This window comes from Coturnix japonica, chromosome 36 (assembly GCF_054131305.1).
Source record: "Coturnix japonica strain WE chromosome 36, WE-NBRP24, whole genome shotgun sequence".
In the NCBI taxonomy this organism is placed as follows: domain Eukaryota; kingdom Metazoa; phylum Chordata; class Aves; order Galliformes; family Phasianidae; genus Coturnix; species Coturnix japonica.
The window spans coordinates 4642943-4711824 of NC_140698.1; the positions used below are offsets into that span (position 1 = coordinate 4642943).

The window sequence follows — 68882 nt, forward strand, 5'->3', positions numbered from 1 at the left end:
GAAAAACTCATCTGATTGCTGTCCGCTTTTGGACTGATGCCCTATTGAGACAGGAGCTCACCTTCCTTTTCTAAAGTCCTGAAGCTTTAGAGATTCTTTTGGTAGCAATATGAATCAGTTTCTACAGATCGTTTTAGCTTTTGTACTGAGGAAGGATTCCACCACTCTGATAGTCAGCACGCCAATTACTGTGATGTGCAGCTGAATTGGGCTTTCCTACCTCCTCGTGGTTTGCTGCTGTGCCCGTGCAGAGCTGCAGCTGGGTGGAGTGAGACGCTGTGGTTAGGCTGCTACATGTAGGAGGTGCTAGAATCTCTTTGTTTAAATTTATGATGTTTTGAGAACTTGTAATTGCATAATATTCTGTGCCTGCTATAGATGAAATAAAAGAATGGATTTCTTTTGTTTTTCCTGGAGGATGAGATGTATAAGCCAGGCAACCCATGTCCTGTGGCATGCTGAAAGAGGAAAGCATGCAGATTTCTACATATTTGTGTCTGCAACTTACAGCAGAGTGGTTTTGGTTATCAGATGTTAGTCTTAAAAACTGAGATTAAATCTGAGATATACGTTATGTCCCAACTGCTCTGCAGCTTTACTTATCTGAACAAACTTTTGTATTTGGCTTGATAACAAATGAGGCAAGAAAACGCCTTCCTGGCACTCTGAGATTCCTGCCTAGAGAGCTTTGCTTATGTTTGTTTTTTAAGGCCTGTGTGCTTGAGGTAGATTTAAACTATGTGACAATCTTGGGTGCTTTTTCCCTCTTAAAAAAAAACCTATTTCACACGCTTTTATAGCAAACTTGCAAATGTGACCTACATTTCCCCCAAAATTGGGCTGCAAATGAAAGGAACCAGGGAGTCTCTGAAGACTTTTATCAGTATTCCTCCTGCCTCCTTGTGCTGCGAATAGCAGGCTCATAACTGATTCTTGAACATGTGAGGCTGTCACATAAACCTGTTCTTTCAGAAGTATTTATGTTAAGAATGACTTTGCACACATCCCCTTAACACCCAGGTCCAACACTCTGGCTGTCAGTGTTCATTCTGAACAACCTAAGGAGGTTCTGCTTTCCTTTATGATAGGTTTTCTTTGCAATCATTTTCAGATTAATGCAGACATAAGTTATTAACTAGAATTTCTTCTATTGGTAAAATGTGCGAACCACGAGGGTATTAGTATTATTTGTTCTATTAAATGTGCTTTAACCACTGTCAGACTGTGCAAACAATAACATGAATCAGTCTCACGGTGTGACTGGAACAAGGCTTTGTTTGCAGAAAGAAGAAATGTGCCCTACTGCAGCCTGGTGTGAGGACGTGGGAGCACCTGATTCCTGGTTTCGTTGTCTGCTGGCGTCATTTTGAAGTGTAGTTTGACCACTGTGAACAGACAGCTCACTCTTGGCAGCTGGTGCCTCTAACATTTAATTCTCGTGTATCGGTTCTTGTCTGCTTGGGTATTTTTCCCTGCTATATGGATACTTAACAATGTTGTTCTTAGGTTTTCACGTTCTTCTAGGCTGTACTCCTTCATCCTTCTATTTGCCTTTACTCTGGCAAGTACTAGTTAGACCATAATTGTGTTGTGATAATTGCTTAGTTGGATTTATTTTTATTGATACAGCAACTGCTGGTATCAAAAGTTGAGCACAGTATCGTTGAAACAAGGTAGCATGTGAGATAACTCCCAGTAAACCTTTAAAATGAAAGTAAATACCCATAATTAAACTATAGCTTGTGTGTGTTTGCACAGGACGAGGGTGGAGTGGCAGACTGGAGTTGCCCTCCCCAGGCACGTCATGGTTACGCTGAAGCACAGAGGGAAAGTTCCATGTCCTGGATGGCTTTACAGTGTCACAACATAGTTGTTGAGCCATGCAGCTTCACAGAGAGATGGCAAAATGCTTCTCCTTCCCAACTGTGTCATGCTGAGAGAGCGTTTGGTGGGAATAGCACTTCTACGTTGATCTTGCCAAATAATAAGTGGACCAAACTCCTGCTTGTGCTCATAGCAGAGTTGTCCCTTAACAAAGTTGCTTGTAGGCAGTTGAGCTGAGGGTCCCCCCTGAGTTGACATCCTGAGGATAATCTGGTAAAGGTGGCATGTGGGAGCCCTGAGCATGGCGTGCTCTCCGGGGGGTGTTTTCACTGACAAGAAAAATTACAGCCTCAGGATAAGCAGAAAGAGATGGAAGATGTTTTCTTGAATTGTCACAGCTGAAATCTGGCTAAAATCTATACTCCCTTTGCAAGGTTTCATTTGTTCTGCTATCTTGACAGGTAAGAGGCTTGGGCATTTTTGCATCTTGTTTTTTGTGATGTGAATTTGTTTTGCATTTTTTTTAGTATCAATAAATTACAGGTTTTCAGTCTGTTTTCTAGAAGACCAGGAGGGAATTGCTCGTCTTAGTCATCGTAGAGTCATACACAAAACAAAGTTTCATCTGGTTGTGAAGCTTAAAGCGTGCCGCTGCACAATTAGAAAGCAATTGCTTTGTACTGGGACTGTAACAGCACTCCCAGTTCTCACTTCATGTCTGCCTGTAAAGTACAAAGTTGTCAGTGCTGTTGGAGGTGCCCTGAGGGATGATGCTGACAGTTGTGTTGATGTTCCCTAGCAGCTCTGAAAAAAAGCATTCAGCGCTCTCTCCTTTATTTTTAATACAGTGATGTCACGTACATGTATCGGTGTTTAAATGCCTTTCATGTTGGGAAGTGGGATGTAGGGATATATTCAGTTTCAGGTTCCTTTTGATGAGTAATTTCATAGGCTTCTTTAGAAAGCAGGGCTTCTTTACTAGCAATTTAGAGCACTTGACCAAGACTTCTCTTTTGACTCATCTGTAGCGGACTGTGTTTCTTTGCACTTTGTAGAGGGACCCAAAAGCAAATGGTGAGAAGACCTCATGGCTGCCATAGGGAGAAAAACCAACCAGCGCCACCCCGACCACACCTGAGCTGTTTGTTACCAAATGTCTGTAATGTCAGTTTCATTGGACTGACTGGGAGCAGCCAGAAAGTCTGAGCAGGGCCACTGCTATGTAGACAAGCACTCTGTATGCAGGACTGCCACAGCTGAAGGTGAGACCATGTGTTTGTGTAGGTGCTGATTTCTGACGTGGATCCTTGATGTGGACAGCTGAGCAGAACTTAACTAATGGGGTGCTTTTGTGAAGTGGAAGGAAGAGCTGCACAAGCAGCACAGTGCTGCACCAGAGCAGGTTCACACTGGATTTGGGGAGAAATTTCTCTCCAGCAGTGTCCAGGAGGCGTTAGGACAGTGTCCTCAACGTGAACTGACTTGTGCTCAGCCCTGAAGCTGTCATGCAGTTAGACCTGATTATCTTTGTAGGCCTCCTCCCCCGATCTGCTATAAACACGATGAATTTTCTTCCACTTTTCTTCAGATTACATAAGCTCAGTGAAGGGTTTCTGTGCTTGAGAGAGATGCAGGATAACAGCACAACAGCACAAGGTCTGCCTTTTGGCATCTGGAGCTGTGATAATTCCAACATGCATGAAATGGCCTGATGTGCAGCGATTTAATTAATTGTGATTGCAGTCACATTTGGAGTTCAAGAGTTGCAGTTTGCATTTTGTCTGTGTCTTTTCTGGACCACGTGCAATTAAGTTTGAAATATTTCAGCATAATGTATGTAAGTGATGAAGGACACTGCAGTTGCTCTTTTGAAGGTAAACATGTCTGTGTGTCCCTGTGTGTAGGTCCTGAAGCTGATCAGACATACTGTCAATAGTAACATCTTACAGATCAAGCTTGCTTGAGTTCTGATTCCAGTGATGTGGAGATGGGAGGAACAAAAGATATCAAAGCGCTGTTGCTATTCAGAAACATTCAGGTCTTGATTTTAGAAGTACTACTTCAACTTCTTTCTCTGTAAGATGAAAATAAAACCAGTTACCTGTTGTTTTAAGTTCACTGCTGTCTCTAGGGGAAATCTTTCCTTACTGTTATATATTAATAGATTAAGTTCATCTGCAGGGCAAGTAGAAAGAACGGCAAAGACAAAGAAACCACACCTGGGTCTGCAGGAGCTGAATTAGTGGAGGTTCCCAGCTGCTGCTGCTCAGGAGGCATCACCCATAGAGCACAGGCTTGCAGGATATGATGCCTAATTGCTTGTTCAGTTTGTTTCAGAATAGCCTGTTATGTTTGAAGGACTTTTGTAGAACATGAAGTAAATTGATATTTTCCTTCTTGTTTGCATAAGTCCTCAAATTCTTGGCTTCCCAGGCTTTGATTGGAGGAGGTGCAAGACAAAGGAGCAGCATCTGAAAGGCACAGCTTTGTGGAAAGGCTCTTACTGTTCTGTCAGGACCTTAATGCAGCACTGCAGTGAAATGGCTGAGGTACTTGATCAGGCTTTACCTTCAAGGGTCAGTGTTCCTCATAATGAGAAACAGAAGGGTTTTTCGCTGTGGGAAAAACACTATAAAGAGCAATTAGAGCACAGAACCCTGAGCTGCATCTGCTGCAGGCTTCATTCCAAAGTGTTGAAGTCTGGAAGAATTCACTAAGTTACTGTGCGGTGTCAGCTCAGACATATGTAAAGTACAGGTAAGGATCTTCAAATACAAAACCACTCACATTAATAATCCCCAGGGGACATGAAGGAATGCAGGTCTTGGTGAAGGCAAACAGCATCTGTAGGCAGAAGGCCACGCATCAGAGACCTTTTCTTGTTGTTTGCTTGCATTGTAAGTGAAACATCTAAAATGACACTCCCAGAGGAGAATTATACCCAGGCAGTGGTGCACAGGCATGTATTAAAGTGCTCTTAGTACTTGTAAACACAATCAAATCAGATGGAAACATAGTGCAGAGTTCACTTCCAAAGGTCTTGAAGTTTGTTATTTTTCAGGCAAGATCTGATTGCTCAGGGTGTCAGTTTCATCACTATCAGGATGATTTCCCTCCTGAAGCAGAATCTGTTCGTCCCAGTCTCACAGGAAGGCTGAGGCTCACAGTCCTCATTTCCACATAGGGAAAACGGTCTTGTATTTTGTATTTTGCAAGTGTAGCTGCAGGAGAAAGTAGATCAAGTCTGTCTTTGATGCCAGGAATGAAGTACGAGGAACTGTGCTCGTTTCCCAGTTAAGGGCCATCAAGGTAATTAGACATCTTGAAGTACATTATACTTGATAGATCAGAATATTGCATCTCATTTAAATGTCAGTGGGGTCTTTTGGTGTTTTTTCTGCATCCATATTATTTTGTTTCCTTGTCTTTTGTTCTTTCTAGGGCTCATGTGCTTCTGTTACTGTCTGATTCCTTTCTCTGCTGTTGTTGTTTAAGGTTTTCAGGTATCAGGTGGAATATTTTCCATGAGTGAGTCCACAATAATAGTTTAAATGTCTGTGGGATTTTTTTCCATGGTGCACAGCAGAGGTTAAAGCAGTTCATCTGTCCTTGCACTTGAGGCCTGATTTATGCACCCTAGCCTTCCACTCGTGACCAGCTGCTGTTCTGTAAGGTGCTTTCCTAAATAGCTCAAGTAAAATCTGAGCTTCATAAATAGGGAGCAAGATGATTGTTTAACAAGGAATGCTACTGTTTTCCGAATCCTATTATGTTCTTTATCAAGTACACTTGTCATGTGAGCCCTTTTACTTTCTCTTGGTGCTTTACTGTAAACAGAAGAAGTAGATTTGAGAGACCAGAGGAGGAAAAACATCAGGATGTTGTGTTCTCACTGGGTGAAACTTTGCAGAAGTGTGGAAGAACACATTGTTCATCATGTGATTCTTCCCTGTTGTGTTTGCTCTCATGCTCACATCGAATGACCGTCAAATTCCAGCTTCAAACCGGCACAGCATCACAGCTGATGGTTTTGCTGTTCAAGTTATTGGAAGTCTTATCTGAACTATGAAAAGTAGGGATTCTTTGCTTTCTGAACATATGGAGTGTGTTTGAGTCACAGCTCGATGCTTTTGTCCCTCAGCTGTGGCAGCTAGAAACTTCTCTTACGTGATAGCTGCCATTCTTATGCAGGCATCTGAATTTGACACCTCAGTTTTCAGGAGAAAAGTCTTCAGTTATTAATATTGCTTACTATGATTATAGCTGATAAGGAGCCCTTGTCACCAACCCTGCGTGGATTCAGAAAATGAATGATCTGAAAAAAAACAAACATGACAGCCATAAGGGGGAAAGAAGAAGTAGAATGTATGACTGAATAATGTAGGCAGTGGCACAGAGTAGGTGGCTTATTACTGTAATTTCTTAAATGTTGGTTGTGAGCTTATTTTGGGAGAGGCTTACATAAATCAAAAGGGAAGGATGGTCTTTGATCAATCAACAGGTGAGCAACTGTGGGTGAGGGATGCTGGTGAGGAGTCAAGCTGATTGAAGAGATTGATGAGGGTGTAGGAGATATTTAGCATAAAGAAATCTTTGGACTAGGACAGAAAGTCCAGCCCAAGTTAGAATGATCGCAGTCTGTAAGTTCCTTCCTTAGTGGATTTTGCTGGCTAGAGATTTCAGATGTTTTCTTCCTGGCAATAAAATAGTTTCCTTCTAGGGGAAAAAAAAACCCAAAACATAACTGTAAACCCCACAGGATTATGATATCACAGATGTGAGAACTACTGACAGAGACTTCTGGATCTCCTTCATGGAATGGCTTTTAAACAGAACCAGGCGCAACCTTTTGTTTCTTTACGCTGCCTGTGGTTTGTCCTTTTACTCTGGGCTCCTTAGTACTGAATGTGCAGCTCCAGGGTTCTTCAGGAATGAATCAAGTGAAATGATGGATAATTCTCATGTTCTCTTTAAACGGCGAATAACAGAATTTTCATTTCTCCTAAATATTTCTGAGACAAAATAGTTAAGGACAGTGGAAGTGGTATTTCAAGTTACACTGCCAAAACATATCACAGTACAGTGCTACTGGCCTGGTTTTCCATTCTGGTCACCATTCCAATCACCAACATGCTGATCCTGTCTCCAGTGTCAGTCTTTGTGCAGTGCTGTTTTGCGCACTAAACAGGCAGTGTGCTGCCCTCCACACCACCCACGAAGGAGCTATGTGTGTGCATCAATGTGCTTCTGACACATTCTGTGATGGAAGTCACTATGCCTTAGGCCATTAAATAGATATGGTCTGAATTTGATTTTTTGTACTGATAAAGTTAGTGTTTCTGTCACTCTATGCCAGTAGTCCGGTGACTGGACTTAGAAAGCATGTCAGTTTGCTCCTGTAATTGCACCTAACTTTGAAGAATAATTGATTTTCAATACCATTGTTCCATAGTGCTCCTCAAATATTTCACAAATTAAATTCCATTTGAAATGCTTCAGGCAATCTGAAAGAGGAAACTCCCCTTAAAAATACCTGTTATGCAGAGTTTTCTAACTTCCTTGTTTGTCTGGCAGTGATTCAGCCTGGTTGATGCTGACTCAGTTATAACTCTTGTATGTGACTCTTTATGTTCCTGTTTTCATGCTTTTGTTTTATTGAGGGACTGGTTCTTCTGGTCATGGGTTTACATACTGTGACTCAGGTGCAATGCAGACAACACGGCAGTTACAGGAGAAAGCCTGTTAATATCAGGTATGTTAGTACTTACGTTTTCCTTGTGCCTTTAGCTGAGAAATTCATACAGTCATAGAATGCTTTGGGTTGAAAGGGGCCTTAAATTTCCAACTCCCTCCAACAGCTGGTTGTCTCCCACAAGGACAGGCTGCCCTCATCCAGCCTGGCCTTGGCCATCTCTAGGGTTGGGCACCCACAGCTTCTCCAGACAACAGTGCCAGGGCCTCACTGCCCTCTGAATAAAAAGACACACGAGGGTTGAGCAGGTGATCCAAGACAGCTGGCACAGCTTCACCAAGGGTAGATTGTGCCTGACCAACCTGGTGACCTGGTGACCTATGATGGAGTGTTGGCATCACTGCACAAAGGGACAGCAACTAATGGCATCTACCTGGGATCCTGCAAAGCCTTTGGCACGGCCCCTTATGCTCTGCTCTTGTATGGCCCCAGCTGGGGTAGTGCGTCCAGGTTTGGGGTCTTTAACGCAGGAAAACTGTGAACTTCTAGCGATGGTCCAGAGGAAGCCATGAGGATGCTCGAGGGCTTGCTGCTGCTATGATGACAGGCTGAGGGAGCTGGGCTTTTCAGTCCGGCTTCAAGGAGACCTCGCTATGGCTTTACAATACTTAAACATAAGTAGGAGGGGAATAACATTTTTACACAAGTGATAGGACAAGGAGGAACTTCCTTTGTATGCCCAGCAGAGGCAACGCTTCGCCCGCCCGGTGCCAGCCCTTGGTGCTCCTTGTGCCCCACTCCGCTCGCTCAGAGCTGCGTGCCGCTGCCGACTTGGAGCGGTGTCAGACGCGCAGCGGATGCTTTGTAATTTTAATGCTAAAATGGAGCTGTGCCCGAGGGCTTGCACGCACGTGCCAGGAGGTGGAAAAACAGCAAGCAAACAAACGCGGCCTTTCCAGCGGTGTCGGGGCTCCCTCAACTCTGCCGCAGGCAGGAGCCGCCTTCTTTGTTTTACTCCGTGTTTGGCTTTTCAGATGTTGGAGCGCTCTGCCTTTCATTAGTCTTGGATATGGTGAGGACAGGCCGTATCTGTTGGCTCCCAAGGGCTAAGAACCAAATGTTTAGCTGCTCTGGATAAACCTGGCATTGAAAGTATGTTTGTACAGCTGTCACCTTTGTCCCTAAGGCTATTTATTGTCTCCTGTGGTCAGTGGGTGTTTCTCGTGCATCTTTCGGAGGACAGCCCGGGAAGGGACACACCTTGTGGGAAAGGTTCTTGAAGTCTGTGCCTTTTTGACACTGTCCCGAGTGGAGCAATGTCCTGAAAACCTGCATTTTCCTCAGCCAGCATCTAAAGTTCAAAAGTACAGTTGAAAGTTAAGGACAGAGAAGTCGGGTTTTTTGAATTCCTTCTTATAAATGCATCAGTGTAGGTGTGTGCTGGAAGGGATTCAGAACGAATGCTGTCTTTCTCAGAGCTCTGTGCACAGCACAGATTCAGTGCAGCCGCCTCAGGTACCTTCCAGCATTCTGTCAGTCCTGCTTTCTTTCTGAACAGCAGCTGTTTAACACTGACCTGTTTGCCTTGGGGATTTCTGCAGAGGTGCTTTTCACATCCAGTGAGTTCACTTTTGCTTTGAAGACTGCAAAGCCATGTTTTGCTGTTGACGCTGGGTGAGTGTACAGTAAGAATGAAGTGACACAAAAGGCTCAGCTGACCTCACCTCTGCCTTATATGAACGTGTTCTGCTCGTTGGGGGTGCCAGGAAAGCAGTTCTGTCAAGTGCATTTGTCAGCAAGAGTTACCAGCCCTCGTTTAGAATCAAGGGTTGCGCAGATTAATTGCGTAGTAGTTTAGCTGTGCTCAGTGCAAGGAGTGCAGGAGTTGAATATCACTGAGTAACCGCAGGGGAACCCCGAGTTAATCAGTGTTCCTGCTGATGGTGAGCAGTACTGCATCACTCAGCAGAGCTGCTGCAGGAGTCCTTTGCAGCCTCCTATTTTTAGACCTCGGAGGAGGGCTGTGTCCATCGTCACACACGGTGACTAACCCTCCTGGAGTGCTCTGTGGGCCTATAAATACTGGGTGTGCTATTTCAGTCTCAGTACCTGTGAGGCAGATCGGTGCGTGAGGGCAGCTCTGTGCTGCTGAGGGCAATGTTCCGTCCCACACCTGCCCTCAGGTTACAGCTGGGCTGTGCTGCTGGGCTGTGCTCACACACAGAACCAACCCAGGCGGCTCTCGTTTCTGAGCCCTTGTAAGACAAATCTTGGCCAGTGAGAGTTTCTAAGGGAGATCTGCCCAGTCTGGAGGCGGAATGCTTCCAGCTGTTCATTGCAAACAGCAGACCTGCACTGAAGGATGTTACTGTTCTTAGCACTGTATATTGTGTGCGGTCTCATTGCTGTAAAATAACATATATGTACATATGTTTTAAGATATTGGAGTATCCCTACTGTTGTGGAAGTGTGTACTTAGGCAAGCATTATAAGTGCGAATGCAGCTATTTAACATGCACATGTAGCACTTCATCACTATTGTGATCCTATAATACAGCTGGCTGGTCTTTTTAATTCAGCTGGAGTACTTATCAGGAAAAGAGCTGAACTGGACTTGTATCTCACTTGCTGCTGTCTTGTAATATTGGCCCTTCTGCTTAAATTTAGCCCATCTGTATTCATATTCTCAACCAGTGACCAGCCTCTTCCTTTTGCTGTGTATGCGGCAGTGCCCAGCTACAGGCAAGGTAAGTGAACTTATAGGGCTGCTCTGTCTTTCTGTTCTTATTAAAGTACAAGCTGGATGAAGATTTCAGGGCTGTTTTGTGAGCTCTGACAACTTAAATGTGCTTAATGTTGCCAGGGAGAGCAAAGGAAAACTGTTCTTTTTATGTAGGTGTTGAGATGAAGATTTGCTGTGATGCTCTCAGCTTTGCGGAGGAACTTCTAAAAGTTCCTAATGTAGATTGCACCAGGTGAGCAACCTGGAAATTAAAAAGCCTTTGTTCCCATCTGCAGCTTTGGACAGATCACGTGCACTGCAGCAACTTACAGATCCTGAAACAGGCAAAGAAATAGAAAAAAAAAAAAAGTTCAGTCTTTTGCTGTAGTCACTGAGCTGCATTGGATTCCTTCTGGCAATGCTGTATAGCAGCTGCTCTGTCAACTGCAAGACAGCAAAGTTGTGTCGTTTTAAAGATGGGGCTGTGTCTGTATGTTGGGTCTGCACGACGAGGGTTTGATGGCAGCTGCAGCAGTGACCTCTGGTGGTCTCCAGCAGCTGCCCCAGCTCAGCTCAGAGCCAGATCCACCCAGGACTAGAAGGGTGGTGCTGGTGGCCTGAGCTGAGCCTGAGCAGTGCTGTCTATGCTCTGGGGATGTGGGGAAGGTGTTTGCATTTGCTTTAGCTCTCACTGCTCTGATTTGTTACCAGCCGGTAATAAATTACAGCAATCAGTCTATGCTGAGTGTTTTGACGGTGACAGTAACTGGTGATTGACCTCCCTGTCCTTACCTCAACCTGTGAGATTCCTTTTCCTCCATCCTATTTCCCCCCTGTTCTGTTGAGAAGTGGAGCATGGTGCGGTGGAGCTGAGCTACCTGTTGCTGGATCACAACAGTGTGTGTGTGCTGCTGGGAACCTGTGTGAGGATTCCACCATCATTTTAAAAGAAATCTGAGCAGTGGGAGGACGTTTAAGGAGGGAGCTGAGGGGCTGCTGGGAGCGGCATTCTGACCAGCACAGCTGCAAAAACATGAAACTTTTTCCCTGAAGATTTGGAGGAAAATGTTGGTGTTTCCTGTTGCAGCAAGTCCTGGGAATGTGTAAATGGAGCAGAGAAAGAGAAGGGAGCCTTTATCCTGCCCAGCTGTATTTCTGAAGGTGGTTTGCAAAGCCTCTGAGTCATACAGTATTATCACAGAGTCCCCCCTCCTCCTTTTTTTTCCCTCCATTCTGACAGCTTAGATTTGGGTGGGAGAATTTTGCCCTCTTGCTCTCACCCTTCTTAATATTCTGCAGTAACTGGAATAAAAACATATAAAACTCATCATGCTCTTCTAATACAGAACAATGTGGCCTACAGCCTGCTGGAAGGAAAACTTGCATCGGCTTAGAGTATAAATGAAGAAGCTTGAGGCAGAAATTAAGAAGTAACACAAATCATCGGCATTTCTGATGGTACAGAAATGTGAATAGAAGGGCCGTGTTTCACTTGGAGATCATAAGCTCAGTCAGTGTGTCAGCGGGGTGACACGTTAGTGTGCAAGGTGTGCTCAGGACAAACGGGGGCTTCCATGTGCTTTCTTTTGTTGCATCTTTTGAGCGAGCTTTCTGCTTCAGGAGCTCTGTGAGGGGGCTTAATGGCTTTCTGCTGGTTCTCTGTTATATAGTCACGTAGCTCTTCCCTTTCTATCTTTTCCCTTGGCATTAGGGAGCAGCTTCTTGCTGTTTGCAGAGGTAATAACCAGCGGGTTACTTAGCACAGCACTTTCTATATAGTGAGAACATTCCACAGTGGGTAGGTGTTCTGCTTCACCAGGCAGAGTGCATCACAGAGCATCTGTTTAACGTGCGATTAAGAACCTATGAAGCTTGATAGATCAACTGCCCGGGGAAATAAAGTTCACTTTGTTTGGAAGCAAAGACAGAAGTGGAGCACTGTGTTCACAGTAAGGTTTGTACTTCTTTCCCCTTTTTAAGAAGAATAAGAAAAACAACTGAGCACCTGCCTGGCAGAATACTTGTTCTCAGTCATATGAATGGTAGTAACTACTTTTGGGATGTTGTCTTAGATCTTCAGCACTTCAGTAGTGTTTAGCATCTGATTTAGGCCTTAAAAGGTATGCAAATCAGTATTGGTACTCCCCAGAACCTCTTCTCTAGGCTGAACAAGCCCAGCATCCTCAGCCTGTCTTTACCCGGGAGGTGCTCCAGCCCCCTGAGCATCCCAATGGCCCTGCTCTGGGCCGGCCCCATCAGCTCAGGGTGCAGAAAATGAAATCCTTCTGGGCAAACGTAAGCCGTGGTATTACTGCACTGATTTCATTTGCCCTACATGTTTGCTTTGGATTTTATGCGGGGTCTCATACGGGTTTTATGCTAATCATGCTAATGGTTTTGCAGAAGAAAACGTCTTAGAAGCACAATTTCCTTGTAGTATCTAAATCTCCGTCATGTAGAACAGTCCCAGGTTGTACATTACCTACAGACAAGGCCGCATTTAAATGCAGAATAACTGGGGGAAGAACCTGTCTTTACAGTGGGGTTGGGAGCACGTGATTAATGAGCTGGAAGACTTGCTGGAGCTGAGCCCTGACAGTGACCGTTCTTATTCCTGCTCCAGATAACATTATGCTTGCTCCATTTTATTGGCACACATGAAACACCTAAGCATGGTGCCGTTGTATCCCTCCCACTATACTAGGATAGTTGCCACCACAAATTACTGGGTCATGACTGACCGAGAAGGGCAGGGCTTGGTCTCTTGTACCTTTTTATGGTATTGCAAATAGCTATGCAGTCATCCTGGAGGAACAGTGCAAGAAAACAAATTACAGGCTAAGCCAGTCTGCCGGTGTCTCGGTGCAAGAGTTTGTTTATGTTAGTTTCACTCTGCCAGTTCTTCCAGAAAAAGGAAATACAGGGAATGCTGCCGTATCAACAAGATCTTCAGCAGGTGTAAGGTTACCAGTGAAATAAGCCACCTGGGAGTGCGCCCTGGGTGCTGCACTGGGGTAGAACAGTTAAAGACACTCGATGGTTCCTTCCTTGGATAGGAACGGGGAAGTGGACTAAATGAATGTGAAGTTCAGTTGGGACAAACACGCTTCTCCAGAAAATCATAGAATGACCCAGGTTGGAAAAGACCTTGAAGACCATCAAGTCCAACCGCAGCCTAACCAGTACCCTAACTCTAAAAACCCTCCGCTAAATCATATCCCTGAGCACCACATCCAGACGGCTCTTAAACACATCCAGGTGCAAACAAAGAATCCTCTATAGAAACGCAGTCCAGCAGAGAGAGATTTGAGAGATGCAGTGACTTATAGCCTTACTAAAACAGAACCATGTGAGCTGTGATCCTCAGGAACAGCACAAGTGCTGTCCTGGCCTGCAGCGTCACTGTCCTTTATGTCTCATGGTACCCGTTTTCTCTGTAAAATGTGTGTATTGTCAGCAGTTCTTAGTCTGTTCTTGTTACAGTTAATAAAAGATAGGATAGAATATTTTAGCTAACCATTGCCATGGGGTGTGGTTTATTTTAGCTCTCTGCTGAGTTATTTCTGAGAATGGCCATCCTTCTTTCAAACATGTTTTACGTTTTGTTCCTATTCTCAGATACCGGCTTCTGCTGAAGTCTTTGCAGGGCTATGCAAATGCTAGTTTTAGCTCTAAATAGCTTCTCTATTTATTCAGAACTAAAGATTTGTGGCAAGACAAGCTTTTTTAAGAGCAAGTCTGTATCTTAGAACCAGTGATTTGGCTGCTGTGCAAGAGTTGAACTGACCCTAACCGATGCAGGTGAGGATTGGCCTCTGCACGTCCCACATCTCTGCCTCATCTCTGGAGGCGAATGGTGCCTTCAAGGCCAGGTTGGATAGGCAGCCTGAACTAAGGGGTGGAGACCAACCCAGCCCATGGCAGGAGGTTTGGAGCGAGATGATCTTTAAGGTCCTTTCCAATCCAAGCCTTTCTATGTGTCTGGGACAAATAGGCACAAATAAGCAGTTAGATGAATGATTACAGTCAAAACCGTGGTCATTCCTGAACAGGCTGTTTGCTCTGGGAAAAAAAGGGGTGATGAAAAATATATGGTATGAAGTTCCATGACTGCTGACGTTCTCAAGCCCCATAAATAGTCCGTGACTGCAAACACAAATTCAGATTTGTTAATCAGCCCAATCCCTGGAGAGAAATGGGAGAAAACTGTATCTCAGATACTGCATCCATCATTGGTGTCATTACTGTCGCTTCCTATTTGCTCTAATAAAGAGACAGAGACCTAGAAAAGGAGTCTAAGGCTGTGATTGGCAGCACAGGGAGGAACCTTTGCAAAATGGAGCCAGCTTGTTTCCAAGTCACTTCAAAACTAACAAGCTTTCTGCTACTTTTAGACTGCAAAATATGTAATGTCTCCTGTGCTCACCCTGATACACGGGGTGCTTTTATCGTCATTCTCATCACAGTCATGCTTTAAGAAACCTCAGAAATATTGTCTTATCTGTCATAAAATCTAACCTTTTATAATAGCTACCAAAACTCTTAATTCGTGGCTGCTCTGCTTCATAGCAGGATTATGGTTTCCATTTAAGAGGAAAGAAAAAAAAAGCAGTTTGCCCAAGATTAGTGACAAGAGGCAGCAGTTTCAGTAGCAGCTATAGCCATTAAGAGTGCTTTCTTGCTAAGCCCTGTCACCTTTCTTTTAAGACAAGTGTTTCTGCATCTTTTTGATCCTGTAGTCTATAAAACAGTACCATATTTATTTGGCACACTTGTGTTTTTCTTGTTAGTCAGATTTTTCTCCTTTCTAACTTGAAGGCTGTAAACTGTTTCCAGTCAGTCTGATGCTTAAGGGCCAGGAGCCTAATGAGAACAAACGAGAGGCTAAATTTTGCTTTTGCTTACAGTGGGTTTGTGCCAGAAAAACTCAGCTGAAGTTACTGGAGTAGAGTTACCCTTGTGCAAAGCCAGAGTAATAGAGTGACCTGGATTAATTCCACTCCATTAATTACAACTTTCCCTCTAGTCTGATTTTCTCATTTCAGCAGTAATAAAGGCTGGTAGTGAGAGGGACTATCAGAATGAAGACTATGGTTTTTCATTTCCACCTTACAAATGATGCTGACTTTCTGTGTGCTTTAGTGACCCGTTACCTTTCCTGTTCACAGCTGACTGTAACGTTCAGTCACCTTCAAATCACAAAACAGACACTGGACACTTAGCAGTGGAAAGGAATCAGAACAGATGGACATTTACATAGGTTAATAGCTGCTAAAAACAATTCACTGCAGCAGTTCTGGAATTAACTTTCCAGTAATTGTAGAGCTGCTTGAGAACCTGCATAATTTCAGAGTGCCACGTTTGGACCAGCAGCTGAGTGTCCATGTAGTAGAGCTATAGAACAGGGACTTCTCATTGTCAAGATTTAGTTGGACTGTGGATGGATTTGGAAGTCGAAAGCTGCTTGATTTCGGTCATCCTAGCACAGAAAACAGGCAGCTTTCCCAAAGACATCCAACCCAAGAACGTCAGTAAGGAAGAGTACAGAGCACTTTCTGCAGGCGGTGCTGCACAGACTTGGAGTAGTTGCTGGCACTCACTTGGCAGTTCTCTTCTGCAGGGATGAACCTGTCCACTGCCACGGACTGAGCCTGTTTATTAATACTGGGTGTGGGCACTGATTTTAACCATATTCAACCCAAACAACAAAAGCTAACTGTTGTTAACCTTCTTGGCCTGTATCCCTAAAACAGTTCTATCTAAAGCTGGAATACTCACGCCAGTAGGCAAGAGCAGCAAGGCAGGAGCAAGACTGTGGGTGGTGAGAACAGATGCAGCACGCAGAAATATTTTAATGCTGCAGTTTTACTTTAGCATGGAGGCGGGCTGTGTGTGTTTGGGCAATGCTGTGAGCCAGGAGAAGAGCCCCAGGCTGCCACCCACATTTGTCAGTATTCTCACAAGGGGAAAAAAGAGAATATTTTCTGTGGGGGGTGGGCTGAGGCCAAACACCCCATGGTGAGGCTGGGAGGAGTCTTTATAAAGTCTCAAATAGGTTGTGGATTTTTGGAGGGTTTCCTCCCCTGCCCCAAGTTTTTATGTGCATGTTTGTTTCACGGTTTGTGGTGGGTTGGCTTTTGTCAGATCTGCAGCATGGCTATTTCTGTACAAGTTATTAAACAGTAAAAAGGGAGAGAAAAGGAAGGCTGTTTGCAGTCTTGGAGGACTTTGTTACAAAAGCAAACATTAGAGTTTAATAGATTTTCACAGATGTGAAAACAGCTCCAGCAGGGGAGCTGAAGAGAGGATGGTGGATAAGATTCTGAAAGAGTTTTTGACTGCTCAGCCTCTGATCAAACCTGGCTGCTAACAGCATCAGTGGGGCCAAGCAATCACAGGTGTGTGTCTGTACACCACTTCCTTGTCTTCGAAGTACACAGTGCTTTGTGGGTATGTAAAAGGACCAGGAATCTCTGAATGCTGCGTGCATCCTGGATGACTTCAATGAACGTTGGGTACTTTCCACTGTGCAGGTGTACGTGTGAGCTCTGATGCTCATCGTTTTATAATGCAACAGGAAAGATCTCAAGAACCCCTCTGTGAGTGAAGATCAGTCAGTCAAGACTGCTGTGATCTTTGTGACCTGACTGTCCTGGCTGCTTTCAAAAAGCACCGTAAGGATACTGGCTGTTAAACCCCTGTGCTGTATGACATGTGTGTGCTCCCTGCTTCTATACACAAGTCACTAAGCAGCGCGTTCCTCATTCCAGTGAGTGGCCATGTGAATTACTAGCAAAACTGCTCGTAGTTGTGGACAGCTCATCCTTGCTGTTTAGCTGAGAAGTTAAAGCAGTAAACTGAAAACATCATTTGTCCTTTCAGCCTCAGCTTTTTCAGTCTGTTTCCCAGAGAGGTGAAAGTAGCTGCGTTGGCTGCCTCAGTACATGTCTTCCCATGCATCTCCTGGGAGCACTGTGCAGAGTTCTACTTGTGCTTACTCTTTGCTTGGAGGGGGGAGCAGCCTTAATGAGTCCTGTGAGAGTCATTCTTAGGTTTTTGCCTTGGAAAACGAGAGGATCAGAGGCATGCTATGAAGGAGCTGGCGTGCTCCTTCAGTGACAGAAAGGGAGACAGATGGTGAGCTTTGGTTCTTGAAACCTCCATCCATTTCTGCAAGGAGAGGACATTCATTCTTTTAGGCTTTCTGCATTATTTCAGTCTCTAAATGCAGTTAACAGTTTCACTTAGTGAAGTGTGCTTTAATTCCTGTCCTGTGCCTTCCAGCTGTAATGCTTGAGCAGTGGAAATGCTGTGTTTTCCCCAGGGGGGGAAGACGGTCTTGTGAAGGACAAAGTGTTTGGGAACCATTGGGATGAAAAGGAAGTTCAGGAACCGCATGGCATAAGTTTCAAAGAAAATCCCCAGGATGGTTTTTTAATCTTATAAAGGAATGATCTGCTCCACTTCTCCCTTATTTGTGACTTGTGTTTAGTTATGTCGGTGTGTGCTGTAAGGTGTGCTGCTTCAGTTGACGTTACCCAGGCTGAAAACACCAGAGGAGAGCAACAAGGATGAGACAGTATCGTGGAATACAGTGCAGTTTATAGCATGCATGTGCTGTACAAGCATTCTGACTATCAATATGCTTTCCTTGTTGTCCATAAAATTCCTCTCATTCACTTCCAGGAGAAGACTGGGAAGTCCTTCTTTTCCACGTGTTGTCTGTTCACCTTACAGACTGCATTGGAATAGTTAGACTGACATTTCCTATTTATGCACAGCTGGGTACAGGATGGGCAGTAACACACGAAGCTGTCTCGGATTTGCCCACCTGGCTCTGGTGATGTCAGCACATTTCGGTCCCTGTAGCAGTTCAGTGCTGCTGGTTTTTGCACTCTGCTGGTCAAACACTTCAGAAATAGTTGCAGAGGAGAGTTCTGTGTTTTTTTGTTTTGAATCCACCTCGGTGTGTGTGGGGGAGGCAGCTCTCGGCCCTACACTGACTGCTTTGGCAGACCCATCCAGTTTCCTCTGTAGTGTTCTCCACATGTGGTTGTGAAATCCAGTGGCTGACCTCTTTTCTAAATACTGAGTCACCATTCTTTTAAAATAAGTGATGCCAGAATTCTCCCTTGTTTTCAGGACCTTTCTTTCTACTTCTGCAAGTATTGAGCATTTCTCCCTTGTCCATTCTGCACAATCACTTTTCAAGTAACTTTATTATTCTTTTTGCTTTACTGTGTTCTGGTGTAAGTAACTGTTTGGTTTGTCTTCCAAGCAAAAGATCTGCTAACAAAGACTGCTTTCCTTCAGGAATGCAGGAGCAGCCACCGAGGAGTGTGCTGTGCCCCACAGTTAGCACAGAGCGTGTTCTTCACGTGGGCACACCTTCTGTGTGTAGAACACGGACAGTAACGATGGTGTTAGCAAAGATGAAGTGTTCTGTTTTCTCAGTTCAGTTCTGAGCAAATAGCTGATACGTCTTCACTGCACTACCCAGCTGGAACCACCTGATGTCCTGCATTATTAACGTGGTTAAATGGTATTGCGTGTAAGTAAATGTCTTAGCTTGGCCTCTTGCTAACGATGCTAGACTTTGGCTCAGAGGTAAAAAGGGACCAAATGTAAGCCTGGGCTGCAAAACAGCCAGCAGACTGAATGAGTTCACTTTTTATTGGTGAGTCGTCATGTGCTTCAAGAAAATGACACGCAAAGCTCATAGCAGCCTCACATGGATTTGGTTGAAAAACCCAGTGTTGCACAGTGAAAAGGGCTGCTCACCCTTTTATCTGTATGGTTTAACAAGGCAAGTCTGATTTTGGGCCTCCCCTGTTGCAAATTACACATTCCACTCTCTGTACCGCTGATCTGATCTCATTGTTAAGCACCACAGTTCTCTCTTTTGTTTTAATAATCACACAAAGGTCTGGAAAACTGCCATAATTCAATAAAAAAGCAAGGCTGACTTCATGGTTTCCTGGCTAGCTCTCTCCTAGGCTGCAGTGAACCTGCATATACCCTTCGGAAACGTTACTGACAACATTACGGGGTTTCGTTCTGTACAATGTAATGTTTGTGAGAGGATGAAGTGATTCAAGTCACAGGCTCGGGGTATGGTGTCACTGCAGTAGTCAGAAGTGGCATTTGTGCCTTGCTGCTCCCATAGGGATGCTGTGGGGCTCTGTTTCTGTTGGAAAGATTTCAGGTTCGCCACAGACAGAGAACAGGTTTTTGCTTTCTGTATTGTGCTTTCAGCATAATTGATCGCATCAGGTTTTGTGTGCGGATGGACAGGAGTTTGCTCCACATCAGACATGGAATGTTAGGAGTATGGTGTGCACGGAGGATGTCAGTGCTGGTTTAGCCTCAGACGTGGGGTCAGAGCCTCTTCTTTGAACCTCTCCACATTCCTCAGGATGCGATGGGAGTGTTCTACCGCTTAGAACAGCCTGAGGTGACTCCTGAAGTGTCTCTTACGATGAACCTTCGGTACTATTGGATTCTCAGAAAAGAGTCGTACATTTTAGGTAGGATGATAAGGCACAGATAAAATGAGGTGGTGAAGTTGTATTGTACGGGCTGCTCCAAAAGTAATGCCTGCCATTTATTTCCATGGGAACTGCACCGGGTGCAAAGAGCACAACAGCACAGTTGTGTGGAGCAGTGTCAGCTACAAAGCGCCGTGTCTCAGCACTGTCACTACCAGCAGCTCCGTGTTTTGGCCAGCAAAGAACAAGAGCCGAATGCGGCGCTGCTAAAAGCTGCATGGCCAGATCTGGGGCTTTTCTTTCCTGTCCGTGCCCCCAGTGCTGCAATGCACCACATCACTGCGCTCACACGCGCTGCTTGTGCTCCATCCACATTCACAAGTGGAGCTGGACGCCTCTGGCTGCCATTTCCCCGCACACTGAGGCCGTACATTGTATCGTTGCACACCCCGCTGTGTCACCCCGCCGCCACCTGCTGACAGGCACCACACGGGTCGGGTTCAGCTCTGCTGCCGTCCGCCCCCTCGTGACGTCATCGCGGCGCGACGCCGTCCTTCCGGCCGGTCGCTCGGTGTCATGGCGGCCGTCGGTGCTCTCCATCAGACCGCCCGCCTGGCCTCGTCCAGCGCCCTGCTGCAGGTGCGGGCCGACCCGGGACCCCCGGCTCCGCCTCCTCCCGCTCCTCGCCCTCCTGGGCGGCGCCCGCGGGAGCCGGCCCGGCCCCCCGGCAGCGCTTTCCTCCCCCGTTCTCCCGCAGGTGCTGTTCCGGGCGGTCACCTTCAGGCTGAACGCGCTGACGCTGCGCTACCTGTCCGGGGAGCTCCTCGGCGTCGTCAGCGTGAGGTGACGCCGCGCTGCCCCGGCAATGGGAGCCGCCGGGAACCGCCTCTGGTGGCCGGGTTTCCTTGGCACGGAGCGGGGCCGACCCCGTGTCCCGTCGTGTCTCCCGCAGGCTGACGCTGCTCTATTCCACCGCGGTGTTCCTGGCCAGGGAGGCGTTCCGCAGGGCCTGCTTGAGCGGCGGCGCGGAGCGGAGCTGGGCCGCGACCATCAACCTGCTGTGGCTGACGTGAGAGCGGCTCCGCTTTGCTTTAGAGCTCACTCCTGGTTCCGGCTGGAGGAGGCGGCGGGTCCTGCAGCGGGACCTGCACGAGGCGGCCCGTGTCTGCAGCCCGTGTCTGCACTGCATGCCGTGCATGTTTTCTTCTGCTGACTCCACTGCCATTGCCTGGAAGGCTCACTGTAACAGTTACATTGGGGCTATCAGACTCATAGCTGCAAGTAGTAGCTCGCACTGACAGGTTTTACACCAAAACTTGTAGCTACAATAGCAATGAGTTTGTCTGATCTCTTTCGACATACGTAAAGTACAGCAGCGTGGGAAATTTGAATCAGATTTTCTCTTGTTCTTTTTTCTGCTGAAGGAAACCTGACTGTTTTTACATTAACTTTTTAGAGTCCCTCTTGGTGTCTTCTGGTCTGTTTTCCTGGGCTTCGTCTGGCTGCACGTACTTGAAGTTCCGGATCCATCCGTGGTTCCTCACTATCAGGCTGGCGTGGTGGCGTTTGGCCTCTCTGCAGTTGTTGAGCTTCTAGGGGAGCCATTCTGGGTTTTAGCCCAGGCTCACCTGTTTGTAAGGCTTAAGGTTAGTAGGGAAGCTGTGAGCATAGGGCTGTGTGGGACGGAGAAACTTCGTGCTGAAAAAGTGACGTAATGGAAATGAAGACCAGATTCCTGAACTGGATCTGTGCATGTTCAGGGGTGCTTAAAAAACAAATGAAGCTATGGGTTGCTTCGTGCTGTACGATGTAGTCATAATGTATTTGTAACGTTAATTTGCTCCTGTTTAAAAAAGGAAGTTAATTTGTTTAGAAGTTACCTCCCTAATGCTCATTAAATGTATAATCACAAGTGTTGCTCAGAGGGAGGCACAGACGCCTTCCACACTTCTGCTTTTCACTGTCGGTGTGAGGCTGTGAAATGCAGCAGCTGGGGTCACGATTGTGCCAAGCAGGATTTACTCCCATGTGGGTCCCACACAAGGGAGCGGGGCAGTGTGATGGGGGAAAAGTGCCCTATAAGACTTGAGAATGTGCAGAGATGCTGCAGCGTGACGTGGTCAATGCAGCAGCAGAACTGTGGTAGCCACACTGACTGTGAATGCCTTACAGGTCCTTTGTGGGTTGTGTGTGTGAAACTGGAGTGCTTTGCCTTCCTGTAGGTGGTTAAGCTGGCAAAAATGAGCGTTGTCTATTTTCTCTTTCTTGAAGGTAATTGCTGAAAGCCTTTCGATAGTGTCAAAATGCACTTTGACAGTTATCTTAGTCATCCTTTATCCGCAATGGGGCCTTCACATTTTTTCCTTGGCTCAGGTAAGTTTCCTGTATTCTGTATATAAATTCTTGCTCTGAAATGTTCTTTGCTGCTGTCTGTGACATTTAACCTGCTAGATAACACTGAGGAGGTGAGAGAATGTTCCTCCGAGGTGAGGGTTTAAATGTGAAGGATTTTGGTGATAGACGTTACTTGGCGCGTTGAGCCCAGTCAGTTTAATGGGCACCTTTGTTGTGTGCCTAAAGGTACATTTTGTGAATAAGGTTGTTATGTTGTGTGTGCTTTAGCTGTTCTTGAGGGCAGAGGGCTGTGATGCTGATCTGCTGATTAAAATGAATTTAAATCAACAGTACTCTGTGTGTGGGGAGGGGAGTTACAGTAACGCCTTCAGCTAGGTTCAGAGTTGACAGGAGGAAGAACTGCCTTCACTTCTCACTGAGTTCTCACTCATTCTTTGTTTTTTTCCTTCCTTGTCTTTCCAGCTTTTGTACACCAGTGTTCTGGTGCTGTGCTATGTGGTTTGTTTTGCAAAGTTCTTGGGGTCTCCTGAAGCAACAAAGAAGTCATTTCCGATTACAGGAATGAAAGGCCTGTTACCTAACTGGATGGCGGATAAGGTGGGTCACACAGTTCATTCTTAAGTCTTTGACGAGAGCGCTTTGAAAACTGGAGTTGATGGAGTGACTGAAAGATTATTTCTGCTCCTGGACACCATGGCTGGTTAGGAAGCATGGTTGTATAAAATTCCATTCACAGTTGTTGCATTCAAATCCTTGTCAGAAAACCACAGTGAACCTGGAGCTCTTTGTTTCTGGGCCTCGTTGGCTGCCTCATCTGTTGATTGGAGATGGAACATTTACAGTGTTAAAGGGAGTGAGCTGGTATCAGGTAGAAGAGAATCCAGGGTTGTCTTACAGAGCTGGTACTTCAACTTCTCCTCAGACAGAACGTGGTGGTGCACAGCGTCCTGCAGATACTCAGATCTCTGATGTCATCCAAAAAGGAAATGGGGCAAAGAAAGAAATGAAAAGGCAAAGATGAGGAAGAGACTGAGGGATTGAGGACATGAAGGCAGTTCTGTCTTGTGAGGCTTGCAGGAGTGCTTTGAAGAGCACTGAAAGATGTACAGTACTGTGAGGGGCAGAGTTATATTGGTCTGCTAAACAACTTTTCCCCCTCTCTGGTTACTGTTGAGTGATTTACTCTGTAGAAAACTTATGCAGTTCCTTTGTGTATCTGCAAAGATGGTGATTTTCCACAAGGGAGAAAGTCAGCCAGACCAGGGTGACGCTGCTTCTTTGATTTTGCAGGCTTTCCTTAACTGGAAGGAAGCATGGCTGACTTGGAGCTTCTTCAAACAGTCCTTCCTGAAGCAGATTTTGACAGAGGGTGAGGCTCAATGTGTGGGAATGCTGGGGGAAGGAAAGTGGATACAGGTCACAAAATGGACAAGGAGCCTGGGAAGGCTGGGAGGGGATGGTGGTCAGAGCGGCACCAGCAGGTGTTGGCAACCCAGGTGCAGTTACGGAAGGTTTGTGGAGGATCAGAACTGTACCGTCCTGCTGGACATGTCTCTGGAATGCGTCCTGTTAGCAGGGCCTGGACACACACGGGGAGAGATGTGGGGGTTTGTCCTTACTTCTGTGTTTTCAACTTCAGGTGAGCGATACGTGATGACTTTTCTGAATGTGATAAACTTTGGCGATCAGGGTGAGTGTGGCGATGCTGTGCAACAATGACATCATTTTCTAGTTGCTCCTTTTTGTCTGCTTCTGAAAATACTGAAAATATTAGAAACCATTTGAAAATAACATGAAAATGTTGGAGGATTTCAGTGGCGCTGGGACGTTGAGGTGCATTTCAGAGAATGATGGGTAAATGGTTATTAAATATAACACACACCAAAAAACAAGAAACAAAACCAGAGCAACTTGTTTGAGGGTCGTGGATTTAAGGAATGCTTCTCCCTTGGATCAAAACTTGGCAGTTGTGCCTCTTCTGCTGTGCGTCTTGTTTCTGTTTTAAAAACTTGGAAGGAGGCAGCATAGTATCTGATACATTGCAGTTCCTTCTCTTCATTTTCTTGGCCCTGTTGTCTTCCTTTGCAGTCTGTTAGCTGTTACAGCAGGAACACTGTTGTTTGTAGCATCACATCTCCAACTGAATGTGCTCCATAAAAGCAGTGTCCTTACAGAGTAATGAATGGCAGCAGCAGTTCAGGTGACAGCACTGGCTGCGCCACAGGCTGATTCTCTTGCATCTGGATCTTTTATCTTCCTCTGTAGTAAGAACTGAAGGGGCTGCCTGGGGGTGTCTGGGGCTATTGCTAGATTTGCTCTAATGCTGCATTAAGTTCCACTGGTTCTCTCTTTGTTTATCAGAAATGTGGAATAGGAATTTGTGCCAGAAAAAAAGTGACAGCTTGTTGGTGTGTTTTGTTTGTGAAGGTGTGTATGATATCGTGAATAATCTCGGGTCGCTGGTGGCCAGGTTCATCTTTTTGCCTATTGAAGAGAGTTTTTATGTCTTTTTCGCTCAAGTATTGGAAAGAGGGAAGAATGTAAAGGATCAGAAGCAGGTACGTTTGTTAGTATTGGTTCCACATGAAATGCTTACCTTCTGTTGGAGATCAATTGTATCAGGAGTGTGACTGACGTGTGTTTAAATTACTGAGTGTAAAGATATTTGGAAAGAAACTTGAAGTGGAGACCATGCCGAAGGAGTCTGGACAAAAAGCAAATGGATAAAAAGGTAGCGAAGTAGGAGTTACGAGGTACAATGACATAATGCTGCATTGTCTGGTAATTGAAGTTAAAATCCTCTACTCCAACAGCATGGTGCTTGTGCACCATGTCTGTGCAGCTGTGCTGAGGCAATTACTGTAGGTTCAATCTCTTTCCAGCAAATAAGTGGCACTTGACAATATTTGACTGACTTGAAAATACAACAGGCTGGTAAGCATTGAGCGCTTCAGAGGGTGCCCTTTCCAGAGGAAGACAGCTGTGTTTTAGCTGAGCTTTGGGATTGTTTGCGCAGTAACGATGGTTACATGAAGGAGAGGTTTCTGTATGCTCTAGAAGAAATTCTTGGTCAGATAGGAAGGTCCCAGTCAGCCAAGTGTTGTGTCTCACGTTAATGGTAGGCTGACAGAGGTGTACCTGTGTGTGTGTTTGACGTGGAGTGTTCATGGTGTGTTTGTGTGTGGGCTTATCCCGTGCACCTGGCAGGAGGTTTGACTCCTCATGAGGGGTGTGGGCAGCTGCATCTTACCATGTACAGAACTCACAAGTGGCTCCTTATGCTGTGGCGAAACTTGTAGTCCAGTGTAACAATGAAGACGTGGCCCTTTTGGTGATTCAGGCTGTGGCCCTGGGCAAATGCTGTGCTTTTCTTTGCTATTTACTGGCTGCTGTTTGCCCCTTTCCTTAAGCCCTGAAACAGAGCTGTCAATGGCTGATCTTTGTTGAGAGTTTTGCATATAATACGGAAGAGAATAAGAATACCTGAGCACAGCTGGAAGCCAGGACCAAGTGTGTAGGTGTGTCAATACCAAAAAATAGTCTTGGCTGTGCCTTGCATTGTGCCAGTGGACTTTTTCCCCCTGGAACAGTTTCTCTTGGTGACAGCAGCAGTTGTGCTGGTTCTAGTTCGTGTAATTGACTGCTGGGTTTTGTTGTTTTGTTTCTGTTTTTTTCTCCAGGATGATGTTGCTATGGCTTCGAATGTGTTAGAACTGCTGTTGAAGCTGGTGCTTCTGATTGGCCTTACCATTGCTGTTTTTGGATGTGCCTTTTCTCAGCTGGCTCTGGATATTTATGGAGGTTCAATGCTCAGTTCTGGAACAGGTAAAAAGCTTTAGCTGTGTTTTTTGTTTCTCAGCTCTGTTCTGAGCTCTTGGCTCGGTCAGCTTTCTGTCTGAAAAAAATCAGCTCAGGTTAAAAGGAGCTTCAAGTAGCCTCATTCTGGTAGAATTATTTGATTGCTTTGCCCTCCTGTAGATGCATGCATTTAGAATATTCCAACTGTAGCACCACAGCTCCCAAAGTTACCTGCAGGGATGCTTGCAGAGGCTGGAATGTAGCCCAGCAGTAGTTTTAACAATATTAGGAGGTTTACAAGGAAGGAAGGATAAAGCATTGGCTTTTCCTGACTTGTGTCACGTGTACCAGCTTATGGCCCAATAAATACAACCACCACTTTTGTGTAGGAGATCTTGTCTGTTACATTAATAGCTGCTGCTGCCTTGTACTTTGTGTTTGGGTTCCCCTTGCTTTGTTTATTCTGTTTGTCATCTTGTCAAGATGTCCAGACCAGAAGCTTCTCAAAGGGACACAGAAGTTGCTGTTATCATCGGTGATAATGTTACAGCTTCTGTTGTGGAGTATGAAACTGTGGCTTTATAAAAGAAATAATGATCTCTTTATCCTTGTAATGCTGCTGTCTTTATTTTGTTGTAGGTCCCGATCTTCTCCGGTGCTACTCGTTGTATGTCCTATTTCTTGCTGTCAATGGAGTAACAGAATGTTTCACGTTTGCTTCGATGTGCAAAGAAGAAGTGGACAGGTGAGGAGTACCCCCAGTGCATCTGTGTGTGATTTGCATGGAGTTAAGCATGCAAATGGAGAACAATTGTTCTGCTTGGATATTCGCTTGGAAATGCTTTTCTGTTACTGAGAAGGCAGTTTCTTTTTGCAGTCGTTTTAAGGACTGTGTGCAGACCTCGATGTAAAAGCTTTAGTTTAAACCTTTGGGTAAAAAGGATCCGAACTGACAAGGTTATTAGCTTTTAATACACAGCAAACTGGGAAAGTAATTTAATGTGAAGTCTTATTTTCTGTACATGTACGTGAATAGAAGCTTCAGTTTTTAAGGTGGACTGTTATGTTAAACTCCTTAAAGTCTTGCAGCTGTTAAAACTTCTCAGTCACAGTTTCTATAGATCACATTTGGGATGACATGAGTTCAGTGGTTTATCGGCCTTGAGGAGAGCTCTGGACAAGATGACTTCCTGTGATGTTTTGCAGCCTGGATGTTTTCTTGGTTCTCTGTTGTGGTGTGTTGGCACTGCAACCTGATGGCTGCCATCGGACTTGTTTCACTTCTGTGGCTGTTGTCTATTACAGCTCTGTTCCAAATTAATTAGGCCTTTATTTTTTTTAGGTCATTAATTAAAAGAGATCCTCTTTTAGCAGTTTAGCAATTGAGCAATTCTTTTTAGATGTGCAAGGACTGCTTTTGTCCCCCTTTCCAAGTGTGATCTTCTCTTTAAAGCCACTGTTTGGAGCAGGACTAAGTGTCACCCTATTGAGCGTTATTGTTCTTCAGTACCGAATAGAGAAGGAAAAAGTCCTCAGTGTTTGATACTGCTAATTATTGTTAGTAGGTTTTCTGAAGTGAATGCACAGGTGAATAGTAGGATAGAATTTCCTTCACTTAAAGTAGTTGTTGGTTTAGTTTACTCAACGTATTTTTCATTCTTGTGCTGCATTTCTTTTCTCAGCCTTGCCGGCTGTTAGCAGATGACAGGAGTTGTTGCTCCCATGTTTTAGAAAGCGAATGGATTTTTATCTTCTGAAAATGAGTTTAGTAATTAAATAGTGCAACTGCATATGTTGTTTATGTTGTTTCTTCTTCCTAGGTACAATTTTGTTATGCTGGCCTTGTCCTTCGTGTTCCTGTGCATCTCTTATTTCTTGACCCGCTGGCACGGAAGTGTTGGCTTCATCCTTGCCAACTGCTTTAATATGGGTATTCGCATTGCTCACAGCATCCAGTACATCTATGAGTACTTCAAGGAAAGCTCCTACAGACCTTTGACAGGCTTGCTTCCCTCACCGTTTTTAATACTCGCTTATGTCATAAGTGGAGGAATTACTGTTTATTCAGAGGTAAGTATCTGCCTTGGGATGTTCCTTTCACTGCGGAGGTTTGTCAGATGGCTTCATTACCAGAAGGAAAGAAATATTATCAACAGGAAAGGCTTACAACCATAGCCTTGGAGATTTCCATTACATCTTGCAAGGCTGCGTATAGATCTATTAAAAATGAAACAAAGACATGCAATTATATTGATCTTCAGATGTGTGCCTGCTTGCCTTCTCCAGGTGGCAGAGAACTGTGTACCTAATGAGTCAGACAGTTCTGCTGGCCATCTGTATATCCACATTCTTAGTTCTTGGTAATTGATGGTGATAGTGCAAAGAAATGGTCACTAAAGATTCGGTTAAAAAAATAAAAAAGCAGTGCAGGGGGAATAAAACAACAACATCTATCATGTATGTAGCTGGCCTACCTTGTGCCAACTGGTTTTCCTTCAGTTGCTGGTTTCCTTTGTTTTAGGCATTCTTCTGCTGCGATAAGGGTTGGATGTCAAGGCTGATTCACATCAGCATTGGGGCGCTGTGCTTTGCAGCTACCACCATTACCATGTTCTGCACAGAGACCAAGCTGGTCCACTTTGTCAGAAGCCAGTTCCTCTCCCAGTATATGAAGAAAGGAACATGAAATGCTCGTGGGCAGAATAATTCTTGTTCGTGGCTGCAATTATGGAGGGTTGTATTCTTTGCACGGGTCTGCCTGGATAAAGGTTTCCACATGAGTTTGTTGGAAGTATTGATAGTGACAGTATAAGTGGTTGCTGACTAAACTACTCTGTACAGTGAAAGAGAGCCGAGTAATTTTCTCTTCATGCATCATTCGTTCTTAGCTTTTCTTCCAACAGCCTCGTTGGTGATGAAGGTCTGTAGTGCACCTGCCTGACATGAACTGATGGCCAGAATTAATGTGGGGAGCTCCCATTCTTACTGGTAGGGAGACATATATGAAGGCATTGTATGGCTTACGTCTTAATTAACATGTAATTAAGAATACCCTTATTGAGGATGGTGGGCTGTTGAAAAAGTTAGCAAAGAAATGGTTTGATGTTGAAAAACAAAAACCAGAACCAAAACCTGAAGCAAACACTGGAGCGAGGACCAAGCACGAAACCAGTACCAAAGTGGAACGTAATGCAGCGCAGAAAAACCTGAGTTATCGGTGCCCTGAAGTGAGAAGCATTAAACAGACAGTTCTGGTACTTGCAGGGAAGCTACTGGAATATGCAGCGTGTCCAAGTCCAAGCTGGCTGTGTGAGTTTACTTCTGTCAGCATCATTCATGTAAGGAGAGAATCGATTAGCTTGTCAGAAATGCTCTGAAGCTTTTCTCTAGACAGAAGTGTGGTGGGTTTTTGAGCAGTGCCGAACAACAGCTGTGAATTACAGTCACGTCCAAGTTCCAGAAGGTAGAGTTAAATATCATTGACTTCACTGCTGTTCTGTTCCTACCTGAGGTGATCAGTGCAGTTATGAGCAGATTTGTCTCGCCTTTCTGCAAAGTGGAACGTTGTGTATGTTGAATGAGATTTCCTTCTGGGTTTGTGCGTGTTGGATCTCTTGCTTTTGGATTAAAAAAATGCTGCTTTTTCTTACAACGAGGTTTTTCATCTGGTTGCTCCTTTTTGTGTTTGTTATAAACCTTTGTGTTGATTTAATTTATTGAAAATGTCAATGCTCAGAAGCAATAAAGCATTGAATTTTGTTTCCTAAGGGCGCCATGTCGTATTGCTGGTCTAAGATGTGACTTCAGAGCATACAAGCAGCACGTTGTAACAACCAGCATTCCCTTCACATGGTTTGAGTGGAGCAGGAAATGCCGAGTGTGCTGAGACGTACAGCATGAAGACTTCACTGTCATCACATAGCAAACTCCACAGGTCCTGAGACAGCTCTAGAAGCATCTTCACTTCCAATGGCAGTGAGGAGTTGGTACCAATGGACAGAGCTGACGGGGTGAAATGCTTTCTGGTATCACTGTGGTACCGTTAGAAATGTTTGGTTCTGTTAGAAATGTTTTCTTAACTGTCGCCTCCAAATCCGGCGACAAGTCAAGGCTGCGTGTGAAAGTACCGTGCCTCCGCACATGGGGAACAGATGAGACTCACACACAGTGCATAATGCCAAAAGAACGAATTTAATGCCTTGCAACAAATAGTATATACCGGTACATGTGACCGCCCCCATCAGGTACTTGTGACCTCCCTGACTCCAGCCCAGGTGCACCCAACAGCTTTGTCTCAAGTGATGCACGGTCATAGTTTACAAATCCTGATGAGTGGGCTGAAAGGAAGTGATCACACTATGATACAGGAACATCCCCTTCACCCGAGATTTCTGTCCAGGTTTTGTCTTCTCCAATTTAGAAAAGGCTCATTGGTAGGCTAACAGCATTGTAACCAGCATTACTAACACATCAAATGCCTATTCCCATAGATTCCAGCATTGGTAACATTAGATCCTATTTGATTCACATCCAATTTATTAATAAAATAGAAGCACACTGGATAATAACCTGGATAATGCCTAATAATTGCAGTTCCTGAGACTGCATTGGAAATGCTAGAAATTCTCCCATTATGTCGCTCCGCTGTTATCTGCAGTATAACAGGTTACAAAGCAGCACACGGGCCCAGTCACTATGAAAACTGGATACTAGGGCCAGTCCTAACGACTCCCATTTACTTTCCAAAAGCACAATTTGTGCGGGCGATGGGGCAAAGGGAAGTGATGTGCCCGAGGAGTGGGGCTGAGCAGCAGGCAGGAGATGCTGGGAGCTTTGCAGGGCGCTCAGCTGTCTGCCCGGGAGGAGCGCCACCTCCTCCATGTGCCACGGAGCCTGGTGGAGAGCTGCCCAATGGCTCCTTGTGGATGTGGCCTCGTTTCCTTCAGGATCTTCAGCGTCTGAAGGGCCAAGGAAGCGACAGCTGGACTGGGGTCATGCTTCATTCCCTGAAGGCCTGCGATAAGAGGAACAGAGAGGCATGATGACCCAGCTCTCCCCTCTGGCAGGAGGGAGCGAGGGACAGGCATGTCACCTGCTGGCTGCCCCAACATCCCACTCCCTGGCTTACTTTGGTAGATGTGCTCTCTGTCAGCCCGCTGCTCATCCCTCATGTGCCGCCCTAAGAGCCCTGCGAACACAAAGCCCCGTCAGCGACCCCCGCTGTTCCGTGGGTGCAGCATGGAGGGCCGGGGATGGGGGAAGCTCAGCCTCGTGGCTCACCGATGAACCTCACGGCCTCCAGTCGCAGGGTTTCCTGCAGGCTCTGCAGGTAGAGCAGGCAGTCGCCCAGGTAGTCCTGCGCTGCACTCTGTCTCCTCCTCTTGGTCAGCTGAAGAGGGAAGAATGTGAGGTCAGTGCAGGCTGGTCCCGACCCTGTCCTGGGGTGTGGGAATGGGCATACTGTTGCGCATACACACCATGCAGTCGCTGATCTGCCAGAACTGCTCTGTCTGCACCAGGTGCTCCAGCTTCCTCCAGCGCAGGAACCGTGCAGCACCAAGGAGGGCTTTCTGGGAGGCCTGCCAAAGAGCTGAGATAGCACCGCAGCCCGAGCAGCCGCAGAGCCCGTGTCCCCAGAGCCCCTCTGCAGGGAGGATGCAGCAGCAGGGGCTGATGCTGCTGTGGGCTGCAGTACTCTTGATGTATGGGGGGCACCACGGGAGCAGCATCACCCTCCCCCAGATGAACCTGATTCCCACCTTGGACGCGTTCTCTTCCTCATCGTGCAGGTGTAGATACAGCAGGACCAGGTTCCTGCACACCGTCTTCTGCATCTTCTTCTTTTCTTGGCCCTCCACAAAGCTCAGCGTTTTGAGGAAGAAGTCGATGGAGAGCTGATGCACCGTGCCGGACTCCTGTGGAGGAGGAAGGAAGGACATCTGTGTCAGCAGCTCCAAGTCCATGGCAAGCAGGGACAGCACCACCAGTGAAGTGGGGGCAAAATCTCCGAGCTGAGAGGATGCAGATCTTGAGGATGCCCTCAGAACTGCTCCAAAGTGTGCAAGCTCTGCCCAGCGGAAAGTCTGCCCAGGACCACGCAGTGCCTGAACCTGGTGAGCGGCCAGGAAAGTCCCCTGGTGCGCTGTCACAAGGCAGCAGGCATGGGCACGCTGGGCTGGCAGCCACATCACTCGTGTGCTGGACTCCCTATCATCCTTACATCGTTAAGCAGAGCTGGGAGCTTGCCGGCCAGCTCCAGAGCCATGACGCTGAGCTTAACCTCCTTCAGGAGGTGCAGCAGGTTGCTGAATATTGGTAGGGCCGTGGCACGGATGTCACTATCTGCATCCTGCAGCTGCTCCATGATGCACGGCAGGAAGATGATCATTGTCCTTGTCTGTGGGGAAAAACACCCCATCCTTTAGGTACGGCAGCAAGCGTAATGAGGGCAAGGCTACTCCAGTACCAGCCCTGAATAGCAGGCAGTGACGGGGTGGGCAGAGCGCACCAGCTCCTCACTGCCTGAAGAGTTGCCGAGTTGTACATGGCCCCGCTACAGCCCCATGGCAGGCCCAGCCCAACCTGTGGCATTCCTGGCCACCCCTGCTCACCGTGTCCTGCCTCTTGCTGAGCTGCAGGATGCCCCTGAGCACCAGCTGCTGCATGCCCACCCTCTTGCTCTGCAGATAGTGGGCAAAGATTCCTATGATGCGGTGCAGCTCTTTGCTGAGGTCCATGCATTCCAGCATCTGCAACAACACACGTGGCTCTTAGTGCTGGATCTAACAGTCAGCTTGGGGAAAGACAGCAGGCCCCGAGGGAGGCAGCAGGGCTCGTGCTGCCAGTGGCCTTGCAGCCTCCAGTGTTCTCTGCTTCTGCAGCTGTTGCTCACCTCAACGAGGAAGACCATGGCCACCATATCCCAGGAGTAGAAGTTGGTGCTGAGCAGCTCAACCAGCTGCTGGAAGATGGGGTCACGCAGAGCAGCAGGCAGTTCCCTCATCACCCTGCAGGGATAAGAAGGCACCGTGAGCCCTGAACCAGGCAGACGCAGCTCTGGCTGTGCAGCCCTCTTGCCACTGCTGCAGGGGCCACAGGCTCTGAGAACTGGGGACCCCCGTGACACCACAAGGAAGGGCTCCCACCTGGCCACCACCTGCACACCCTGGAGGTGGGTCACAGTGCTGAGAAGCGCGTCCCAGCCCCCCTGCTCCTGGATGGCCTCCATCTGCTTCTGGAGGCCCACGATGCAGAGCAGCACCTTCAAGGACTGCACCGCGGACCTGCAGGTGGAAAAGGGTGCGAGTCACATCAGGAGCCCCAGCACCGGGTCCCTGGGTGCAGCAGGGGGACGGGGATGTGGCACCTGATGGGAGTGAGCTGGTGCTGCTGTTGCCCCTCCCAGAAGATTTCCACCTCCTGCAGCGTCAGCTCCGTGGTGAAGGACACTTGCAGGAGAAGGGCTGGGAAGAGCTGGGGGAAGATGGCTTCAGCCTCCTTGAGGACCAGAGGCAGCTGGAGTATCTCTGGTAGGATCCTTGCTGCCTGCAGAAAGCACCCGGATATGATTCTTGCCCTGTCCCCTGGGTTTCCATCCCGTCTTTAGAAGTGTAGGGATGGAGAAAGGGAGGGGGGGGGAGGGAGACCCCCAGAGCCCCAGGCAGGTCTATGGATGCATCCCAGGGCAGGAAGAAGGCTCGGGGGTGGACAGGGAAGGGGAGTGGGGACTCAGCTGGGGTTCAGCTGGGTGAATGAGGAACTCACGGCCAGGGCAAGGACACGTGGCCTCTCCTTGATGAATGGGGAGGTGTGCTGCAGAGTGTGGTTTATGAGCACTTGGAACACCTCCTGCAGCACCGTCTTCACGGTTGAAGACTCCGAGAGCATTTCCCTCCACATGGTGACAGCAACTCTGCAGGTCCCCAGGGCTGTCAGCGTGGCTGCTCCTGCCTGGCTGACGGCCGTGGGGTGGGGGGGGGGGGGGAGAGGAGCCCTGAGGGCTGTGGCCCCATACCTGGAGCAGGTGAGAGAGCAGACCAGCAGGCTGCTGACCATCTCCTTTGGGAATTTGCTGGCCAGCACAAGCAAGGCCCTGCTCAGGCTTTCAAGAGCTGGCTTGGCTTTGATGGAAGGCAGGCTGCTGTGGATCGCCTTCACAATCTTTTGCACCTGGAGGGGGGGAGCATGGGTGAGAATGGGATGGCACCAGAGCAGGGCCCTGCTGCCATCCCCACTGCTGCCTGCCGGCCAAGCGCAGTGCCAGGGATGGAGCAGAGCCCCCAGGGCTGGAGCGGAGGCAGCAGCAGGTTCCCACCTGCTGTGGAGGGAAGCGAGCCTCTCCTGCGAGCACATCCACCATGTGGGCAGCCAGCTGGGTGCTGTGGAGGCTCGGTGCTTTCATGCTCTCAATGGCTGTGAGTAAAATGTTGACCTTTTCAGGGTACAGGAGGTATTTCAGAAGGACCTGTGGGAGGGAGGAGAGGAGGGATGACTTATCCTCTGCTTGGCTGCTCAGCTGTGCAGGTGTCCCAGGAGAACTGGGAGCAGAGGCTGTGCTGGGTGATGCCAGGGATATGAAGCGTGAGGGCCCCAAAGGCACCAGGGCTGCTCGGGGACAGTGCGTGCACTCTTCCTGACACTGCAGGCCTGGGTTCTCCTGTGGGCTCAGGGTTTGCTCTTTGTACCTCGAAGATATTTCTGGCTCTGTCCTCACGGGAAACCTCCTGGTGGAGTGAAGTTTGGCTGTCCCAGAGCTGTGGTACTGTGCGCTCCTCCGGTTGCCATGGCAGTCCTGGACAGGAGCACACACGGTGTCAGTGAGGGGTCTGGGCATCTGGAGGGACCTAGCCCAACACAACTCCTCTCACTTGGGGCAGCGATGAAGATGAAAAGCTGATGAACAGCATTAATCGCCTCATCTCTGGTCCTGTCATCCGTGGAAGTGCAGGACAGGATGAGGTGTCCGACCAGCTTTCCCAGCACGGGGAAGCGTTGGTTCTCCTGGCACTTGTGCTGGAACACCGCGGTTCCAACGAAGCAGGTGCACAGCTGGGGAGAGAGGCAGCACGGCTGAGTGGGCAGCAGGGCCCAGCCCAGGCTCTGTGCAAGCCTGGACACAGGTGGGCTCTGGCTGGGGAGCCAGGATGTGGTCCCAGAGCTGAGCGCGCCGGGACTCCCTACCTCAGGCAAGACGCAGGTGTTGCTGAAGGCGAGCAGCCTGGCAATGCACACCACAGCCCTCTCCTCCACGGCCGCCAGCTGGCACGTGGTGAAGGGCAGCAGGAGCTGTGGAGAGAAAAGTTGCTGTTGTGCCCACAGCACGGGGCACTCGTCCTTCCCCTTGCTCCCCAGCTGCAGCGGGGTGGGTGGTTGCGTCCCTGTCCTGCTGCAGCCCTGCCATCTTCCCGCTGCTCCCCACCCATCCCTCTAACACCACACGGGCTAGTTTTGGGCCAGCACCCCCTGCCCGCAGCAGGCCCTGGGGGGACCTCGTGTGGATCCCTCCTTTGTGGCCTTGAACCATCCCCGCAAACCCCAGCGTTGCCACATCCAAACCTCCATGATGTTCTGCAGCTCCATGAGGACAAAGCGGCCAGCGCTGCTCACCAGCACCTGCAGCAGGTGGTGCAGGGCTTCCATGGTCTGCAAAGGAGGACAGGGGTCAGGGCGGCCTGCCCTGCTGCGTCCTGCTGGCAGCAGAGGGGCATCCCGGGTGCTGGTGCCCAGGAAGCGTCCCCAGGGCTCAGCTGATGCACACCTCCACGTAGAGTGCCGCATCGAGGTCCGCGTCGTCCTCGTAGCAAGGGAGGTGGAGGACGCTGCCGAGGCAGGCACGCAGGAGACCGTTCTTCTCCTCTGGAAGCAGCCATGCTCCACTGCGAGGGGAGAGAGGGCAGAGGTGTGATGCTCCGCTCAGCACCCTGTGCCCTGCAGCCTGTCCCGCTCAGGGCCCCGGATGGGACTGATGCCTCCACGCTGGCAAAGCCGTGCTGGGGCGGTACCTCATGGCGGCGATGGTGCTCATGGCCTGCTGCCGGAGCTCCGTGTCCAGGTGCTCGGCAGGCTCCTCCTGCAGCAGCGCCTGTGGGCACAGCGGGATGGGATGGGATGGGATGGGATGGGATGGGATGGGATGGGATGGGATGGGATGGGATGGGATGGGATGGGATGGGATGGGATGGGATGGTGCAGTGTGCCCTGCTTGGTGTGCAGAGCCCAAGCACCCCATCCAGGCCCCCAGTCCTGGCCCTCGTTCAGGGCTCCCCAGTGACCCTGCAGTGGAAGGGCTGTGCCCTCAGCCCAGCCCTGCAGTGCTCCATTACCTCAATGCACAGCACCACCTTCAGCACGTAGTCACACAGCTGGCTGTGGACCACGCTGTCCGTGATGGCAGCTGTGCAGGCAGTGCGGACGCAGGCCAGAAAGCGCAGCTTCTGTTCCTGTGTCTGAGACAGGAGGGGAGTTACAGGGGTTGGCATCGGGGGACCCCGGCACCCTTTGGGCACAGCCGGGCAGGGGCAGCCATGGAAGCACAGAGTGCACACTACCTGCGGTCTGCATGCACAGCAGGCGTCGATGTAGCTCAGGGGATCCTCGTCCTGAGGTGACACGACGGAGGCAAAAGGATCCTCAGCTGAGCCCACGGGCCCCTGCTGGGGCTGCACCCCATGCACCTCGCCGGGCCCCTGCGGGGCCGTGGGGGTGCGGGATGCTCCGCGCCTCTCTGGCCAAGCCTCTCGAACTCGGAGTGGGGGTCTCTGCTCCATCTCGCAGTGAGGAACAGCGGCGAATGAGCCTCGTGTTCCAGCTCTGCCTCCTGGTGGTCAAAGCCCATTGTAACGGGGCTGTGATCTCACCCCGTTCCATCCGCCTCCACATAGAACCCCTCCTCTTGCCCTGGGCTCACCCCAGAGCCCCACAGCCGTCCCTGTCCTTGGGCAGGTTCGGTCTGGAAGGAGCCCTTGTATTCACTGTGTGTGTTTGCCACAGCTGCAGTGTTGGGATCCGGGAGTCCTTCTTCAGTCCATCCCCGCATCCCCCCCTGTCAAATTAAACCATGTTCTGGTCTCCATTGGGACGGAGTTGATTTTCCCTTCTTGGCATCTGGTGCTCTGTTTCGGCTTTAGGAGAAAAACAGTGTTGGTAACGCAGCAGTGTTTCTAGCTGTTGCTGAGCTAGATGGGATGGGATGGGATGGGATGGGATGGGATGGGATGGGATGGGATGGGATGGGATGGGATGGGATGGGATGGGATGGTGCAGTGTGCCCTGCTTGGTGTGCAGAGCCCAAGCACCCCATCCAGGCCCCCAGTCCTGGCCCTTGTTCAGGGCTCCCCAGTGACCCTGCAGTGGAAGGGCTGTGCCCTCAGCCCAGCCCTGCAGTGCTCCATCCCTGCAGGCATTCAAAGGCAGGCTGGATGTGGCTCTGGGCAGCCTGGTCTGGTGGTTGGCGACCCTGCACATAGCAGGGGGTTGGAACTGGATGATCTTTGAGATGCTTTTCAACCCAGGCCATTCTATGACTGTACAGTTCCATACTGGAACAAAGATAAAATGGTAACTATGTAAAACATGGAGTCAAACCTGTGTGATTTGTCCACACCAGGAGGTGATTAGAAAACAATTTGTAAGCTACAAAGCTGCTTGCATGAAAGGAAAAGAAAATAAAACTACAAGAAAAAGGGAAAACCTTTCTTCCTGAAAATAGGAAGAATAATGGACCTGACATGAAATTTGGGTGAAGCTGCCTGATTTTATGAAGCTATTCCCATTATTTTCTTGGTGCTGTGTTTCCCAAATGAGTGGTTTCTGGCTGTGCTGCAGCACCAGTCTGCATGTGAACATCAACTCTATTCACCATCTGGGAAGATTAGGACTTCCCTTCTCCCACCAGCACCACTGAATTACAGTTACTCAGTGGTTAAACAAAGGAATCCTTAAAGAAGGGTTTACAGCTGTCGTGTTATCTGAAGTGCTTGGGGCATTCTGATGCTATTAAGCTCTATGTATTAACAAGTTCAAAAAGAAAAGGTAGGCATCTGATTGTTGTGACAGTTTCTAAGTGATTTGGAAAGCTGTACCACCCAACCACTCCTTCTATTTGATGGAGGTGACAAAGCTCAGTTTAATTTCTGACTGCTGTTTAAATTCTGAAGCTCGAGCTGGTTCCTGGAGCAGAAAAAGCTCGGAAGCTGTCCCTCCTACAAGCAGGCACCTCTGAGCAAAATATGACATCTCAATTTCTGATGGTAAGGTCAGGAGACCTGATTCCAGCGTCTAGCTTTCGGCTTCATGCTATGTTAGTGGGACCTTTGGCATCTAGCACTGACCAACAGCAACTGACAGGCTGGTAACAGTGCACCCCAAAACAGTTACGTTTCTATTTATGTTGTGAGGGAAAATTGTATCGCATTGAGATTTCCAGTTTTTACTCTTTGCAGATCTAACTAGCTGCTGGAAGAATCCTGTACGCCATGTTCACACCATTTTCAATGAGCTGGATGAGTCTGTTGTTGGCATTTTAATACCATTGACCAGGCAGGCAATATGTATGGAGTATTTGGCTCTCTCTACAGTCATGAATGTTTGAGTATCTTCAACATGTGGCTCATTGCTTCCATTTCAGGCTGCCCAGAGAAGCTGTGGATGCCTGTCCTTGGTGTTGAAGGCGAGGTTGGATGGGTGATGGGCAGCCTGAGCTGGTTAGTGGGCAGCCAGCCCATGGCAGGGTGTTTAGAACTGGATGATCTTGAAGGTTTCTTCCAACCCAAGCCCTCCCGTGATCCTATGATTCTGTGATTTCATTCAGGTTTATTAAGATGAGATGAGTTCTCCTAAATGCGCTGTTCTCCATATGATGATAATTGGAGTCTAGATGGATGACTTAAACCAGACACCAAACTTTATGATGGCCAAAATGAAATGAACTCAATCCTTTACTGTGTCAGTAGTCTGTAACTAGAGCCCATCAGGTAATTCCCAGCCTCCTGCCTGTATCAGTGGCTGCACACAGTGAAAAAGTCTGATGGGATTTTAACCTCTAAAATGTTCCAAAGCAACCAGAGGGTGAATATATTCACTATGCAAATACCTGCAGGAATAAGCTTGTCATGTATGTCCTCAGGTACCACAGTAGTTAATGGTGGGACTCAGTAGGTCATGCTGAAAGTTGAGTCTGCTGATCTTGAAGGCCTTTTCCAGCCTAAATGACCTTATGCTAATATTTCTGTATTTATTTCTGTTCAGCTCCCAGAAAACCTCCCACCCAGCCCCCAGCTGACCCCGTGGTGAAAAATAAAACAGAAACCTCAGTGACGCTGGCATGGTCCCCTCCGAAGATGCAACCCCCATTCCAATCGATGGCTACATTGTGGAAGGCAATAAACTAACTGGCTTCACGTGGGTGAGGTGCCACGAGTCTCATGTCCCCGTCCCAGAGTTCACGGTGAGCAATTTGTCTGAAGAGGCTGATGATCAGTTCCGAGTGTCTGCAGTCAATGCGCATGGACAGAGCCCGTCTCTGGAATTCCCAGGGAGCTTCCACCTTGGTAAGCACAAAAACCCCAATGGAAATGGGTCAGTGTGTGCTGAGCAGCTGTGTTGGTTCCCTAAAGATGTTTCCTTTGACTTTAAGGATAGTAGTGCATTAACACACCAAAGGCTTTCCCTTCTTCCTAGTTCTCCTATCAACCTCCAGCTACCACTAAAGTGATACAAGTTCTGTTTCTGTGACAGAGACATGAATATTATTATCTTTTGATATCTCACATGTGCAAGAGGCAGAACTTTCTGTAACAGATTTGAAGCATAGAAGTTCTTCTTCCAGCACTCATGCAAAGGGAGAAGAAGAAATGTCCCTATGATTTAAACTTCCATCTCTAAATGAGATACCAGACTTGCATCTAAAGAGCATTAGGACATACATGTTGTTCTTCCTCAGAACCAGTCCTGGCTGTGAAATCCCCCCTAACAACTGGTGAAGCTGTACCTGGAGGGGATGCCATGTTTACTATTGACCTTATAACAACGTGTTGCAGCACTTGGTACCTCAATGGTAAAGTCTTACAAGAAAGTGAGACCTGCATCATCAAGAGAACCCAAACTACTCACAGCCTAATGATAAAGAACGTCACCAAGAACGATGATGGAGCAGAAGTGAAATTTGTTGCCGAAAATGTTGATGTCAGCAGCAAGATGAGAGTGAGAGGTATTTGCTTTGATCCTTCTCCTTTCATCTTACAGTCAAGGCATAGTTGCTGTGATCTGTTGATTAGAACTGGGGCTGCAGGCATTCACTGCCTGTACCAAATACCTGAAATTGCATCCCATGGACTGACGTGAGTCCTGGTAATGACCTAAACATGATAGCACAGAGTGTAGGGTAAGCCAATCTACCCAGCTGCTTGGTATCTGAACCAGATTGCTTCATGCCAGTTGATGAATGTCTGCAGTTCACAGGTATTGGCCAGTGCATTCAGTCAGCAGGTTTACCACTGCATCACCATAGAGCAGTACTTTCAGCTCCAGGTTCAGACAGCCTTTCTGATTGCACTGGAATAGTTTAGAAGTAGGGGAGCAATCATTCCAATAATATCTGTATCAATCAGCTTTGCATGACCAAATAGAACAGATAAACATTCATTATGGAAGGACCTGTTTGTCATTGGGTGGAAACCTCTGCAGAAGCATGTTTAGAGCATTCTTAATCAGTAGAAGGAGATGTTTGGTTGATTTTTACTTAGTAAATCCGGCAAGAACACCAAATGAAATATCTTGAATTGATCAGCACTGACACAATGATGAGTGCAGGAACAGAAGGTGATACTTTTTCAGAGATGTTGCAGCAAACATTGACCACGTTAGCCTGATATAAATTGAAATAATGAGGCCTTTGCTCCTGACAGGTGCTGCAGTGAGATTTACCAATAAGAGCAAAGATGTAGAAAAGATCTCCGCTCGGCTGCGTGAGGAAGCCAAACTGCAGGCTGAGCTTTCAGACACAGGCGCTACTGTGGAGTGGATGAAGGATGGGAAGGAGCTCAAGGCCAGTGAAAAATAGGAACTGCACATTGTGGGGAAGAAACACACCCTGAAAATTCACAGCGTCTCAATGGATGATGCTGGAAGTTGTCAGTGCATCTGTGAGGGGGATAAAATGCTCTATCAGCTTTCACTGAAAGGTATGTGACAGTCTGGGCTGTCCTCTTCCAGCCCAGGGCCAGCAGACTGCATTCACCTGACTCCCCGACAGTCCAGCTGTTGTCAGACAGCATCTGGGGTGTTTTCAGTGGGTGTATTGACTTGAACTGGCCAATCTGCTTTGTAGAGCCATTTGATTTCTGTGTTCTGTCCTGTGATTCGTCCCTAAGATATAGAGGAAATCAAGGGAAAGATAGGAAAAAGAGCATCCCAGTCTTCCTGTTCTTCTCTCAGGGTGGCCACGAGAGATGATGTAAACAGCTCTTTTTGTAGCAGTGATCCCAAATGTAGAAGAGACCTGTGAAGAGTCACAGGGATGTTTACTTAGCTGTCATTCCATGGTGGGCTTTTTCTTGCACAGATGTAGAGAGAAACTTAACTTTCCCACGCAGGTCTCTGTTTTGCTGCAGGGTGTAGGTCTGATCTCTGAGATCCACACGCTGGGCCTTGATTGCAATAAATGAGAGCCCTTTGTTTGCTCCAGTGGAAGACTTTCCATTTCTGCAGTACCCTCTGCAGATGACACAAATGCAAATGAACCTTCTTCCCAGCAACAATTGGCTTTTTTTTTTTAACACTGAGTATGCATGAGGCTCTTTATCATATTCTGCTGGCTTGTCACCCTTGTTGATCCATGGAGAAACAAGAAAGGCCTAGAGTAGTGTATGCACTTTGGCATTGGAGAGCTTACTTAATTGCTTCTTCTCAAAGAACAAACTCCACAGAGACATGGAAACAGCTCCCAACAGAATTGAATAATGGGACTAAATTGATGGAGAAAAGAACTTCCTGCCAAGGTTTGTTAGCTAGTCTTAATTTTGCTTTTCTTCTCTCAGTCATGTTAGCATAATATTTCATACTGGCAGGTCTGCCCCCAGAATTAATTGAATTAGCTGGTGGACGTTTCCATGTGCTTTGCACTGTAATGTGACTATCAAATGAGTAATCAATGCTGTTATTTTAAAATCTGTGCTGGCAAACTGTAAGACAAACAACTGCTGTTGGTAGCTTGGTTACTGCAGAATCAGCTTTCGTGTATCTCATAGATAGGGAAGAGACCCTTAAGGGTCAGCTAGTTGGAATCCCCCCGCAATGAACAGGGGCACCGCAGCTCCATCAGGTGCTCTGAGCCCTGTCCAGCCTGACTTTGAACATCCTCAGGCTCACCAATCTTATACCCATGCCACACACTCGCAGTATTTCACCATTCAGCATCGCCACTTGTATCTTCTCTTGCTGTAAACCAGAGCTAGCTGGTAAATCATCTGCTGTGCGGGTCAGCTGTGTCTCTCCCATGGGCATCATGTGGCTGCTGGGAGGCTCTGAAGAGCTGCAGCCAGAGGTGTGTCACCCACTGGGCCTCGTGCCCAAAGGAGCCCACAGGAAAGTGTTGTTGCAGTTTGTCATGCACTGCACTGCCATGAGACTTGACGTGCCAGACATCCTCTGACACGTGAGCTCCTGCATCCAGGCAGGACATCTGAGACGTCTCCTTCAGCCTGATGTGGCTGCAGTTTCACACTGGTTTTACTAAGGAAGGAGAAGGCACGTGGATGAAACTCTTTTCCTGCTCTTCCTGGCATTAGCTCATAGTACAAGTAAAGCACTGTCAGGTCAAGCCGTGAGGAGTAATGCTTGTCACTGACATGTTCCTGTTCAGGGTGGAGCTGGAGGGTAAAATAACACAAGAAATTGTCATTGAAATTCAATATCTGTGAAATTCAGCTGGCTGCATTCACAGAACCTGGCGTTAAGATCTGTTTTCTGGTTTCTATCTTGAGCCTATTTTCCATAACCCAGTCCTCATTTGTGAACTGAAGCTCTACTGAAAGCCTTTCGCTGTGTATGCTCATGCTGCAGTGCAGCGCTTGTGACCTCTAACAGCACATTCACATTCCTCTGATCACAGGATCCTTAAGGCTGATTAAGACCCTCTAGTCCGACTGCTCACCCATCACCACCATGATGATCACCATCAGCTAGCTAAAAACTCAGCAGAGATGATAGATCAAGCACAACACTGGATTTGGGATGGCTAGAGATTCCTAAGATACTGAAGGATTGCTTGCAGGTGGTATTGGCTCAGGTATTCACCCTGCATCCCACCTGCTGTTCTGTTTGGTTGAGAATCATGCATTCTGCAATTTCACTTTGTAATTCAAAGACCCTGGCTTTATCTGTTGAAAAACTGATCTAAAACAAGCCAAGAAGACTCCGTTGGAACTGGTGGATGCAGAACAAAGGCATCCCCAAAGGACAAGTTGCACTGTTTGATGAACATTATTGGATGAGAGCTAAGCTAAGATTTAAAAAGTTCTGGGGCTGTCTCTGAGCATCAAATACAGAGGAAGCCTGCATGATTCCCTGAGAATGGATACCTCCTACTTTGGTGTTGGGTTAAGGGAACACTAGCAGTAACTCCTATCACAAAATGTCACATGGCTCAGACAAAAAAGCCATCAAGAGGGCTTAATTAATAGCACCAAATGGTCACAAGATGGTCTTAGGGCAGGGAAGTAATCTATCTATGTGATACTGATTGATGCTATTAGTTCTTAACAGCTTGACTCTAGAGGGGCTGTTCTTCTTTGGTCACCTAGTTTTAAAAGAATAGATGGCTCCTGTCTATTACAATTTTTAATGCATTATTTGTTCACTGATGCCATAAATGTGCCTGGCATAGCAATTGGCCTTGGTATATCCAGTGACTGAAAGCAACAGTTGTTGCTGTAAGAAATGCAATACTAAGCTTGGTCTGCCTGTAGCTGACAGCCATCAGCTTGCTCCTCAGGCAGGTTCTGTCTGGATGGAATGAAGGGCATGAAATACTGATGTGCTCATCAAACGCTGCTTGTTAGCTTAGAGACAAGGTGTTGAATAGGTTTGTTCATGCATTGAAAACACGTTACTTAGCTGCCTTCATTTTAGCTACAGAAGAACACGTGCAGAATACAGAATTGATTAAAAGAAATAAGAACTGTCTGCATAGAACTTACTCTTTCCTTACACAGGAGAATCAAGCACACGTTTGTATGTGAGTATCTCCAGAGGTGAAACTCGATCACCCAAATGTAATGAGCAGAGACATTACAATCAGTTCTAACTGTATCTTCATGCTGTGCTGAATAAGCCTGAGTCAGGATGTAAACCACTTTCTCTTTTTTTCTTCAGATGAAGCCATTAATGTTGTCAACAAGCCCAAAATGACTCCAGAAATATCAGTCAGTCCTTCTGAAGACCTGGAGCTGGTGTGTGAGGTGTCAGCTGCAAGCGGAGCTGTCGTATGGAAGAAAGATCAAACAGAGGTGAAGCAGGACCAGAAGACAACCATCATCTCCCAGGGGACGCACCGCAACCTCATGGTCAAAAATGTGACCCTGAAAGACCAATGGAGCTACAGCTGTGAAACAAAAGATGACAAAGCAACATTCCAAGTGAAAGTCAGAGGTCAGAAAATGCTTGGAATCCCAGAGATAAAGGAACGCTTCATTTGGTGTGTCTTGCATTTGGAGGATCAACTGACAGCCTCTCTGGTGCAAAACATTTTGGCTATAGGACTTTCTCTGTCATCTAGTATCATAGCAACACTTTTCTACATGTGCTTTTCCATCCAGGAATGAATTACTGCAACAAACCATAGGCAAGGAGGGTAACTTGTGCAGCTCTTGTAGTCAGCTGGTGTCTGCAGGGTTACAGTGCAAGAGCACACCAGGCATGCAAGGAGTGAGAAAAGGGGAGGTGGTTGAAGAGATCTGGTTACAAAATTTGAGTGACACAATTAGGTGGAAAATGCCAATAATCAGACTCATAAATGGCCTGGGTTGCAAAGGCCCACAGTGCTCATCCAGTTCCAACCCCCTTCTTCCTATGTGCAGGGTTGCCAACCAGCAGCCCAGGCTGCCCAGAACCACATCCAGCCTGGCCTTGAATGCCTGCAGGGATGGAGCATCCACAGTCTCCTTGGGCAACCTGTTCTAGAGGGCCGTTCCCTTCTGATTTACTGGAAATGTAGAGAGACACGAGAAGAAAAAAAGAGAAGGGAGGAGGTTCAGCAGTGCATGCAGGTGTTCTAAATCTCATGTCCAAATCTGCTGTCAGACTGTAAAATCTTTAGCTTTGTGATATGATGTGAAATGATATGAAATTATATGATATGAGATGAAATGATATGAAATGATATGCCTATCATTTCCCAAGGCAAAATAGAGGGAAAAGTGTTTTCCTGTCATAATGAGGCATCACGATGCTCCCTGTGAAGGGCAAGTACAGTGAAAATGGGGAACTGGAGTAAGCTCTGCAGCAGACTACAGCAAAACGGTGTGACTGTTGTGATGTCCCTGCAGAGAAAGAAGACATGTTTACAAACAAGGACAAGGTACAAGAGGAGGTGAAGGCTGTACTGACTCAAAATGCCACGCTGAGCTGCGAGGTGGCCCAGAAGAAGACGGAGGTGAAGTGGTACAAGGAGGGGAAACTGATCACCTGGAGCAAGATGTTCAAGGTGGAGTCAGAGGGCAAACAGCGTCGGCTGGTGGTGAGCCAGGTGGAGAAGAAAGATGCAGGGGAGTACAGCTGCGAGGCTGCTGGCCAGAAACTCACCTTCAAGATTCATGTCACAGGTAAGACAGGTGTTGTCTGAAATACAGCAGAGAACAGTAAAGTAAAATCTAGTTTCTATTATACAGTGATCCAGTTGCAGTAGTCTGTGCTGAGGTTTTTTCCCTAGACTTGATTGCCTGGGTTTGTAGAAAGTATTTGGTTTCAGTATGGCACAAAGACCTGTTTCAGTCTGTCTGTAGAATAATAATTACTGATATATGTACAATGGAAGCAATATTCAAGATATTATTCAAATCTCTCCTGTGCCTGAGATCCCAAACTGTAATTCTTGTTCACCGAAACATTTGACTAAGATAAGTATGTGCAGTGAGGCTGGAGTGCATGTTGTACGTGCAGGCTTTCATGGCAGGAGAAGCAGGAACTTCTCCTAGTAGTACACTGCCTTTTTCCTATGCCTTTATGTTGGAGGCTGCATCTGGATAGGTGAGTCTGCTACTCACAGTAAGAGACCTGGTAGAGCTGACTATTCCCAGAGCTCAAAGTAAAATAGATATCTGCAAATCACACACAAAGAACAAAGGACTGCATTGGTGAGCATATTTCCTTTGTGTCTTTGACAGTCACAGTTGTGGCAATGGTAGAGGCCATGAGGAGTCTGTTCAGGAAGCCAGGAGTACTGTTCTGGGTCATGAAAAGGCAGCCAGTGGTTTGACTATCACATGTTTATGTGTTTTGATGTTTCACAGTGGGTCTGAAGTAAAAGGAACTCAGGTTTTGGTTGCCTGCAGGACAGATGTTCTTTTGGGTTCAATATGTTTGCATAGTGACTTGCAACCATGGGACTGGTGTTCAAGGACCCTCTTGGTTCCTTCAGTTCCTAGGTTCTTTCTTGCCTAGATTTGACACTTTGTTTCAACAGAAGAGCTGATATTCTCTAGTGAAGGCTATTAGTTTGGGCACAAGTGGTAACCTAAACCTGTTCCAAGCTGTACATACAAACCTGCAAGATGGTCTCATTTCAGTCCCTCAGTCAATACTTTTTCTTTTCTTCCCTCAGAGCCAAAACCTGTGTTTATAAACCAGGAGAAGGTGCAGAAAGAGCTGAGTGCTGCCCTGGCAGCAAGTGCCTCCCTCAGCTGTGAAGTAGCACAGGATCCAATCTAAGTAAAATGATCCAAGGATGGAAGACTGCTTGCCTCCTCCAGAAAGTTCAGAATGGAATCTGTGGGCAAAACACGGCGTCTGGTTGTGGAGCAGCTGGAGAAGAAAGATGCTGGAGAATACATCTGCGAGGCTGCTGGCCAGAAGATGACCTTCAAGTTGGAAACAACTGGTGAGCATTCGCTTTGGGAACACTAAGCAGCTTTGGTGGGATGTGGATGTGGGGGAATGGCTGGTTTCATTGACATGAGAGAACAGGCAGTGATGCTGTGAAACCAGATGGATGATGCTCAGCCTGGCCATGTGCCTCAGAGCTGTTTGCTCAAGGAAGCCAAGTGTAGTTGTGGGTTTGCTCTCAAGAGCACAGTTTGGTAGGGATGAGTTGGCGGTTGGACTAGATGACCTTAGTGGTCTTTTCCAGCCTTAGTGACTCTGTGGTTCTCTGCTTCAGGAAAGACCTACTCGCTGACTTAGACACGTGTCCAAGTCAAGGATGCCGCAGAAATAAAATCTGTAGCAGAAAAGGCAGAATCTCGTGCCCATCTTACAGTGAAAGGTAATTATGCTTCTGATGACGATTTTGCTTAAATTATCTTATGTTATAAACCAGCTAACATCCTTTGCTTTAATGTCAAGGAAGTTAAACACCACCATGACCTTTCACAGAAATAAAAGCTCCAACCTACCTGCCTTTCTGCCCACAAAATATCCAGCTTGTCTTTTGGGATTTACTTTGCTAAGTAAAACAGGCGATTTTCTTAGGAAGTTGATTTTCTACCTTTAGACTTCAGATTTGTGTTTGAACGTTGAGGGATAAAAACATAGCTTGAATTTTTCTTCATCTTCTCTGTATGTTTGAAATGAGCACAGGTTGTGTTTTTTTTTTAATATATACAATGTTAGGGTATATATATGATGTTAAGTGTGGTAAAGAAAAGGGAGACATTTGAGTTAGCACAGTACTCAAGAGTTCAGTCCCCAGCTTTGCCACTGTTACAATTATAAGGGCAAGAACATCCTGGAAAATGAATTTCTCCTAAGTAGAGTCATTACATTTGAGCTACAGAGACCTTTACTAGGAGAAAACTTGTTGTTCAGAGCTACGTTGCTGTATTTAACCAAAGTAATTATCAATGTCTGTGTTTCACTGATCCTCTATTCCATTTCGTAATGCGAGGAGTTTGATATCGAGATGGGAAGGTCATGATTTGATTTGGATGTTGGACTGGGAATCAGAAGATCTGGGCTCTCTTCAGGTTGTCAGTCTTATTGTCTGACTTCTTAACAACTTTCCTTTCTTTCTACTACTTTTTTAATGATGTTTTAAGGCATTTTGAGCTGATAGGTGTAGTGTTCATGTGCAGTAATGCTGACATGAGTAAGTAGGGTGATAATGTATGGGTTTTTTATATTCCTTCTAAATCTCTGCTTTCTCTTGTTCCATCCTTCTTAAAGAGCAATCCATTAATGTAGTAAAGGAGCTGTGTGATGAGGATGTGACTGAGCCTGAAGAAGCCAAATTTGAATGCGAGATATCCATTCCTTCTATGAAACCTCCCAAGTGGTATCTGCGTGAAGAAATCTTACAGGCTGGCAGAAACTTGATTATGCAGCAAGAAGGCACCATCCACCGGCTGACCATACCGAAAACCACCACTGATATGACAGGCACCATTCAGTTCTCAATTGGCAAATCCAAATCCACAGCCAATCTGCTCATCAGAGGTAACGTATCCTGGCTTGATTTACATCATGAAGATGAAGAATTAATTAACGTACAGTCTTCCTTCACTGGAGTCTTTGAAATATTGTGTGCTTTCTGGAGGGTCTGCTCCATTTCCTTTTAAAAGTCGTTGGACACTAAATAAGACAGCTGCATCTCAGTAAAAGATCTGTTTGAATAGCTGTGATGTGCTTACTATTCAGACCTACAGAGCTGAGGTTTTGTCCTTGGCTATACCAAAGAAGTCAAATCAGGTGGAATTAATTGTATTTCTGAACTAGACAAGTTTAAGTTTGGTAGCACCTAAATTTGATGCAGTTTGTCATTGATTTCATCTGAAGGAAACTTCCAGGCTTCTTATCTGCTGTTGTCCCCAGCGTAAGAGTCTCCATTCACATCCTAAAGTACTTGTTATATTTTCAACTCACTCCTATTTGAAAAAAAGCCTCAACTGGGAGCAATTTAATAAGCACAGAACAAGAGCTGGACCTTGCATTTAGTAGATAATATACAGTATTACTTTATAGAAATGTAGTCAATGGCATTCCCTATAGGCAATCGTTTGTTTTATCTTTAGAGTGGTTCAAAGAACAATTGTGAACATGGAATTAATTGGAATGGAATACACGCAAGAGACTTTCCTCTTCTTCCAATTGTCCTCATCCTTTCTTCTCTTCCACCCCTGTTTTGCAGATTACCATTTACAAATCACCAGGAAGTTGGAGGACAAGACAGCTTTGGAACGTCATTCTGTCATCCTGTCCTGTGACTTCAGGCCTTCTCCGAAGGTTGTGAAATGGTTCAAGGGCCACCCACCCATCGAGCCCTCTGAGAAGTACAAGATCAAGAGGGATAAGCATTCAGCAGAGCTCAAGATTCTGAAGCTGAAGCCCGATGATGCTGGTGTGTACAAGTGCAAGGCAGGAATTGCAGAGACTGAGGCCACTCTGACAGCTGAATGTATGAGCATGGAGGGTGGCCTCTTCCATGTCCTATTTCACCTCAGATTTCTCTTCTTAAGGTTCTTATTTTTGTAACAGTTCACCTTGTTTCCCCACAGCTCGCAATGTAGAAGTGACGAAGCACCTGCATGATGTGGAAACTGAAGAAGAGAGCTCTGCTGTCTTCTCCTGCGAGCTGTCCCATGATGACGAGGACGTGGAATGGTTCCTGAATGGCAACCTCCTTTACACCAACAATTACAATGACATCAAGAACGTTGGCAGTTGCTGCACACTGACAATGAGTCAGGTTAAGCCTGAAGATGCTGGCACAGTGACAGTGAAGTCAGACAAGGTGTCAGAAAGCGCGCGCCTGAAGGTGATAGGTGGGTCTGGTCACAACCCTCCTGGATGTAAGAGATGCTAAGGAGCTCCAGTTCATTCTATTGTGAAGCAATCCTGCTTCTAAAGCTCACCTCTCTGGGGTGACAAGTTATCAGGGGCTTTCTTCCAGTGGAAGGTTCCATTGCAGCAGATATCAACGAAGGAGGATGGTTTTGGTGTCCTGCCAAAGCATTCCATTGCTTTTTATCATCATTTTACTTAACACAAGAAGAGTTACAGGAGCAATTTTTTTACTGCTTCAGTGCCATGCAGTGTCAATGCTGTTGTCTCCAAGGATTTATGACTGCAGGGAGAGATCAGCTTATCCTCTTAATCCTGTGGCCTGCTGTATGAGCTCTGCTCCATGTGAGGGCAATGCCAGCTCTCCAGCTTTAGAAGAGCTGCATCCCAATAACTTCATATGATATCAGTCCCACCCACAGCAATGCAGGCTGTCCCTCCTGTTCCCTGTATTCTCCTACTGATTAGTTCAGAATTCCTTAAAGCGCATTCTGTCAAGAGACATGAAACCGCTTTAGGTTCTATATTGGTGTTGTCAGTACTGGTAAAGATTTATTGATCTCTCCTTAAAAAGCTGAAAGCAACTGGAAATGTCTCAACTTCTGTATCACGTTGTTCTGTTTTGCCTGTTTAATTACAGAGAAGCCTGCTGTCTTCATGAAGTCCTTGGATGATGTTTTTGGTGAGGAGCGGGGTGTGATTAAATTGGAATGTGAAGTCTCTAAAGAGAAGGTCAAACCAGTGAGGAAAAAGGACGGTGATGTGCTCACTTCTGGCAACAAGTATGAGCTGGTACAGTCTGGGAAGACCCTATGTCTCCTTCTCCATGACCTCGAGAAGCCAGATGCAGGTTTCTATACCTGTGATATTGGCACTGATGTTGCCAAGTCAAATGTCGGCGTTCAGGGTAAGTACTGTGGAAAGTGAAGGAGTGCTAAAAGCACATTCAGTGTGGTCACTATGTCTTACACCTATTCCCCCACGAGCCTTAATAGTTTCTACAATAGAACTGTATTTCTGCAATTTAGCGCAGTGATGTCTGGAAAATTCCCATTGCTTTTGAAGTAAATGTATCTCCTTTTGCCATGAAAATCACAAAAAACGTCAAGAATGTCCTGGAAATGTTTCCTTTCTAAACATCCCTAAAATGGAGAAATGGTTTGAACACCAGTAGGGGTAGGATGGTAACAAATTAGCTAATAGAAACATTTAATGTCTTGTCGTAGGCAAAACCCTTTTTCTCACGCAGCATCCTAGAGTTGTCCTCTCTGTTAGGTTTTTCCCTCTGTAGCTCATTGAATCTTCATTGTGCTCCATGGACTGAGCTGCTCTCCTTGTAGTTCTTCCAGAGCAAAGCCAAGAGATTCACGTCTCTTTTTTTTTATAGCTTTCTGGTAATTCTGAGTGGAGAATGTCTTAGAGAATACATCAGTGAGGAACGCAGCCATGATCTGCAAATCCTGAGTTCAAACACCAGTACTGCTACTCACATTGGTCACGAATGCCTTTTCTCCATCTAAACCTCATACTAACCTATCTCTTATCTTCCAGAGCTGAATATTGGCATTAGCAAACGGCTGAAAAACAATGAAATCCAGGAGGTAGAAGATTGCACTTTTGAATGCATTCTGTCCCATGAAAGCATTGATGAGTTCAAGTGGACACTGAATGGAAGCAGAGTGGAAAGTGGTGGGCGATTTAAAGCTTCTAACGTGGGTTGGTAAGAGACTCTCCTTATCAAAAGTGTGACTCCTACTGACTCTGGGGAAGTCGTTTTTATTGCCCGTGGTCTAACCTCCAAAGCCTCTCAGTCTGTGAAAGGTAATGAGATGGGAGAGATTCTGGGGTCTGATTCCTTCAACTGTCTTCTGATAAGATTGTCATGAGAGCTAACTCATAATATGGTTAAAGTGAATAGCAACCTTCTACTTGAACCTTGAAGCACTGAGAATTTCTCTTAAAAATATGTAAAAGGAGGAACCATTTTACACAAATGTGAGAACTACCCAAAGCACTGGGGTAGTGTTGGAAATGGGCATCTCACTACAGCTTGTTCCATTAACAGTAAATCAGGAATGATCTGTTGAGGGAACTGTGGGAGCAAATATCCTCTAAGTATAAGCTGAAGGGATGGCCTTCACATCATCTAGCTGTACAACAAATTCCTATCTAGAACATGTGCATCTGAGAGCATCATCTGAGGCTCCCAGTGTGATCAGTGGAGAGAAGGAAGAGGCAGTTTTCAGACATGGTTCATCATCCTCAATGGGGTAGATTTAAGAGAGAATTAATGGTGCCTGCAATTCTATTGTCTGTACTTTACAGATTACTGCTGGCTGTAGGATGGCGTCTGTTGCAAGTGCCTCTCTAACTTATGTCCAGCATGTAGATGCGTGTATTTTGAGAGAGGCATCCTACCCTAAGTGTATGTTACTCAAAAAGCATGTTTTCTTTCAGAAAAACCTACTGAGGTAACAACACAGCTGGAGGATAAGACAGCAGCAGCAGGGCAGGACATCAGCCTGAGCCGTGAGCTGTCGAAACCAGATGTGAACATCAGGTGGTACAAGGATGGCAAAGCAATCAGAAAAAGCCAGAAGTACGACTTGCAGTAGGAGGGAACTGGGGCCATTCTGATCATCTATGACTCTACCGCCAAGGACAGCGGGGAGTACACCTGTGAGACAGAGGACTCTGAAACAAAAGCCAGGGTCACTGTGCAAGGTGAGTTGAAAAGCACACTGGGGATGGCATGTAGAGAAGTCGAGGTAAATATCTGCAGCCTGTGGGTGATGTTTTTCTCTTCTGTTTCCTTGAGCGGGATCAATTCTTAGTTTTCAGAAAATATGGTGGATTAAAATATTTTAGTTAAAATAATCTCTAAACTGAATGATAAATGGCATGAGAAAGCAAAGCTGAGAACTAAGCTCCAGAAGAGAAAACAAAGTCAAGTATGGCATATTTAGAGACAGGTGAAGAACCCTTGAGCGCACTGAGGAGTACTAGCATACTCTGGAATGTCTCTTGGGCTCCCTACAGCACACATACTTGCTCTGGGGCATGTCTGGATGTCTGTAGAGCTAATTGCAGGGCCCTGAGAAACCTCTGGGGCACATTAGGGGGCACTGGTTTCCATGTGAGTGTTTCCAGGTTCCCAGAAGTCAACAGGGAAGCCTTTGGAGACCCCTTGGGAAGACTCAGTGGGGCCCTAGAGTGATGTAGCAGCTTGTGTTGGTTGCATCTGCTTGGCAGGGAAGCGAGTTCCCTGGTGGGAGCTGACTGACTGGGAGGTGATTCCCTTGGTTTAATTAATTTAATTACCTGGATTATAATTAAATAACACTGTTCAGCGTTCAATCAAGATTATATTTTTCCAAAGTACTGCAGTCGTGCATCTGTAGCAGCTTTCCTAAAATATATCGAGTTTATTCAAAATTCCAGTGATGCTCCTAAAGCACTTGAAGTGCATTTGAGGTGGCGAGTGACAAAACAGCTCTGAGAGAATCATCATCAAATCAGAACATTGGAACGGTAACTAATAGCAGAGATTCTGATAAGAATATTTAAATTTTCAAATTACCTTTTTCTAAAGTTGTATTTCACCAAGTTTCATCAATATGCACACTGAAGAGCTGACTTGCTATGTTTCTTTTTATAAAAAATCATGTGTTACAATTGAGAAAAGAAGGTATAGCATGTAACATCCTCCAAGTAAAGTGCAAAAAACATTGCTTCACAGTTCCAATTAATGTCTTATGTTTTGTTCAGACTCACTAAATGATGTATTTCAGGGTACATCACATGGGAATATAAGAAGACTATTCAGAACAGGAGCTGCAGAGCAAGATGAACAGCATGTGAAGGTAAGGCCGGGAACCAAGGACACAGCTTTTGTGTCACTCAGCCACCTGTGGCAGAGGTCAGGATTTCAGCAGGGATTTCTGCAGACGTTCCTTGAACACCCCCAGGGTGGGTGACTCCACCACCTCCCTGGGCAGTCCATTCCAGTGCCTGGCCACCCTTTCTGAGAAGTAATATTTCCTAATGTCCAGCCTGAACCTCTCCTGCCGCAGCTTGAAAACATTCCCTCTAGTTCTATCAGTAATGACACGAGAGAAGAGGCCAAGCACCAGCTCACTGCAACCTCCCTTCAGGAAGTTATAGAGAGCAATGAGGTTTCCCCTGAGCCACCTCTTCTCCAGGCTGGACATTCCCATCTCCTGCAGCCTCTCCTCATATGGCCCCATTGTGCTTCAGACCCCTCACCAGCTTTGTTGCCCTTCTTTGAACACGTTCCAATGCCTCAGTGTCTTTTTCTCAGTGAGGGGCCACAAACTGGACGCAGAATTCGAGTTGTGGCCTCACCAGTGCTGAGTACAGAGGGACAGTCACCTCTCTGCTCCTGCTGGCGTCACTGTTTCTGATGCAAAATGTATGTAAGTGTCACATGTGTGACATCCTTCTTAATGGAGTTCTGTGACTGGAGTTCAATGGATTTGAGAGCTGACTTGAAGCCTGTGGGCATCACCCAGGAGTTGGGGTGAGAGGATGAGGCGTAGGAACAGGAACCTCTTTGGTCGTTATTAACTCCCAACATTTTGGTCAGGAATCTCTGTGTGTTTCTTTATCATGTAAAGAACAGAGTCATTGTGCAGCTTGTGAATGAATTGATTCACGCCTGCTGATTGGTGCTGTTCTCTACAGGGAGCTGCAATGGAAATGGACACTTGTGGTCCACTGTCCAGCCCCCTCCCGTGTTGGATTTTCTGGGCTTTGAGACACGTCTTCCAGATGCACTTTGTGTTATTTCTGATGTGTTGACCTGTTGAGCTCCAGCCCCAAAGGAGGATTCAAGTACTACCATTGGGAATGTAGTATTTCTTGCTAAACAGAATTCATGTGCACCCTTGTCTTTCGTCTGCACAAAGGATCTTGTAATCATCTCTGTCTGTGTTTCTTTTAGACCCAGAGAAAGAGCAGAGAGGAACACAGACTTGGGTGAATCTTCATTCAGGAGCAGGGACACGTCATGCTCATCTGAGGTGTCTGGCTGACAGCAAGAGCAGAGAGGTAAGTTTCATAGGGTCGCGTGCCCATTTTATTTTATTTTTCATTCATGATGCATAGAGGCGTTCCCCAGACAAAGTGAGCATTTCTCAACTGGACTTTCTAGAAATGAGCTAGGCAGTGAAAATGGGTTTGAAGCATTCCTAAGAGCCCCGCAAGAGAATGCTGAGAGTTAATCTGGCACCCTCCTTTGGAAACGTCCGTTGTCTGTCAGCTCTTCAGCTGTGCCCTAACACCTCCCATTGCGCTGCCACACCAGGATAGAATTCCAAGCCCACACTGAGTCCTGGAATGTTGTGGTGCCGTGTTGGAATCAGATGTGACCACGTGGTCTTGGCTCCCCGCCTTGTGGGGGGTCATGGTGGACCAGGCTGTTGGCCGTTGGTGATGTCATAAGCGGCTGGAATGAGGGGAGGAGCGGTGCGTTCTGTGTTCCTTTGTGGGTGAGCTAGTGGTCGGAGTGGTTGGTTGTCTTGTTGGTCTTGTGCCTTTTGTGCCGTTAGTTAGTTAGTTTTGTTAGTTAGTTAGTTTTGTTAGTTAGTTAGTGTTGTTAGTTAGTGTTGTTAGTTAGTTACTGTTGTTAGTTAGTTACTGTTGTTAGTTAGTGCCGTTAGTTAGTTAGTTCCGTTAGTTAGTTAGTGCCTTTAGTTAGTTAGTGCTGTTAGTTAGTTAGTGCCTTTAGTTAGTGGCTTTAGTTAGTATCTTTAGTGCTTTTTCTTCTCACCGTCGTGTGCAGCAGCTTGTAGGTAAGCTGAGCTGACGTGCGATGGATGGGTGGGCAGTGAGGTGTTGAGAACTGCTGGCTGTTTGAGCTCACAGCACCGTATTGCTTACTCTTGACCATCAGACGTAATTTTCCCCGGTACACACGTTCCAAAGGGGGTATCAGTAAAGTTGGCACCTGTCCCGTGCTTCTTCCATTGTCTTTGCTCAGTAGTGGAAGCATTGTAAAGTTGCTGGGCGGACAGGCATCACGTAGCCTGAGACTCAGCATGTCTTGCAGCAAGTGGGTGGGACAGTTGTGCTGTGTGTGTTATTCCATGACTGTCTTAGCCCTGCTCACTGACCTGCTCTTTCTCTCTCCTCTCCTCACCCTCCGCCCACTGCCTCGGTGCAGCTTTTGCTCTCATTTCATCCGAGCAAAGCGACAAGGAACTGCTGCAGATAGCTTGAGGTGATCTCACTGCCAGGTACGTGCCATGTTTTGTCCCCCGCATGGTTTTGCCGCAGGGTATGCGCGGGTAGCTCTGAAGAAGTCTGTCCATACTGTGCTGTGTGAATAGAGAAAACAGAAGTGTGTTTCTGCTCTGTTCCAGCTGTTCACACTTGCTGTGATGGGTGCTGCGTGCAGTGGGATCAGCCGTGAGCCTGAGTTGGCGGCGACGGAGGTACAGTATGAAGCTCTGGCCAGTCTTTTTTCCCTGTGTTGAGCCATTAGAAGGAGCTGCAGGTGTACTCTCCTGCAGGAAAGAATGGGCCAAAAAGGGCCTGGCCACCTGTCTGTGCCAGTGCCATTGCTGATTAGTCTGGGTAGAGAGAGATGCATCTTTGCATGGCCTGGCAATGCACGCCAGAAAGGGAAATAACTGTGATGAGACGTGCAGCTCCTTCTGAAGTGCTCCTGATAAGGACGGAGCGCATTTGCTGCAGCTTTCTTTGCAGATGTGCTCCTCACCTTGAAATCCTCCTGGTTTGTCCTCATCTCCTGACCACGGCCTGTGCTCTGTTTTGCAGGCTGATAACATGCGGGAGCCGCAGCTGGTGCGTGCTATGTCATCTTTAAACGTACCAGCGATTGCGGCAGCCCATGTTATTAGGAGCCACGTCGCCCAGGGGCCGGATGAGCTCTCTCTGGAGGTAAGCAGTTCCAGGCGTTCCTTGTTGTTGTGCACAGAATTAGTATAGAGTGTGAACGCCTTGGGAATACTCTCATATTTTGTGTCGTAGAAGAAGGCTTTTGTTTTAGCTGTGCTGAAGCTGGGATTGATGTTTCAATCTTTTGCAGGTTGGAGACATCGTGTGCATTGTTGATATGCCACCAAAGGAGATGAGCCCCTTTTGGAGAGGCAAGCGTGGCTTTGAGGTAGGAACACATTTTTGACTAGAGAGCACAGCTTCAGTAGAGTCGGGAATCTCCGGTTGGAGCTGCTCTGCCTGCACAGGATGGCTGCTGGATGCAAACAGTTGCCCTGTGTCGGTGTCAGAGGACCTTCCCTTTGGCTCTGGGCTTGGGCTAATGCCCACCTGTCTTTTTGTTCTTATTACAGGTTGGTTTTTTCCCTGGTGAGTGCGTGGAACTCATCAGGGGAAAACTGCCCGAGTCCATCCTACATTCATTGCCAAAGCCAGGTGCGTATTTTACATTTGACAATGCGGGTTAGTAAAATGGGGTCTGAACGTGGCTTTCAGGGGGTTCATTAATGCCCGAGTTGAGCAAGCTTAGAAAGAGAACTGCATTAAGCTCCTTGGGCACCTCCAGGGATGGGGAAAATCCGTTCTTGTGTGTCCTTGTTGGGAACATGCTTTCTGTTGTTACGTGTTCTGTTGAATGTGTTGCACTCGGCCTCGTCCAACCAAGCCAGGGCTGAAATGAACTTGTTTTTTTGTTTTATTGCGCAGAGCCAAAGAAACGGGGCAAGTTCATCTCCTGCCTTCGTTCCCTGTTGAAGGCCTGCCCCAGGAGAGCGAAGCAGCCTGAGCCTCCAACATTCTCGGGATCCATGACCCTGCTTGACATCGTTGAGAGGTATTTAGCCAACAGGACTTGAGGGCTGAGCTGTAGGAATGGAAGCATCCTCTGCTGTTTGAAACAGAGCGCTTTTCTAAGCTGTGTTTCAGCAGAAACCAGGCATTGCCCGGAACAGGCAACTATTGGCAAGGGTTCGGTGCAGCTCTTCCCTCACCCTGCACCACGACTGACAGCATGCTCTGTTTTCTCTGCAGAATGAGTTCTCCCAGTAAGAGGGCAGAGTCAGCAGCTTGCAGTTGGCGTTCCTGCTTCTGCCTGGGCAAACCATCCCCTGTGGCCAAACTCCAACTGCAGAGCAGTGCCAGGGAGCCCTCTGAAGCTGAAGTCGTGGTCCTGGCAGGTAAGCATGCAAATCCAGCTTTCAAATCACTGCTTGTCAGCAACACAGGTAGAATTCATGCTTTCAGTGGGCTTGTACATCCTTCTGGCATTCAAGCCTGTTCCTGACATCTTCAGTTGACCCCTGTCTTTCCCAAATGAGTCTCTTGTCAACACAAGAGCTGGACCTGCACGAGGATCACTTTCAAGACAGTGACACTGTTGCTAGAAGCCTATTTGCTTCTGCCCACCATCACTGCATAGCCAAATGTCAAGAACCTGTTTCATGATTCATCTTGTGAAACTTTGACACTAACTGCTGTGCGTCTACTCCTTCCTAGGTGACCCGAGCCCTTGTATATCTCCAAGACGCCAGGCATGTTACGATGCAGCATCCTGTGATTCCATCAATGAAGAACTGTTACTAAGCACAGGATGCTGCAGTTCAGATGAAAGCCTTCCGTATAACATCAGTTATAAAGGGAAGAATGCCATCATCGTTGAAGCTCTCGTTCATCCCATACCTGTTGAAGCTGCTGACCTGAGCCTGCCAGACTCCTCAGGCACCAGCCTGAACCGAGTGCCTTTCGAGGACAGCCCAGCCCAAGCACAGCACGAGTGCCCCGACAGCAGCACAACCATGCAGGCTCAGGTCAGCATTACAGAGGAGAAGCCAAACATCTTGGAGGGGGAGGTAGAATCAGGCCAAGAGTCCCAGGCTCCGGGCAACAGCACGACTTCTGAGACACTCTCGTCAGACAACAGAGAATGAGTCCCATCTTTCCTCCAGACCTCACACCCCCTCCTTTTTCCTATTGAATAAAGGCACGCTCGTGCTCAATCAACGCCTTGACTGAATTCTGAGTTTTCATTCGCAGAGATTGGGATGAGTACAAGAAACAGCAAGACAGCTCAGCTTGCAACGCTCTGGCTGTGGGGTGCGTGCAGGGACACTGTAACCATACAGGGAAAGGCTTCCACTGCTTCCTCAAGCTGTAGTCCAGCCCTGCTACTGCTCTGTGGCACAAAGCCCTGAGGGATGTTCCATATTGTTAACCTAAGTGAAGCCAGCTTCATGCACTGTGTTTTGTTGTTGCTGGGTGAGAGGGGGATGCACGTTGGTGAGAAGATGAGCATTGCTGGATCTGCCATGAGTGTCCCTTCTGCCTCTAAGAATATGTCCTAAGTAGGATGTGAACACTGCTGGCACTTCCTCATTGCACGTGCTTGGAGGATCTTCAGTTCTTGCACATTCAGGATGTCTGTCAGTGACTACGAGGAAATTCTCAAGTACTAGGAATTCCATGAAACAGTTGGAACGGGTAAGTGTCATCTTTGTACAGAAACAGCACGCCTAACAGTCTGTCTCACCACTCTAGAATTAATCTGAGAATAGATTAACAGCTCTTGTCAGTTCTCTAAGTCAGGTTTCATTTGTATAAATTTGAAATTCGTTTTTTAAACCAGTTGGAAATTGTAATGTTATATTAGAGAAGAATTCACACTCAACTTTAAGCATCTGTGTTTTGATTTGTAGGTGGTTTTGCCAAGGTAAAACTCGGGCGGCATCTTCTTACTGGTGAAAAAGTTGCACTAAAAATCATGGAGAAAGTTACTGTAGGGGTAAGCCAAAAGGCATTTAAATATGATAATATCTTCTGTTGGAGTTGTGGAGTTCTCAAGAACACGGGGGCAGGTGGGATGGTACATACGAATGCAGCCTACTGGTCCCATTGCCTTTTGAAAGATGCTGTAGAGCTGGAAAAAGTTTAACAGAGCACCACAAATCTTGTTGCTGGTTGTTCAGAGGGCAGAATTCTCTGGCTTTAAAATGGAGGAAGTTATTACATCATTACATTACATTACATTATTGTTACATTATTACAGCAACTTTACCAAAATGCCAATGAAAATGCTGAATGTTTTACTTTTCATTTTTCACAGCTCTGTTTCAGAATTTCTATGGGAGTGATGTCAGTCATTGCTGAGTTGATGTTGAATTGTGTACTGTCCCATATGTGCTTGTTCTGTTCCACAGCAGTCAGATGTGGTACCTGGTATGTCACAGTAGTTAGCGATTTCATCGCTTGCTTTTATGGTCTCTTAAGGATGACTTGCCTCATGCTAAAACAGAAATTGATGCCATGAAGAACTGAAGTCATCAACATGTTTGCCCATTGGATCACGTAAGAGAGACATCAAAGAAATATTTATAGTCATAGAGGTACGAAATAGTTTCTGCTTTCTGTGCTGTCTTTCTTACTTATCTTTCTCTGATACTCTCTAAATGCATTTTCAGATAACCTTATCTTACAGGGAAGCTGTTTGATTGCATTGTTTCTAAGGACCGCCTTTTGGAAGAGGAAGCTCCAGTCTTTTTTTGACAGACTGTTTCAGCAATTGCTTCTGTTCACAGTCAGGGTTATGCCCAGAGACCTCAAACCAGTGAGCCTGAACTGCAGTCAGTCTTCCATAAATAATAATGAATGTGTTTTTATTTTTCTGTTGGCAGAGAGAGTTACAGTACTCCACTCCATTCCAGTGGATTGCAGGAGAGAACTGAAGGGGGGAGAAGTAACACAAAGTAGAACTCATGGGTTGAGATAGAATTATGTACTGAGATAGAGAAAAGGATAATAGTTATGATGAATGCAAAAGCAATTGCTCACCACCTACCAATCAGTGTCCAGTTAGCCTCCTAGTAGTGGAAGAGATTTACATGAAGTTATACCCCCTTCAAAACTCCTTCCACAATATGTCATATAGTATGGAATATCCTTTGGCCAGTTTAAGTCAGCTGTCCTAGTTCTGTTCCTTCTCACTTCCTTGGGCTCTCAGCTGAGATTGACTGTGGCTCTGTACAACGCTGCCTGGCAGCAACTGTAAGCATCACTGCGCTATCTCCATTGTTTCTCTAGAATGAAAACGTAGTATTATATCAGACACTGAAGAAGATAATTCAGTCCCAGCTGAAACTCAGATAATAACTTGTGCTTAGGATTCTTTCCCTACAGGAAATGTTAGATATTTATTGCTATGTGGTACTGTGTTCTGTAGCTGAGCTGGATTTTGTTATCCTTGAAGAAGTATCTTCCTCTGAAAGGGGAGTAAAACATGATGCTCCTAATGAGCGGAGCAGAGACACAGATCTGATCTGAGTGTTGGTTTCACATTTTTGTGATGCTCTTTGCTGCAGTTTGTATCTCGAGAGAAGCCCTTGTGGTGTCAGTCTGTTGTGTAACCTGCTCTAGTTTTGTGCCTCAAGGAAGAGTGATCCTTTAAACAAATGGTGGCTGTACAGAGGGTATGGGGTGAGATGCATTCCTCTGGCCCCATCCAATGGATTTTCTGTCACAAAGATCATTCTCCCCAGCTTCTCTTCTCTGAGTGGGAGCTTCAGCCCCCTGAACAGGCTGGAGGTCATCCATAGAACTTGCTTCAGAGTTTGTTTCAGGTTGTTATCCTTCCTGGCCAAAAACCAGATACAGTATTGTAGATGTGGTGCAATGAGTGTTGAAGCAGGAATGACTTGTCCTGGTCTGGTTGTGCTGCTTTTTAATGCAGCTGATGATCTTGTTGTACTTCTTTTCTGTCAGAGCACACTGCTGGCTTGCATTCAGCCTGTGGTCTCTCACCACTTGTCCTCCTAGTCCCCAGGTCCTTTCCAACAGATACAAGCTAGTATTTCCCACCTGGGATATTGGAAGATGGGAACTTGCCAGCAGTCAGTGAAGATCTCTGAGACAGCGAGAGCGAGCGAGCTTTGAGTAGACTGGGAACCACTGTCCACAGCAGGAAAGAAGAGAAGAGAAAAGATGTTTCCTTGGGCATTTGGGTGGAAATCATTCCTGACTGCTTTCTCATCCACCGGGAAAATCTGCTGATTGACAATTTGAAGCTGATAGACTTTGGACTCTGTGCAAAGCCAGAGGTAAGAGGATGTGTTAAATCAAATACAATGTGCCCCCAAGTAATGCATGTTTGACCACCGTATGCAACAGGGGCTTGTCCAAACAAACTCCTTAAAATCAAGCTGTTTCTGTGGCTGACATGTCATTGCATCTTGTTTGGATTGGCCTGAACTGTATGAGAGTGGTTAACAGATTGCTCAGAAGCACAGGTAGATAATTTTCTCTAGCTAGACTCCCTGTTTTCATAGTCTAAGCTGTAGATAATCTTGTAGGTATATCACCTGTCTTATGCAAGGGTCTGTAATAGGAGCATGGGGTTGGTGTGCCTAAGGAACCCTCTAAGGAACTGCATGTAGGATGAGATTGTGGATAGAATAAAATGACTTTTGCAGGTGACGTACAAATCCTGTGATTGCATATGCTTGAACTGAATTGTTTCTTGATCTTCAAACTGATTTCCAGAAGCCTTTATTAACATGTAAGATGGGTGCTGGTAAGAAAGAATGGGAAGACTGCCTTACTGATTCCAAGAGAATTACTTATCCTCAAATGATTTTTCCTGGCCAAAGTTAGAGCCTCTCACAGGTAATCGAGACCAACAGGCTGTTGTTGCACAATCAACAGGCACAATCTAGATGATCAGCTGAGGAAAATAAAGCATCATGCCAAGGGTACTAGATAAGTGAGCAGCTTGAGATCTGCACATTTATGTGATACTCATGGTCTTAGACAATATTTGTTTAGTGAGGTCACATTGAATGAAAACAAAATCTAAGATTAATGAAAATATACAAAGGAGAAGAAGCCTCTGAGGCTTCTGAAGTGTTATGACCAGAAGACATAAACTCTGTTTTTGAAAGAGCAATTTGCTCTGTTAATTATCCATCATTTTTGTGCAGTCTGTTTTGTCAGACTTGTCTTTAGCTTCCAAGTTGTATGTGAAGACTTGTTTGCACTGTAATGCACAATGTACGAAAAATTGAGAGATGAAAATGTGAAGAATTTTTCTATCTTTGATTTCATGTCTGGAATTTTGGAACCCACTGCTTGCAGTTGTTAATCTGTCCAAACTGGTCTGGTTTGCAATGCCCTCATACTTCTTGAAAAGCTCTGCTGTTAAAGGCAGAACAATTCCTACAAGTGCCATGGCCCCACTGTTGTTCTAATTCTTGTTTCTTTGTTTTCCACACGCTGCTTTTCAAGCCTCCTTTTTCTTTACAGTCCAAGTGAGAATTGCACTGTGAGGTGTCTGAACCTTGTTGTGCCTCTACATAAAGAGAACAGCAGCAAAGCCTGACAGGTGACTGTGCTGACAGCTCTCGTAGCCAGTAACATGTAACTGTGCTAAATCCCTTGTGATGGCTTTGATTTAATTTTTGCCAGTGAAATCCTTGTAAAAGGAACTGCAGCAGTGTGATGAGCTAAGGTGAAGATGCTGGTTTTAGTAGTGCTCAAAGCTGAGTGGAAGGGCAATTGAATGAGGGTTATATGCTTTCTGTGGACAATAAGGTTGTGGTGCTGTTGGGGTGGGTCCAGAGGAGGGGCCACTGTGATGATCAGAGGGTTGGAGCAGCTCTCCTATGAGGAAAGGCTGGATTGTGGCTCTGGGCAGCCTGGTCTGGTGGTTGGCGACCCTGCACATAGCAGGGGGTTGGAACTGGATGATCTTTGAGATCCTTTTCAACCCAGGCCATTCTATGGCTGTACAGTTCCATACTGGAACAAATATAAAATGCTAACTATGTAAAACATGGAGTCAAACCTGTGTGATTTGTCCACACCAGGAGGTGATTAGAAAACAATTTTTTAAGCTACGAAGCTGCTTGCATGAAAGGAAAAGAAAATAAAACTACAAGAAAAAGGGAAAACCTTTCTTCCTGAAAATAGGAAGAATAATGGACCTGACATGAAATTTGGGTGAAGCTGCCTGATTTTATGAAGCTATTCCCATTATTTTCTTGGTGCTGTGTTTCCCAAATGAGTGGTTTCTGGCTGTGCTGCAGCACCAGTCTGCATGTGAACATCAACTCTATTCACCATCTGGGAAGATTAGGACTTCCCTTCTCCCACCAGCACCACTGAATTACAGTTACTCAGTGGTTAAACAAAGGAATCCTTAAAGAAGGGTTACAGCTGTCGTGTTATCTGAAGTGCTTGGGGCATTCTGATGCTATTAAGCTCTATGTATTAACAAGTTCAAAAAGAAAAGGTAGGCATCTGATTGTTGTGCCAGTTTCTAAGTGATTTGGAAAGCTGTACCACCCAACCACTCCTTCTGTTGATGGAGGTGACAAAGCTCAGTTTAATTTCTGACTGCTGTTTAAATCCTGAAGCTGGAGCTGGTTCCTGGAGCAGAAAAAGCTCGGAAGCTGTCCCTCCTACAAGCAGGCACCTCTGAGCAAAATATGACATCTCGATTTCTGATGGTAAGGTCAGGAGATCTGATTCCAGCGTCTAGCTTTCAGCTTCATGCTATGTTAGTGGGACCTTTGGCATCTAGCACTGACCAACAGCAACTGACAGGCTGGTAACAGTGCACCCCAAAACAGTTATGTGTCTATTTATGTTATGAGGGAAAATTGCATTGCATTGAGATTTCCTATTTTTACACTTTGCAGATCTAACTCGATGTTGGAAGGATCCTGTACGCCATGTTCACACCATTTTCCATGAGCTGGATGAGTCTGTTGTTGGCATTTTAATACCATTGACCAGGCAGGCAATATGTATGGAGTATTTGGCTCTCTCTACAGTCATGAATGTTTGAGTATCTTCAACATGTGGCTCATTGCTTCCATCTCAGGCTGCCCAGAGAAGCTGTGGATGCCTGTCCTTGGTGTTGAAGGCGAGGTTGGATGGGTGATGGGCAGCCTGAGCTGGTTAGTGGGCAGCCAGCCCATGGCAGGGTGTTTAGAACTGGATGATCTTGAAGGTTTCTTCCAACCCAAGCCCTCCCGTGATCCTATGATTCTGTGATTTCACTCAGGTTTATTAAGATGAGTTCTCCTAAATGCGCTGTTCTCCATATGATTATAATTGGAGTCTAGATGGATGACTTAAACCAGACACCAAACTTTCTGATGGCCAAAATGAAATGAAATCAATCCTTTACTGTTTCAGTAGTCTGTAACTAGAGCCCATCAGGTAATTCCCAGCCTCCTGCCTGTATCAGTGGCTGCACACAGTGAAAAAGTCTGATGGGATTTTAACCTCTAAAATGTTCCAAAGCAACCAGAGGGTGAATATATTCACTATGCAAATACCTGCAGGAATAAGCTTGTCATGTATGTCCTCAGGTACCACAGTAGTTAATGGTGGGACTCAGTAGGTCATGCTGAAAGTTGAGTCTGCTGATCTTGAAGGTCTTTTCCAGCCTACATGACCTTATGCTAATATTTCTGTATTTATTTCTGTTCAGCTCCCAGAAAACCTCCCACCCAGCCCCCAGCTGACCCCGTGGTGAAAAATAAAACAGAAACCTCAGTGACGCTGGCATGGTCCCCTCCGAAGATGCAACCCCCATTCCAATCGATGGCTACATTGTGGAAGGCAATAAACTAACTGGCTTCACCTGGGTGAGGTGCCACGAGTCTCATGTCCCCGTCCCAGAGTTCACGGTGAGCAATCTGTCTGAAGAGGCTGATGATCAGTTCCGAGTGTCTGCAGTCAATACGCATGGACAGAGCCCGTCTCTGGAATTCCCAGGGAGCGTGCACCTTGGTAAGCACAAAAACCCCAATGGAAATGGGTCAGTGTGAGCTGAGCAGCTGTGTTGGTTCCCTAAAGATGTTTCATTTGACTTTAAGGATAGTAGTGCATTAACACACCAAAGGCTTTCCTTTATTACTAGTTCTCCTGTCAACCTCCAGCTACCACTAAAGTGATACAAGTTCTGTTTCTGTGAGAGAGACATGAATATACTTATCTTTTGATATCTCACATGTGCAAGAGGCAGAACTTTCTGTAACAGATCTTAAGCATAGAAGTGCTTCTTCCAGCACTCATGCAAAGGGAGAAGTAGAAATGTACCTATGATTTAATCTTCCATCTCTAAATGAGATACCAGACTTGCATCTAAAGAGCATTAAGACATCCATGTTGTTCTTCCTCAGAACCAGTCCTGGCTGTGAAATCCCCCCTAACAACTGGTGAAGCTGTACCTGGAGGGGATGCCATGTTTACTACTGATCTTACAACAATGTGTTGCAGCACTTGGTACCTCAGTGGTAAAGTCTTACAGGAAAGCGAGACCTGCATCATCAAGAGAACCCAAACTACTCACAGCCTAATCATAAAGAACATCACCAAGAATGGTGGTGGAGCAGAAGTGAAATTTGTTGCCGAAAATGTTGATGTCAGCACCAAGATGAGAGTGAGAGGTATTTGCTTTGATCCTTCTCCTTTCCTCTTCCAGTCAAGGCATAGTTGCTGTGATCTGATGATTAGAACTGGGGCTGCAGGCATTCACTGCCTGTACCAAATACCTGAAATTGCATCCCATGGACTGACGTGAGTCCTGGTAATGACCTAAACATGATAGCACTGAGTGTAGGGTAAGCCAGTCTACCCAGCTGCTTGGTATCTGAACCAGATTGCTTCATGCCAGTTGATGAATGTCTGCAGTTCACAGGTATTGGCCAGTGCATTCAGTCAGCAGGTTTACCACTGCATCACCATAGAGCAGTACTTTCAGCTCCAGGTTCAGACAGCCTTTCTGATTGCACTGGAATAATTTAGAAGTAGGGGAGCAATCATTCCAATAATATCTCTATCAATCAGCTTTGCATGACCAAATAGAACAAATAAACATTCATGATGGGAGGACCTGTTTGTCATTGGGTGGAAACCTCTGCAGAAGCATGTTTAGAGCATTCTTAATCAGTAGAAGGAGATGTTTGGTTGATTTTTACTTAGTAAATCCGGCAAGAACACCAAATGAAATATCTTGAATTGCTCAGCAGTGACACAATGATGAGTGCAGGAACAGAAGGTGATACTTTTTCAGAGATGTTGCAGCAAACATTGACCACGTTAGCCTGATATCAATTGAACTAACGAGGCCTTTGCTCCTGACAGGTGCTGCAGTGAGATTTACCAATAAGAGCAAAGATGTAGAAAAGATCTCCGCTCGGCTGCGTGAGGAAGCCAAACTGCAGGCTGAGCTTTCAGACACAGGCGCTACTGTGGAGTGGATGAAGGATGGGAAGGAGCTCAAGGCCAGTGAAAAATATGAACTGCACATTGTGGGGAAGAAACACACCCTGAAAATTCACAACGTCTCAATGGATGATGCTGTAAGTTGTCAGTGCATCTGTGAGGGGGATAAAATGCATGAGTTTGCATGATGAGGCTCTTCATCATCTTTTGCTGGCTTGTCACCCTTGTTGATCCATGGAGAAACAAGAAAGGCCTAGAGTAGTGTATGCACTTTGGCATTGGAGAGCTTACTTAATTGCTTCTTCTCAAAGAACAAACTCCAGAGAGTCATGGAGACATCTCCAAACAGAATTGAATAATGGGACTAAATTGATGGAGAGCAGAACTTCCTGCCACGGCTTGTCAGCTAGTCTTAATTTTGCTTTTCTTCTCTCTGTCATGTTAGCATAATATTTCATACTGGCAGGTCTGCCCAAAGAATTAAATGAATTAGCTGATGGACGTTTCCATGTGCTTTGCACTGTAATGTGACTATCAAATGAGTAATCAATGCTGTTATTTTAAAATCTGTGTTGGCAAGCTGTAAGACAAACAGCTGCTGTTGGTAGCTTGGTTACTGCAGAATCAGCTTTTGTGTATCTCATAGATAGGGAAGAGACCCTTAAGGGTCAGCTAGTTGGACTCCCTTGCAATGAACAGGGGCACCGCAGCTCCATCAGGTGCTCTGAGCCCTGTCCATCCTGACTTTGAACATCCTCAGGCTCACAAATCTTATACCTATGCCACACACTCGCAGTATTTCACCATTCAGCATCACCACTTGTATCTTCTCTTGCTGTAAATCAGAGCTAGCTGGTAAATCATCTGCTGTGCGGGTCAGCTGTGTCTCTCCCATGGGCATCACATGGCTGCTGGGAGGCTCTGAAGAGCTGCAGCCAGAGGTGTGTCACCCGCTGGGCCTCGTGCCCAAAGGAACCCACAGGAAAGTGTTGTTGCAGTTTGTCATGCACTGCACTGCCATGAGACTTGACGTGCCAGACATCCTCTGACACGTGAGCTCCTGCATCCAGGCAGGACATCTGAGACGTCTCCTTCAGCCTGACGTGGCTGCAGTTTCACACTGGTTTTACTAAGGAAGGAGAAGGCACGTGGATGAAACTCTTTTCCTGCTCTTCCTGGCATTAGCTCATAGTACAAGTAAAGCACTGTCAGGTCAAGCCTGGAGGAGTAATGCTTGTCACTGACCTGTTCCTGTTCAGGGTGGAGCTGGAGGGTAAAATAACACAAGAAATTGTCATTGAAATTCAATATCTGTGAAATTCAGCTGGCTGCATTCACAGAACCTGGCGTTAAGATCTGGTTTCTGGTTTATTTCTTGAACCTCTTTTCCATAACCCAGTCCTCATTTATGAACTGAAGCTCTACTGAAAGCCTTTTGCTGTGTATGCTCATGCTGCAGTGCAGCGCTTGTGACCTTTAACAGCACATTCACATTCCTCTGATCACAGGCTCCTTAAGGTTGATTAAGACCCTCTAGTCCAACTGCTCACCCATCACCACCATTATGCTCACCATCAGCAGGCTAAAAACTCAGAAGAGACGATAGATCAAGCACAACACTGGATTTGGGATGGCTAGAGATTCCTAAGATATTGAAGGGTTGCTTGCAGGTGGTGTTGGCTCAGGTATTCACCCTGCATCCCACCTCCCGTTCTGTTTGGTTGAGAATCATGCATTCTGCAATTTCACTTTGTAATTCAAAGACCCTTTCTTTATCTGTTGAAAAACTGATCTAAAACAAGCCAAGAAGACT

At 46.5% G+C, this 68882-nt stretch overlaps 5 protein-coding genes across 5 annotated transcripts; 3 read left to right on the plus strand and 2 right to left on the minus strand.

The window, feature by feature from the left end:
- Positions 1 to 18824: 18824 nt before the first annotated feature.
- LOC146755150 (man(5)GlcNAc(2)-PP-dolichol translocation protein RFT1-like) lies at positions 18825 to 29646 on the plus strand. The gene is made up of 14 exons (XM_085526383.1): positions 18825 to 18845; positions 19654 to 19765; positions 20209 to 20569; positions 20679 to 20795; positions 21183 to 21372; positions 21998 to 22099; positions 22544 to 22678; positions 23372 to 23450; positions 23721 to 23771; positions 24509 to 24639; positions 25762 to 25906; positions 26519 to 26624; positions 27700 to 27949; positions 28401 to 29646. Exons 1-14 carry the CDS (start codon positions 18825 to 18827, stop codon positions 28563 to 28565), a joined length of 1965 nt encoding a protein of 654 aa, XP_085382509.1. The 3' UTR covers positions 28566 to 29646.
- Positions 29647 to 30392: 746 nt separating this feature from the next.
- LOC146755151 (uncharacterized) lies at positions 30393 to 31713 on the minus strand. The gene is made up of 4 exons (XM_085526384.1): positions 31357 to 31713; positions 31160 to 31268; positions 31008 to 31067; positions 30393 to 30893 (listed from the first exon to the last, which is right to left on the minus strand). Exons 1-4 carry the CDS (start codon positions 31711 to 31713, stop codon positions 30724 to 30726), a joined length of 696 nt encoding a protein of 231 aa, XP_085382510.1. The 3' UTR covers positions 30393 to 30723.
- Positions 31714 to 32383: 670 nt separating this feature from the next.
- Positions 32384 to 37091, minus strand: LOC146755152 (maestro heat-like repeat-containing protein family member 7). The gene is made up of 15 exons (XM_085526411.1): positions 36427 to 37091; positions 36202 to 36324; positions 35881 to 35960; positions 35637 to 35754; positions 35435 to 35521; positions 35060 to 35164; positions 34747 to 34927; positions 34564 to 34670; positions 34194 to 34343; positions 33894 to 34048; positions 33644 to 33791; positions 33246 to 33424; positions 33025 to 33162; positions 32772 to 32886; positions 32384 to 32628 (listed from the first exon to the last, which is right to left on the minus strand). Exons 1-15 carry the CDS (start codon positions 36643 to 36645, stop codon positions 32395 to 32397), a joined length of 2139 nt encoding a protein of 712 aa, XP_085382537.1. The 5' UTR covers positions 36646 to 37091; the 3' UTR covers positions 32384 to 32394.
- LOC146755153 (immunoglobulin superfamily member 22-like) lies at positions 36669 to 50778 on the plus strand. The gene is made up of 4 exons (XM_085526385.1): positions 36669 to 36820; positions 49562 to 49848; positions 50508 to 50729; positions 50774 to 50778. The coding sequence occupies exons 1-4, from the start codon at positions 36669 to 36671 to the stop codon at positions 50776 to 50778; spliced, it is 666 nt and encodes a 221-aa protein (XP_085382511.1).
- Positions 50779 to 57783: 7005 nt separating this feature from the next.
- Positions 57784 to 58799, plus strand: LOC146755154 (rho GTPase-activating protein 32-like). Its single transcript, XM_085526416.1, has 2 exons — positions 57784 to 58023; positions 58343 to 58799. The coding sequence occupies exons 1-2, from the start codon at positions 57858 to 57860 to the stop codon at positions 58771 to 58773; spliced, it is 597 nt and encodes a 198-aa protein (XP_085382542.1). The 5' UTR covers positions 57784 to 57857; the 3' UTR covers positions 58774 to 58799.
- Positions 58800 to 68882: the final 10083 nt, after the last annotated feature.

Bases quoted from the DNA above. Each gene is read 5' to 3' on its own strand.
- LOC146755154 (XM_085526416.1), top strand. From the start codon at position 57,858: ATGCTCTGTTTTCTCTGCAGAATGAGTTCTCCCAGTAAGAGGGCAGAG. The intron at 58,024-58,342 runs GTAAGCATGCAA...ACTCCTTCCTAG, and splicing joins TGAAGTCGTGGTCCTGGCAG to GTGACCCGAGCCCTTGTATA.
- LOC146755150 (XM_085526383.1), top strand. From the start codon at position 18,825: ATGCTAGACTTTGGCTCAGAG. The intron at 18,846-19,653 runs GTAAAAAGGGAC...CACATTCCTCAG, and splicing joins TGCTAGACTTTGGCTCAGAG to GATGCGATGGGAGTGTTCTA. The intron at 22,679-23,371 runs GTGGGTCACACA...TTGATTTTGCAG, and splicing joins CTAACTGGATGGCGGATAAG to GCTTTCCTTAACTGGAAGGA.
- LOC146755151 (XM_085526384.1), bottom strand. From the start codon at position 31,713: ATGCAGAAGACGGTGTGCAGGAACCTGGTCCTGCTGTATCTACACCTG. The intron at 31,269-31,356 runs GTGTGTATGCGC...TTCCCTCTTCAG, and splicing joins GGCAGATCAGCGACTGCATG to CTGACCAAGAGGAGGAGACA. The intron at 30,894-31,007 runs GTAAGCCAGGGA...CTCTTATCGCAG, and splicing joins CAGAGAGCACATCTACCAAA to GCCTTCAGGGAATGAAGCAT.
- LOC146755153 (XM_085526385.1), top strand. From the start codon at position 36,669: ATGAGCCTCGTGTTCCAGCTCTGCCTCCTGGTGGTCAAAGCCCATTGT. The intron at 36,821-49,561 runs GTTCGGTCTGGA...TTTTTGTAACAG, and splicing joins CCGTCCCTGTCCTTGGGCAG to TTCACCTTGTTTCCCCACAG. The intron at 49,849-50,507 runs GTGGGTCTGGTC...GTTTAATTACAG, and splicing joins CGCGCGCCTGAAGGTGATAG to AGAAGCCTGCTGTCTTCATG.
- LOC146755152 (XM_085526411.1), bottom strand. From the start codon at position 36,645: ATGGAGCAGAGACCCCCACTCCGAGTTCGAGAGGCTTGGCCAGAGAGG. The intron at 34,344-34,563 runs GTACAAAGAGCA...TCCCTCCCACAG, and splicing joins GAGCCAGAAATATCTTCGAG to GTCCTTCTGAAATACCTCCT. The intron at 33,425-33,643 runs GTGAGTTCCTCA...TGCTTTCTGCAG, and splicing joins CACGTGTCCTTGCCCTGGCC to GCAGCAAGGATCCTACCAGA.